The sequence below is a fragment of the Haliotis asinina genome, chromosome 14, assembly GCF_037392515.1.
Source record: "Haliotis asinina isolate JCU_RB_2024 chromosome 14, JCU_Hal_asi_v2, whole genome shotgun sequence".
In the NCBI taxonomy this organism is placed as follows: domain Eukaryota; kingdom Metazoa; phylum Mollusca; class Gastropoda; order Lepetellida; family Haliotidae; genus Haliotis; species Haliotis asinina.
Window position 1 is genome coordinate 19299829 of NC_090293.1, and position 54365 is coordinate 19354193.

General features: G+C 39.0%; 2 protein-coding genes across 2 annotated transcripts; one reads left to right on the forward strand and one right to left on the reverse strand.

Moving 5' to 3' along the window:
* Positions 1–8957: 8957 nt before the first annotated feature.
* On the reverse strand, positions 8958–13970 carry LOC137261910 (archaemetzincin-2-like). The gene is made up of 3 exons (XM_067799728.1): positions 13862–13970; positions 12214–13324; positions 8958–10569 (listed from the first exon to the last, which is right to left on the reverse strand). Exons 2-3 carry the CDS (start codon positions 13210–13212, stop codon positions 10273–10275), a joined length of 1296 nt encoding a protein of 431 aa, XP_067655829.1. The 5' UTR covers positions 13213–13324; positions 13862–13970; the 3' UTR covers positions 8958–10272.
* Positions 13971–14936: 966 nt separating this feature from the next.
* LOC137261909 (kinesin heavy chain-like) lies at positions 14937–54037 on the forward strand. The gene is made up of 18 exons (XM_067799727.1): positions 14937–15120; positions 15755–16035; positions 16422–16536; positions 18468–18618; positions 28199–28413; positions 36235–36417; positions 37409–37521; positions 38734–38851; positions 39370–39466; positions 39701–39818; positions 42939–43203; positions 43570–43640; positions 44866–45100; positions 46470–46602; positions 46947–47150; positions 50008–50934; positions 51538–51613; positions 52668–54037. The coding sequence occupies exons 2-18, from the start codon at positions 15804–15806 to the stop codon at positions 52916–52918; spliced, it is 3504 nt and encodes a 1167-aa protein (XP_067655828.1). The 5' UTR covers positions 14937–15120; positions 15755–15803; the 3' UTR covers positions 52919–54037.
* Positions 54038–54365: the final 328 nt, after the last annotated feature.

Sequence of the window (54365 nt, forward strand, 5' to 3'; positions counted from 1 at the left end):
GCATAGGTTTAAGTTTAATACAATAAGGGGTTGATGCGCTTCATCCAAACTATTGATCTTCTAACTGATAACTGTTTTCACTAAACATGTCTTCAACAAACGTAAGTAGCAGACCAATTTGTTCGTGTAAGTCGAACAGGTTACAAAGGTAGCATTGAGCGCTTGCCCAGGTCTTTTTAGCAAACAACGATGTATATGCCCAGTCCTATGTATAACTTTCGCTTCGCCCCTGGGTGTGTGTAAGTGTGTGTTTCAAACAACGCACACTTTCCTTTGATGAGTGGGTTCTTGCAGAACAAGCTGTAACACAGTTATCAATATTTCATAATGTGCCCGTTCTCCTATGTGTAGGAGAAAGTCCGAAATCTGTCGATTAGTTTCGCTCGTGAGTCTCGTTCGAGGCCGTTAGGCCGAGGACGGGCTTCACGAGCGAAACTAATTATAATCGACAGATTGAGGACTTTCTCCTACTTAAAACAAAGTCAGCTAATCTTCACTGTATATTAGTGTTTCCGTAGCGTGCTCTGACTTTCAAAGTCTCCTTCGAATGCAACATTAAAGCGCAATGCACACGCAAGTTGTGCGCTGAATGAGGTCAACTAATCAACGGGTTTTTCATATAAAAATGAAGAAGTGTTCTGTACATTGCTTACTTAGAACTCAGTTGTTCTTGTTGGCTGGTTGCAAAGAAAGGTGGATCCCGGTGAAAGTTTGTTTATAACAAACAACAGATTTGCTCTTCGCGCAGGGGAGAAGCACCGAGTACTCAGAGTCGAGGAGGGTCCACCAAATGATACGTAATTTCGACGGCAGCAGGGATTTAGAGCGGAGCTTAGCATAGAATTTCGGACGAAAAGAAATCACTGTCAAAGACAACAAACTCCGCACAGAACGATGTCTAGTGCGACTGTACATGTATATATCCCTTTGGTAAGTGTAACAGTTCATTTAATGTGGCAAGAATCATTATGCAATTACCTGTAATATGATGCACAGGAGTCGGGGCACATTAATGGTAATGTTACATTTCATATAGGTGTAATAAAACAGTACTATATTTTCACTGCCTTTAAGGATATACGTATCTACGGTACACGGTACATTTGATTTGTTTTACGTTACATATAGAAAGTGATTATTATAATATCCACCTGATATTACTTAGAATACGGTTTGTTTTGTCGCAAATGGACTGTACTAGGTATTCTGGGTAGCTTTCTAGTCAAGTGATGGAAATGGGAGGGGGTGGTGGTGGGTGTATTTCAAAGTCTGCAAGCATGTAGAACTAATCAAGACTTTTCGTACATTATCTGACTAATATAGACAAGAGACTATTATTTGAGGTCTCAAATTGTTGAGAATATTCATGGAACTTTGTTTTAATACATAATAATGGAGTTGTGTGGGAAATGTTAGGGTTAGGTACAGCACTGCAGACATCAACAAAAGTGTAGCGACGAATGCTGTAATTGCCTCAAGCGCCACTAAGCTTCCTGTTACACAACGTGACCAAAGACCCCCACAGCGGGTCACTAATTCGATCAACTGAGCCCGAGTTTACTATCCAGCCTCCCTGGTATATAACATATTATATAGTAGGGAGACTGGATAGTAAACTCGGGGGGCATAGTTTACCGATTTTCTGACACGCAGCTGCGGCCTGTGAACGTGACCAAGTGTGATCCTTCCGGAACGCGATCTTTTCATACTTTTGTCTTCTTAGGCTTGGCTTTCGTAGTTCTTTCATGCGAGCCGATACACGAATTATTTCATTGCATGATCAGTAAAACCGAACTAATGGCATAAAATGAAAAAAAAAATCGACTTTATCGCCTAGTTTATCGCCAAGTTGTTGGTAAGTCAAGTAGGTTAGGGGACATTTTTCGAATCATTCTCATGTAAAGTGAAGTGGAACATAAAATGATATGAACCTTTACTTGTAACAATGGGGTAATCCAAATCTGAGACATGTACCTCTTGTGTGAAATCCACAATGGCGATGGCGTAGCGTAGTGGTGACAGTGCTCACATCGAAGACCTACCTAGGTTTTATTCCCCACATGGATACAACGTGTGAAGTCCACACCTGGTTTTCCCCACCATGATATCGCTGAAATATTGCTAAAAGCGGTGTAAAACTACCGGTACACTCACTCATTCACTCACCAACATTCCCACAAACAGTGACCACGGTCAGTTAGGCTGTTTCAAACATTAACAATGGTGAACTTTTCGGATATTACAGTTTGTTTGTAGTGATGACTGAGCACACGTCTTCACACAACAACCAGGTGTCATTCTACACCTCCAACCTATAACGATCCGGATTAGAAGTGATTTTCAGCAGCCCATGCTTGTAAGAGGTGACGGACGGGGTGGGTAGTTGTGCTCACTGCAGTGTTTGACATATGTCATTGTATCCCAATTGCGCAGATCGATGCTCATGATTTTGATCACTGGTTTGTTTGGTGCAGACTTGATTACTTACAGATTGTAACTATATCACTAATGCTGGGCGTGGCATTAAACATCAAATTTTACGTTCCCAGTTTATCCATCTGATGACAATCATTTCAACATTGGCTTATTTCTTTCATAATTAGTGTAATTTCCACTTCCATTATTTTTTTTTATCGGTTCATCTCATCTCTAATTTGTTTTGTTTGTTTTTTTTTTGTTTTTGTTGTTGTTGTTTTTGGTTTTTTGCAGAAAAAAATTTGATAAATGCTTCGCTGGCTATATCTAACGATAACCTCCCCATAATTATGCCGGTAAAGAAATACAATAGAAAACACATCAAGGTATGAATTGAGTGTATTCAAACTCAGGATCAATACCAATTCCAATGCTAATTAATCAGACAATGTGACACAGTCCATTTCCTGTGATCTACTGATAACATTCTGAGCAATGTAATGTAATAATGAACTACTAACTACAGGTGCAGCGATGCCTTATGTGATATGATGTACAATAACAGGATATATGGCCAACATATGGCGGTGGTCTGTAAATAATTGAGACAATCCAGTGATCAACAACATGAGCATCGATCTGCGCAATTGGGAACCGATGGCATGTGTCAGCCAAGTCAGCCTTACCACCCGATCCCGTTAGTCGTCTCCTACGACAAGCATAGTCGTTTTTTAGCAAAGATGGCACATGGTACTGAAGAAACAAACTTGGTGGCACTGTGCAGATGTTGCTATTTATAGCCAACAAGGAAATACTGGAAAATCTGCATTAACTGGATCTTCAATAGTTTCTGTTGCCTAGCCCTACACCCCGACTTAACATCAAACCAGGGCTCAAAATGCTTTGAATATGTATAACCGGGATATTTATAACTGTAAACTTAGAATATATTTGACAAATATTTAAGGAAAAGTTAGGAAGGGTCAAAGTATTTGGAAAGTAATTGGTTCACTTACCTTACCGAACAGTTTCTGAGAATTCTTATGCTTGATCAAATCTTGTGACTCTAATGATTTTCAGGAGACTTTGCACAATTAGGTGGATGGACATTTATGATATAGACGGTCAGTTTGTCAACAAACGGGAACCGCATGACATCTGAAATGGTTCATTTAGGTGCCTTCTGACACTTACCATTTTGAATTATTACTTAGATATACCTAAATTGGGTTGATGGTTGGCTTAAGGTCCATTCACAAAGTCATTTCATAAAGTGAAGAACTTGGTGGTATCAAAAAGGACTAATGGAAATAACTTGTTATTCGGATGGACTATGATTCGTTTTTTGTATGTTGTTCGGGATTCTGAACCCACCAGTTGACGAGAGACGTTCTCTCAGTATGATGAGAAACTGGCTTAGATGATAGTATAGAATCAGAAGTTATATAAAAAACCAACAAGTGCTTCCATGAAGTTTGTGAATATGTGTTGTGTGTAGGCGAGGAAAACTAGTCAAATACCTGAGGACCTTTGTGTAAAAAATCCTTCTAAACTAAATGGACTTGAACACCATATTGGACTTATCCTTGAGTATTTCATCTAGCTACGAGAGGATGTCAATATGTTTTGAGCCTTGAGCATTTTTCATACCCAGGTGTCACAGCCTATGGTACAACATTGAACCTTGGGGTGTAGCTGATGTGATATATAAGTTTTGGTATCCTACTCTCAGAAGTTATTGAACAGCTCACATTAACAGAAAGAGACCTCCCTCACGGCAGTGAAAATGAATAAAATTGAGTATAGAGCAGTAATTAAGTTTTTAGTTCTTGAAGGAAACTCGGAGAAGAACATTGACGAAAGGCTTTCAGCAGTTTATGGGAAGTCTTCCCCTCCTTCATCTGCTACCATCAAACGATGGGTCAACGAATTTAAGCATGGTAGAGAGAGTCTTGAAGATGACCCCCGTCCAGGTCGCCCAACAACAAGCACTAGGCAGGAAAATATTGACAGAGTGCATAGACTTGTGTTGGAAAATCATCGAATCACACTCCACGAGTTAGAGGAGACCACAGGCATTTCACACGGATCCATCGAGACAATTCTTCATGAACATCTCGTCATGTCTAAGGTGTGCGCAAGATGGGTGCCAAGAATGCTTACAGATGAAATGAAGCAAACAAGGGTCACCATAAGCAACTCCATGCTAACCAGATACAACAAGAATCCAGAAGATTTTCACTTTAGGATAGTAACCTGTGATGAAACCTGGATGCACCACTATGATCCTGAGAGCAAACAAGATTCCATGGCATGGAAACATGTCACTTCTCCCAGGACCAAAAAGTTCAAAGCCTTCAGATCAGTGCAGAAGGTAATGGCGACAGTCTTCTGGGATAGCAAAGGCGTCATCCACAGAGATTACTTATCAAAAGGAAGAACAATGAATGGGAAATATTACGCCAACTTGTTGAGGCAAGTGCGACAGTCAATCAAGGAGAAGCGCCGGGGCAAGATCAGACGTGGTATTCTTCTACATCAAGACAATGCTCCAGTACACACCTCTCGCGTTGCAGCCGCTGCTGTCCAGGAATGCGGGTACGAAATCTTGCCCCATCCCCCCTACTCTCCAGACCCTGGTACCAAGTGATTACCATCTGTTCCCAAATCTCAAGAAACACTTGCGTGGTCGTAGATTTCAGGATGATAATGAGCTTATTGCTGCTACTGAGGCTTGGTTTGAGGACCAAAATGGCGCCTTCTCCAGAGATGTTATCAGCGACTGGCAGAAAAGATGGAACAAGTGTCTTGACTCACAAGGGGACTATGTTGAAAAATAAATGTGGTTCATACCAATATTTTGTGTTTTTCTATGCAAGGCTCACAACTTATTGACATCCCATCGTACATCATCCCCAGACCAAGAACTGAGGAAATACAGATTGCGTAGGGAGAAGGTTGTAACACACGACACCCTCAGCTAACAAATTATTAAAAACGTTCAATTTAAATTTATTCATAATATTATATACACACACAAAAAAAGAATTAAACACACCAAGTTAACACTGGATGCATTTCTAAAAATACTAGATGATATTTTCAAAACTGAAAGGTTTATTGCTAATCAGAATACTAAAATTTACAATTTGACCGAAAATGGTTACCACTGCTGCCATATTTCCAGTATGTGTAATTTCTACCCATGTGAACTTATGTCGTATTGTGTACTTGTTCTGTTGCATCATTTATTTGTGTATCTTGTCTACTGAGTTGAATGAACAAAATAAATATTTAAAAAAACAGGATATAGGGTTGAGTATGTTTTAATGTTTAATAGCCACAGTATAGACTATCAATCACAGCACTGGCATCCTGTTAAACTAGTCCAATATGGATAACAGAGGTCAATCATGTGAAAAGGAAATCAGCTTGTCACACCCAATTACAGTACAGTAAGCCCGAGAGCCACTTCACTGGTCAACATCTGGAACCCCGTGCTGAGTCTACTTAGGGCTATTCACGCCTGATATCCCTGGCTGGTTTCGGAGATTACAGGAAACTGTCTCGTCATACGAGCAAGTCCTGATTGTTTAATTGTTGCGTTGTAAAGGTCTTTGTTGAAAGAAAGCAGGAGTGAATACATGTCATATATGTAACATTTTACGTAATTTTATTACACTTATTCTTGTAGACTTTTGGTGGCGTGTGTATTTTCTTAACACATGTTTGTATTCTTAGCATGTAAGACATAGTTAAACAAATTGTCCCTCTCATATCTTTGTGTGAGGTTAAATTGTTCAAAGCATCTATGTCAATGGCAGTAAAGACGAATTTACGTACATGCCTAATAATCTTCCACGAAAGAAGCGTTTTCGCTGATACGTTGCTAGTATTTACTGAATATTTTAAGGTAAGTACGAATTAGCTAATGTGTGACTTACATGGAACAGATTCACAGTTTGTCACTTTGGTTCATCTAGATTTAACGCAGAAAATATACGTTATCACACGAACATACATGTATGCATATTGTATAATGCTATTCCTTGCACATACATAAGACAGAGGATCGTGGGATGGGCGTCATCAAAGTTCCTGAATAGGACATTTTGTATATGAACTGTTCAATATAGTGGCTGATTTGTTATCTATGACCAATCGTATCATGAGATACCTGTCACAGAGGAAATGACAGGTGATGGGGCGTGGGCGAAATTTCTGAAGAGCACGTTCGGTCACTAGACAGTTTGGATACAGATTGACTATTGGTTTGATCGTTGACCAATCGATATGCTGGATTTCGGTTTTATCAACTCTAGCTATCATGAAAAAGTTTGTGTATCGTGAACATACATAGTCGTGAGGATGCCTGAAATGTACATGTAGGACTAACAAGCACTTTGACGAGTTTACTTTTTTTTAAAGCGCTCAAATGGCTACAATCCGATTATTTTTACCCCGGATAACCCAATCCAACCATTGAGTAGAGATAGTTTTTATTTGCATATGCATTTTGCGCACACTACTTGTACATCAAACATAATGGCTTGCTGAACATTTCAATATAATCAATATAACATTGTTACGAATAAATATCACAATTCAAGTACATGTATTATAGAATTAAACTAAGTTACACGATACTGATTTATTGCGATGTATATACTTGCAGTTGAATCACCCCAAATATTTATGTTTTGAAAGCAAACGAATTTCAGAAGATTGACAATGGACTCCACAAAATGAATGAATGAATGATTTAATTCAGAAGGTTTTGTAACCTTGTCACCGTTAATTCAATCAAGTATAGTAGTATTCATATCTTAGTATTCACTCCCAATGACGAGTAACAAACACTTACCTCCTGTAACAACATCTCATAATCTCCTTTCTCTCAGACATGTGTTCATTTGCCAGCATAAGCCCCCGACATTGCAAGCAATTGTTATCAAAACACATTAATAGTTCTTCTGATTAACACTAAAAATAACCTCTCTCGTAAGAAAAGCAGATCTTTGATCATTACTGCTAGATTGATTGAAATAATAGGTACAATACGAATTTAAAATTTAAAACCCTCAATACGCGGCTCTCGCTGAATGGGAGGTGCTTTTTATCACCCCCAATACGCGGCTCTCGCTGAATAAGAGGTGCTTTTTATAACCCCCAATACGCGGCTCTCGCTGATTAAGAGGTGCTTTTTGTAACCCCAATACGCGGCTCTCGCTGTGAGAAGCTAATTAATTTGTCCCACATACGCGTCTCTCGGCCTTAATGTCCAGTATGGATAACAGAGGTCAATCATGTGAAAAGGAACTTAGCTTGTCACACCCAATTACAGTACAGTACCATAAGAGCCCTATTTGTTAGGGATGTTTTCAGTTATGAGACTGTTTGCTGTTGTTACACCACATTCACCACGTTCAAAATTAGTAGTTTGACCATAAGATTAGTAGTCAACCAAATAAACAAAATAATGATGGATTCTGAGAAAAAAATGAATGATATCACGCTCACGTGGTTAAATTATTTCAGCAGGAACTAAATGTGTCAAATCGCAAAGGTATTGAAATCAGTTTCACTAAAAGTATGTTTGTTACTTGCAATCATTCCAGTTCAAATATGTCATTAAATATGATGAATGGAAGGTACATGAAGTCCGAAAATATATTTCATCGTTGAAAATATGTTTTTGTCTATATATCCGAATTTTAATGCCTTTTATTCAAATTTCGTAGGATTTCTAGAGGAATCGTATTGTTATAGTTTGAAGTTAAAATTCGTAGCGACTACAATAAAACCATAGAGGTTGGCATCTCAGTAGCAAACCTTGAGGATATCGAAGATGACTGCATCATTGCAACCAATACACAATGATGTGATGAGTGAGTGAGTGAGTTAGGGAGTGAGTATTTGTTTTACACCTCTTTTAGCACCATTCCAGCAATATCACAGCAGGGGAATCCAAGAAATAGGCTTCACGCATATGTAGCTATGTAAGGAATCGAACCCAGGTCTTCGGCGTGACGAGCAAACACTCTAACCACTAGACTACCAAACAGCCCCATGCTGTGATGAGCAGGTGGCTCATTGTGTGATCATCTACAGTTGGGACAGGATAACACACACACATCGAACACTTCACAATTTGATGGGTCCTTCACTTTCAGAGTCACTGAATTTTTACTGGGTGTTTGATGAGTATGAGCTGTGGTATGAGGGGGTCTCATCGTCACTACAACAGACCAGATGACTGGCTACTGTTTCTCCTCCTCCACAACACTTCTTCAGGGGTTCAGGTTTTCTTACCAGCTGCTTGCCACAGGGCCAATGACTTAAGAAAGTAGTGAGTGAGTGAGTTTAGTTTTACGCTGCACTCAGTAACATTCAAGCCATATGGCATCCATCTGTAAATAATCGAGACTGGACCAGACAATCCAGTGATTTTCAGAAAGTAACTTGTCAGGACTAGATGTCCACTTTCCCTGATTTTATGATATAATCATGATGATTAATTACGAAAGAATAAATCAACATGGTATTTGATGTTAATGTTAACTGGACTATTTATCGAAAAGTGATAAAAAGCAAAGAAAGATAACCCTACCTTACTATCATTGCAAAATTTAATGGCTACATTTTGAGCAGACACGAAATGAGATTCAAGTTTATTTGCAGTTGGAAATTATCTAGTAGCCCATGGTCAAGTGAGATACCAGTATTTGATTGCCTGAAATGAAAACTGACTTATCCCAGGCGTCAGGCGATAGGATTTTTGGACCCCCGCTTCTGTCACCAAATGCTGCAATTCCTGGATCCTAGCACAAAATAGTATCTCATTATAACAACTGAGTATGGTTTTATGGTTTATAGTCAAACAATATCACAACAATATCACAGCAAGGGATACCAGAAATGGTCTTCAAACTTTGAAGACTGAACTGAACCTGAATATGACACACAATTAATACTCTAACCAGTCGTGTAGCACATCATCCCTCCTTGTGTAAAACATCCTCCGCTGCAGAGATAACATCATCATTTTCCAGGATGCCGTCCCCAGTCCAGCACTTCCTTCTTCCAGTTTTGAAGAGGTGTAAGCGTGGAAAGAATTAATAGTCTGTTAATGGTGCACTATTCAAAATTCATGATTAGGCCCAGAATTGTTCAACCTCCCCTTGTAATGCATGAAAGGATGTTGTGTGCATGATCTACACTTTTCAAACAGATTAATCTACCTTTGAAACAGAAATTAGAAAGATAATGAACCATGATAATATCATACTGAGGGAATTGTCTCTTGAAATTATATTTTGCATAATATTGGAAACACATAATCTTTGGTTCTGCAACAAAAGGTACTGTCAGCTGGGCATACAGAATGCTTAAACATGCTAGCAACCAGGTGGAAAATGATATGGTCAAAATAAACATGCTTCATCTCGTTGAAAAATGAAAGCAGAGACCCAGTAAATAGTCCATTTCTAACTGAAGCAAAACATAACAAGCATCTGAGTAAACAAACCTCGAGAGTAAAAACAATAATCACATTTTGATACCTGTCAAGAAAAACTGCATTATAATATATTATACGTATCAATGGTATTTTCTGACAACCTCAAAACTGATCTGACCGTACAGAAAGATATCTGTCTAATTAAGTTAACTTATCAGTCAGTAGATAATTTAAGACTATCATGTTGCTATATATTAATCATACACATATATACACAATCACACAATGACTTCTTATACATCACATTGAGAATAATATTGCTATTTATCAGTGCATTTTCTGCTTAGAGCCTCCCTGACACAGTATGGAAAGGAAGTATGAGACAGTTCCCAGTCAGGTTAGTCTACTGGTGTTGGTTGTTGGAGAAAGACAATACAATTCTGCAGCCACTGGATGGCCCTATCACAGTGGACACTGGGCAGCTGAGACTGTAGCTCGAACAGGAAGCCTAGCATCTGCTGGTAACGGTCAAGCACATCAAAGCGACACACCTCATGCAGCTTCCGCAGACAGACTGGACATAGGAAAAGGGGCTGATCCATTGCTTCCATCAGTGAGGTACTCTCGTTCATAGAGCAATGGAAGTAGGTGCAGTGACGCAGACCAAAAAGGTGGCATAACTCATGGCTGATTGCCTGAAAAAAACACAAGAAAGGCGTTTGGACCAGACAAACCTGTGATTTACAATCAATGTCGCATGCCTTAGGGATATTCATGGCTGATGGCCTTGAAAACAAGTGTAGAATTGAGCACATATTCCCGCTTTCCACTTTGAGACATGGAAAAGACTGATACTGATATATCTATGGTGGAAAGGAACCAGCAGCTCAGAAGACTTTCTCCTTGACACCACTACACCATATGACCCATAAAGGTCCTGGGGTAGAATAGGCCTTCAGCAACCCATGCTTGCTATAAAAGGCAACTATGCTTGTCGTAAGAGGCGACTAACGGGATCAAGTTATTGGTTCCCAAATGCACAGATCGATGCTCATGTTGTTGGTGATTGGATTGTGTGGTCCAGACTTGATTATTTACAGACCTACACCATATAGACGGAATATTGCTGAGTGCAGCGTAAAACTAAACTCACTCACTCACTCACTCACTCACTCACTCACTCCACTATACCATATATACATGTTAGATAATAGTCATTTACTAATTACATTCATAATTTTTGAAAATATTATTTTTGGGGTCTATTCTCTGCAAACCTGACATACCACTGACCTTGACTGTCTCATGCTGCACACAATGAAGTAAACATTGATTCTAACATCTAATGATTAACTTGTGTATAACGTTTGATGAACCTTGCTTGTATAGTTTCTGTGATATGCTCTGGACAAGATAACCATCAAACACAATTTTACTACGTCCTGTTTCCATTGAAATGGCAAAAAAACAAAAATTTCTATATACTTAAGAACAGCAAAAGTCACATTTGTTGGTCATGATTAACGTGTGTATAACGTTTGATTAACCTTGCTTGTATAGTTTAAGTGATATGCTCTGGACAAGATAACCATCAAACACAATTTTACTAGGTCCTATTTCCATTGAAATGGCCAAAAATAAAAATTTCTATACAATTTAGAATAGCAAAAGTCACATTTGTTGATCATGATTAACTTGTGTGTAAGGTATAGTTTCTGTGATATGCTCCGGACAAGATAATCATCAAAGACATTTTCACTTCGTCATATTTCCACTGAAATTGCCAAAAATTATATTCTGATAAACTTCAAAATCACAAAAGGCACATCTATCATGTCTATGGGTAATGATGAACATGTGTGTGAAGATTCGTGACCGTAGCATGTACAGTTTTGGTGATATTCTCCAGACAAGATAACCATCAAACACATTTGGCACTAAAGCCATGAAACACCTTTTGTACTCAAACAATGAAAAACATTTTGCACTAAAGCCATCACACAACTTTTCTGCACAAAGGATGAAAGGACGGAAGGAAGGGCACAATGAGCGCTTATTTTCAATCAAATGTCATATGCCCTAGGGCTCATGATCCACTGTCTTCCAAAAAAACAAAAAAAAACACTAGGTGTGTGTGTGTGCCTGTAAGCCTGATTTGCATAAGCATGCTCATATTGGGGTGGGGGGGTGGGGTTGTGGGGATGGGATGGGGAAGGAGATTCAAAAGGTCAGGCATAATGAACTCTGGTGGACATTTTTGTGTGATTCTAGTTAATCTGTAATGAATCTTAACTGTCCACAGCATGCAAACAAATAAAACAACAAAAACAGCAACGTACTCGTATAAGTTTCCAGATGAGGAATCCATCCACTTCGGTGATGTCCTTGTGTGTGTCCTTGTTAAAACCCTTGGTTTCAAATCGCCCAAAACAGAAGATGCCAGCTCGGTGGTAAAAGGACACTTCCCCAAGGGTAAAGTTGAGGTCATCCTCAGGATAGAGGTCTGTCCACACTAGTCCAAGGACACAGTGGCCATCTGACGGAAGCCTGCTCTGCAGCAGGGGGTAAAAGTCCTTGGCTCTGTACTGCTTCTGTTCTGTAACTTTGTGATACCGCGTCTTTACAAGATTTGTCCATCCCAGTCTCTCCATGGACATGTTTGGCAATACAGTCACATCAAGCCCACTGAAAAATATTTGTGTGAAACCTTGCAGAAGACTGAAAACATCTAATGATAATGACTTCATTGAAATCCTGAACTGCATCATGAAAGCAGGAAATTCATCAATTGGTTGGATGTAAATGATCTTCCTTGTTGGAACGCAAAGTGCATACATGTTCTGAAGTTTGTACATATATTTCCATCTGGGATATGTCTGACCAAGGTATATTGGTCTGGCTTGTGTGAGCGGTAGGAATAACCCTGCATCATCATCCTGCTTCATGTTTCTGGCACTAGCACCTTCATGGTGATGTTGGCTACATTCTGTCCTGTGTTCAGGCAAATCTTTTGAGCCCCGTACAGAGTCATCAAATGGATAACTTTCAAAATCTACAGGAGAAAAGTTATCAGAATCTGTTGCTGTAGAACCACTTGCTTCAGTACCACCCACAGGAACTGGAATAGAAGCTCCAGATGACTCTGCATTAAACTCCTCCAATCTCTTAAAGCTGTTCTTCTGGGAATCTAAGATGGTGGAAGTGAGGCATTTCTTCCCAAGACTCACAACTCTCTGGGTCATGGGGTCAAGTTTATCTAAGTTCCCTAACAGCAGCCGCAGGTCACGGGCAATCTGGGGAGACGTGCCGTCAGAAGGAGTGCTTGACGTACCACCCATTTGGAAAATATTGACCAAAATGGTGTAACTGCACAGGAGATTACAGTATTATACAGAAGGTCATGATGTCGCTGGGATGAGATTCTTCATGGTCAAAGTCCCCATTGCAAATCTGAAATTATAAAACATTACAAAAAGTATAAACATGTATTGTGAAATAACAAAGAGTGCTGAACATTGAACTCACTGGTACCAAATGGCAAGAGATCCACTCTTAACCCCAACAAAGACCAAAATTACAAACTGTCATGCATACCTCACCGAATATACATTCAATGGTCTAGAACAGATTTAAAAAAACATGAACCTATTTCAGTATTAGAATATTACAAGGGGGGAGGACTCCCTTGGAGCAAATGTACTATTGTGTACTATATTTGTAAACAGAGAGAGTACAGGCGGATCTTTCCCTCGCTGTACCTGCCCTGAGCGCAAACGATGGGCTTGGGTTGGGCGTGCACTGTTCAGATGAAACTACACTGGATGATTCAGCTGAACAGTGAACACCCAACTACACTAGATGACAGATCTACAACGTTTGACTTATCTTCATTCAATATATACGGTTTGGGCTGATTCACGAGAGGAATCTACAGGTGTATGCACGATAAGAATAATTTTCAGGAATATTCGTGTACATAATTCTAACCGGCAAAAGACCTTGACCCATTCAACAACCAAGAAGTAAAGATATCCTTTACGAACGTTTGCAGTCACACGATACAAAAATATAAGCAAAGGGAGGTAATAAATCAGGTGCTTCCGGGTTTGGAAAACAAATGCTACATGTATGCTGACTATGTAACACTTCTTATCAAGATGAACGTGACTTGCAAACGAAAGCTTTATAAACATTTTAGAAATGCAGCTAGAAAAGAGAGCCACACATAAGGGGAAGAGCGATGGGTCTTTCTCTTCCATCCTGAGTTAAGAGTTGTATTGTCACAAAGTTGCACACCGAAATATGAACAAGCAAATGTGAAGAAGTAGCAGGCTACGAATAATATTCGTGATATAAACACAAGAATTTCTTATAATACAGTCTTACAGTGAAGTCTGAAGTTCAACGCTAATTGCTCATCCAATGATACCATCCTCGATTTTACAATTAAATTGTTGTTGAAAATCTTTTACTGAATAAGTTAGACAGAATGAAGCTGTGTGTGTAGCATGTAAACCGACAAAGAGGGATCATATTTAGGCTCATTCAAGTTATAGTTAGTGGTCTCAGCATGTTTGGTTCAAGATCCTCACACGTGTACAACACTTGTTCTTTCTGCATGCAAGTTCAAAGTCTTTCTAACGGCATCCTGGTTCCCGGACCTCTAGGTTGATTTAACGACTAATGATTACCCGGATTACACACGAATGTCCCAGTTTACCAAATGACATAATTAATCCTCTATTGTTTCCTCAAAACAAGACCAGACCGATCGCATAGCGGTGATTAATCTATGTCGAACGCAAACTGAACTGATTCTGCTTTCTAGCATGGCAACTTCAGTTAATGAGGGGGTCTTAAATTGGAGGTACGTGTCATAACAGAGTGTAGAACACACAACAAATCGTTTCTGCAAAAGTATTGTGCATCGAATATATGCGTGGCATTATTTCTCTGTGATAATGCAGCTGAATACTTTCAGGAAACTTTGTCTATTGCCAGCAGAGTGCGTCACTATTATTCTTTAATTTGATATGTCGTTACGAAAATAATACAAACTTTTGTTTACCTTGGAGCCTGTGATGGCACATGTTTCAACTGATGGTGACGACAAATCTCTTCATGTTTATATTGTGATTCATATTTAAAGATGCATAGCACCATTTGTTCTACATTCTCCACTCGTGTGTAAGCGAACTGTCTACTGTGTTAAAAATGCCAAGGCGCTCAACAAATTGCGATTGCAGGTAGATAAGTCAACAAGTTTTCACCTGTTCGGAAAGTTTGTAAAATTATTTTGTAGGATCACAAATTTTACAAACCTCGAAAAGATACGAACAATTAAGGGAAGTACTTATGTGCTTAGGGCTTGAAATTCTAGAAATATTAGTCCATTTAAACTTTAAATATTCACGAATAATGTTTTCTGAGGTGACTTGTCCAGCTAGTTCGTATGAATAAACTCGTATTCCAGCCAAGGCCTACATCGAGTTGTCGAGCACACCTCGGTATAGGGAAGGACTTCCGCCCATATCCCCACTAAATTTTAATATTAGAGGAAAACGTTCTTAGAGTGTCTTTTTTATAAGGTGCATATGTGTTTCAGTATGTTAAGATAAAATTAAAGAAACATGTTGAAAACTCATTATTATCAGATGAGGAATATGTATTCAGGTGATATGATTTGACTAGAATGAAATCTAAGGGGAGATATGGGCAGAAGTCTAACCGTCCAACAGTCACGCAACATAATTTTTCAGTGTTGCATCTCCTTGCTGTTCATAACGGCAAATGAATTATGCCTTTAACTAGACACGTTGTTATGAATAAGAAACTGATAATGTTTGCTAAGCTGTTATATTTACTACTGTTGACTTTCAGATATATCAATGCCACATCTTCTGATTGCTCTTAATGCTATATCCTGAGTATGACTCATATCAAGACCTATGCCCGTCTCAAGCCGAGCCCCTCTCTCTATGATGAGTATGATATCTCACCCACCACATTGCAAATACGGACCCCAGAGATATTCCGTGACTATGGCTCTCCAGGGAAGTTCCGAGCAACTGTTCGCCATGAGTACTACTTTGACAGAGTGTTTGACGTCAGTGACACACAAGAAACTGTATTTGATGGAGTTGCCAGAGAAATTATCAATGGTAATTTTGTATGATCCATTTTGTATATTACTGATTGATTGGAATGTGTGGAAGAATTCATAGAGAGGATGATTATGACCTGCAGTTTTGTGGACCTAGTTATAGCTTATGGGATGGACAGATTAGGAAGGCCCTCTGTATGCTGGGTTTGTACAGTGTAAAAGCTTGAAGAATGATTTTGGATGATAAGCATTGATAAACATGTCTCCAACCGAAAGTGATTTTTATATATCAAATACATCACCGTTCAGTGAAAATGCAAAATATTCTTCAGTAAACCTTAATCCACTCATGTTGAGCTCGTTTTTCTGTTTAAGACAAAAGGTTTAGATTCTTTATTGAAATATTCTGTCATTGTGGCTGCCTATGTTCTGATGTACTTGTAGGCTTCCTTAACGGTTACAATGGCACCATGTTTGCATATGGTCAGACGGGCACTGGGAAAACCTACACTGTTGAAGGGAGTGCCAGGAGGTACAGTGACAGGGGTCTGGCCCCAAGGTAAGATGTTACATGAACACTGCTGACAGTGAAATGGCCCTTAATGAACACTTCATACTTAATCATGTCATTAAACACAGATAAGTTAATAGCTTCAAGAGAACCTTAAAGCCCCACTGAGATGGTTTTCTGAAAAAAGTTGAAAATCTGTATCAGGGTATGAAGAGAGACAGCATGCAACCACACATTATCACTGTTCTGTACTACTCTGTATGGTCTGTTATACTCTTTACAAAACTAGGTAAACTTCATTTTTAACTTACATTTGAAAAAAGTGGGAGATACAACAGAGTTAATGAGTGTTGATATGATGAAATTGAATGTTCTGAGAGTGTATCACCACTTGCACTTCCTTGACCATAGGTGGTGGTACAATAATTACTCTTGAACGATGACTGGCGTATGACATGAAAACTGAGATTTTCATATTCAAACAAAAGACTGTCTAGGAGCAAATACTTGCAGCTGTGTGATGTATGACAGTATCAGCTGTTGGTTTGAAACTAGATTTACATACATTGAATTCTGGTGGCTCTTAGAAATAGACCAAGCAAAACTATACTCAACAAAATAAGTTAGGGATATTGGTATTTCTATAATTGATATTTCATTAGTGGTCAGTGAATAAATAGATCATCATTCATAATTTCAAAATTTACATGTATCCCCAACTAGTTTTGTCCAGTATGTTTATCTTCTAACTGTGAACCAAAAATGATCGTTCTCTGCAATTTCATTGGTCGAGAAACCTCATCAAATATAGTTTGATTTTCTGACTTACAACAGCTGAATAACATACCATTGATATTTAAGAATATAATTCAACAAGGTTTCTCGACCAATGAATTTGCAGGAAATACTCACTGTTGGTTTATAATGATTTATCAACGTTCTGAAAAACGCCCAAATCAAGAACCACACCCCTTGCATGTGTATGGGGCTACAGCATTGTGCATGTGCATCCCATAAGTTATGTTTAGAGGTGGTGATAAAGAGAAATTATTGTGTGTTCATAAGATGTCAGTCGTTAAGTTGCTTGTGAACGGTTATACGGAACGGTTAAATTGAAGGTCCAGCTTCACCACCTCTTTTAAGAGTATACCTTGACATCAAGCTGAAGTGAAAAGGTATTTATAACTACATTCAAGATTATTGCTTTTATATAGCTTTAGTCTGCAGTGAAAACGTACCGATTTTCACTTTACTTGAATAACGAGAAATTATGACTGCAAATCCTCATAATTTTACCTTGCCAACTGTGCATTTAAACCGCACATGCATTTGTTTCACTGTTCCATCTACTGTGCTTACCCCCTTGTGGTACAGGGGCGGTGGGGTAGCCTAGTGGTAAAGCGTTTACTTGTCACACTGAAGACCCAGGTTCGATTCCCCTCATGGGTACAATGTGTGAAGCCCATTTTCTGGTGTCCCCCGCCATGATATTGCTTGAATATTGCTAAAAGCAGAGTAAAACTCTCTCACGTACTCACTCACCCACCGACCCACCCACCCACTCACTCTTGTGGTACAAAACAATAGCAGCGTTTTGAATCTATGATCATTTGTTAAACAACTTTTATCCTAAAATGAACAGAATTCTGAGATATAAATGTTCAGGTGGCAAAGTAAAATTATGGGGATCCACAATCTTGATTTCACTTTATTTGTTTACTTTTTTGTTTAAAGTGAAATTCAATGTTTTCAATGCAGACCGACTAAACAAGAATACATGTATGTGTCTGTGTTGACCAATTCTGAGTTGTACCAGTTTTGTAATGTTAGTGCACTGAGATGTCATGCCATAGTCTAAGGTAATCAGGACTTAATACTGAGCACCCTTGAAGGTAGCCGTAAAATTTCATCATAAATCTTGTAATATTTTCATTTTTCTGGTGCCTGGCTTACAATACCCTCATTTTTTGTTTCATCAGAGCTCTGTCCATGATCTATAAAAGCCTGGAACAAAGATCCGATGAGGATATCACAGTCCATATTTCTTATATGGAAATATACCAAGAAGTGGCATACGACCTACTGAATCCTGGTGCTCGAACCTTCTCCCCAGTCACACCACTACCCAGGGTAGGTCCTTTTTCCTCCATTCATTCTTTTGTCACACCTAACATAGATCTTTGTGGCCTACACATACTCTTCCTATAACACTACTATCCAAGATAGCTCACACATTGTCCTTACTATTGTTGTGAAGTAAAACAAACTGTTCTTTTCTGCTGAGTTATCTCCCTTGCCTCATCTTTAGGAGTGAATACCAAATTACTAATTTTGCATATTGATTGAATTAACGGTGACAAGGTTACCAAAGCTTATAGTTGTTATTATTTCAATAGCTGTGTTTTACTTGTCGATAAAAATTAAAATGTGTTTTCGATCTCTGAGGAAAAATGAACCAAAGCGCTTAATAGTCTTTTGTGCATTTCATGTATCATTACAATTATGCATGTTCACAATACACAAACTTTTTCATGATAGCTAAAGTTGATAAGTCCAAAATCCAGCTTATTGACTGGTCAGTGATGTAGCAAATAATCAATCTGTATTCAAGCTGTTTTGTGACCAAACAAGCTCTTCAGAAATTTAGCCCACACCCCGTCACCTGTCATTTCCTCCGTGACAGGTATCTCATGAAACGATTTGGTCATAGATAACAAATCAGCCACTAAACTGAACAGTTGAAATACAAAATGTTATATATTTGGAACTTTGATGATGCCCCATCCCATGACACTTTGTCTTATACATGTGCAAGGAATAAGTATTATACAATATGTATATATTCATATCATAACAAATGTTTTCTGCATTAAATCTAGATGAACCAAAGTGACAAACTTTGAATCTGCTCCATGTAAGTCACAGATTAGCGTATTAGTCCTTTCCTTAAAATATTCAGTATATACTGGCAATGTATCAGCGAAAACGCTTCTTTCATAGAAGATTATTAAGCATGTACATAAATTCTTCTTTACTGCCACTGACATTGATATTTTGTACAATTTAACCTCACACAATGATATGCTATTGAAGACTGCTGAATCACAGGCCCTCGTGTCATTGTGAGGATTAAAGATTTTTAAAAAATATGCTTTGCAGTACAATATATCTACACAAGCCCGGACACTTCAGTGTACACCACCCGCCTGCTTTGCCGATCGCTACGCTACCAGTGCATGCAATTGATTAAAGAAGGAATAAACTCAATTTTTCGTAATCTTTTAACCGTTACATATGAAAGACTTGTGGTTAGTCTTAAGGGGAACACCAAACTTATTCTTAAAAAACTTGTGGTTAATTCATACCGAGCGATGAAAAGTTGCAAAAAAGCCATCTGCTTCACCCAACGAAACCACACACAGGTTACATAACACAGCCCAGCAGTGACGTCATAGAAGGAACGATTTTCAGTTAGTTGTATAGAAAATGTGTAGGTAGCTAGTTGTTTTGCTGATTTCTCGACGTCACCAAAGACATTGTTGTGCTGCTGTCAATTGCTCCTTGGGGTCAGATGATGGTGTCACTAAGCACAGATTTCCATTGGACCCCATAGTTTATGCTAAGTGGGTTGTTTGTGTGTGCAAAGCAAGCGTTGTGGAAGCTTGTGGTATATACTAAATTGGATGGTTTGCCCCCTACGTCGCTTCCAGGATAGAAAATGGTATTGAGATTTGTTTTCATCGAGTTATAAAATCAAGACTTGCTACACATTGCTGTCCAAAAGGATTTTGTATGAACATAACAATTTCTTCCTCGGAAGTGAGGTTGTGGTCGAGGTCACAATATTATTGTAAGTAATATTATACTGACCCCCACGTCGCTTTCAAGAGTGAAATTGTTATATTACAAGCAGTGTCATGCAAAATGTTATTGTCCATAAATCAAATACCTATTTTACTACCAGTAGAAAATAATTTCGATTTTGTAAGTCCGTGAAAACAAACTTAAATAGAATTTAACCTCAGAGAAGGCACCACCATTTTTAAAAATCGTGAATTCACGGGCTAATTATGTTTGAATTAATGAGATTATGGTTGATGAGATTCAATCAAGTTAGAAAATCAAAACTACTTTCTACTATTAGTTAAATGTGTATTTGAATCTTCACCAAAAGGATTTTGCATGACACAACTTGTAACATAACGACTTCTTAGCGAGGTGGGGAATGAAGTGAAAATACTGCACGATAAATTTCTTCACCTGCTAAATTCATTTGGTTTGTAAACGTTCACTCACCATTGTGTAGACACTTGTCAAAGTCTGTCTTTGTTTTTGGTCTTACAATCCTAATTACTATATAATCATACTTGTATGCATTTTGAAACTTAATAAAAAGAAGCGATCAGCGAATGCATGGTTTCACAATGTAAATCATAATTCGCATGCCCTAGTAAATGTTGTCTGTATTATTACACTTCACAACCAAAACAATGATTATGTTGAATGCTGCGAAACAAAATGCAAATATTATAATGAAAACAAATTAAAGTTATAGGAGCAATGTCAGGCTACTACCTTGTTCGAGGAATGTATCCGTCAATATCCACAAAACGAGTGATATCTAATTCACCTGCAGATTTCCCAAGTGATATGTCTTTTAACAGTCTAATATACAAAAATGTGATGTATCGTTTCAGGTTTTTCACATTGCTGTATAGTTTCATTGGTTACCCAAGATAGCACACCTGGCAACTAATTGCATAATGTGGGTCAGTCTTTTAAAAAGTAATTTAGTTAGCCAATAATGAGCAATCAATCAATGTATTGGTGGTTAATCCTTTAAAAGAAGGGTGTTCTTTTTACATAGACACAGGCACAACAGACTGTATTCAGTATAGATTAGATAGTGTACATACGTAAACACTACCTTTTGACAAATCCCCCATTTAAATCTGCATAAAAGTAATTAATCAATCAGCGTGTTATTGGTTAATCCTTTGATCGATCCAGACACAAGAAATGCTAAATGGGGGCCTTTGTTGGGTAATCTAAGTGGCGTTACCACTAATTATACCTGTTATAAATTCATTAACTCAGTGTCAAGTGAATGATGACAAATAACATGTAGGTTTATACCACCTGACACAGATCACAACCTAGCGACACCAAGTGATTTTGACAGAATCCTCTATGTAAATACAGGTTATAACTCGGAAGCAAGGCAAGGCAGGAGACAAAACTAAAGGACAGTAGATTGTGAGAACATATAGCTTTCATTTTCACAACAGCTGTCGCGATTTCAGGTTTGTAGAAACTTGTAAAGGAAATAATTTACCCCCTGAAATGTAGATGAATTCTGCATAGACCCTCATAACTATAACTACGTTTACATCGCAGATATTTCGTTTGCAACTGAGAATTGTGCACTGTTGTCAAAAAGGTCGATTTAAGGTAATTAAAAATCAAAATGAACATTTTTAATGATGGGGTTTCATTTATACAAGGTCAATGAGTGATTTATTCATTTGCATCCCTAGAGTATATGTGATCTTTAAAACATCATCAAACATAATCATGGGTGATTAGCCTATCGATGACCACTCATGACACCTACCAGTTCTTTTTTGTTATTTCTACAAGTTTATTGAAAGCCGATGTTGACCGTCAACTAAACAAATTTGACACAAATGGTGGACGATAGCAAGGGTGATAAGGCCGCATTAAGGGGGTTTGGTCAAAGCATGTCCTCTCATTGGTCGACCCTTGCTATTGACCGGCATTTGTGTCAAGATCGTTAATCCACACAATGACACAACAGCCTGTGTGCTGAATATGCTGCAGTTCAGTGTTCCGTTGTTCAAAACAACCTCAGCTAAGATCAGCCTTAAACACCAAGGTTAGACTTACGATCACCTTAAGAAAATGATACGCCCGTTGCACAAAACAACCTTAGGGCAACCTCAGATGCCAATCTTAGCCGTAACCTTACCTAAGGCTGAACTCTGCAGCACAGGGATAATGGAAGCGTCTCTAGTTAACACATGAATTCAGCATGTCCAGCTGACACATTCATTCTCAGCACACTCTCTGCTTCTTCAAACTTCTCTCAGTCTGGCTGTATAATATGAAAGCAGCCGCCATATTCCCTTCCCAACCTTAGAGGCGCTAAGGTTTTGTGGGTCCAGCCTTAGTTATCAACATTAGCTTAAGGTTAACCTTAGTTAAGGTTGTTTCGTGCAACAGGAGGTTAACCTTAGTCAAGGTCTAAGGTTGTAATCTTAGAGTGAGTGAGTGTAGTTTTACTCCGCTTTTAGCTATATTCCAGCAATATCACAGCAGGGGACACCAGAAAATGGGCTTCACACATTGTACACATGTGGGAAATCAAAATCAGATCTTCGGCGTGACGAGCGAACACTTTAACCACCAGGCTACCCCACCACCCTTTAATCTTAGAGATAAGGTTGACCTTAAGAGGTAAGGTTGTCTTGAACAACGGAGCACAGTGGTTATGCATGCATCAAGTACACACAGATGTAGAGAATGGATGTAGAAAACCCCAAATGAAAGACGCTCAAAACTACTCCATATCAAGAGTCGTGGCTACTGTCCACATCACCTCTGATGCACTCCGGGTTCTGATGTAATTATCTGATCATATACTACACCATTTCCATACTTTACAGAACCCTCATACTATCTTCAAGGACCCATGAAATTCTGTCTCACAGTCCCTGAACCACATTGTTTTGCCTAATGCCAAGCCTTCTCTTAAAGTGAAGGTTCTGAATCTCTGGTCTCCCTGGGGTGCCTTTTCAATTAAAATGGGTTTGTTTGTTACTGTCAAAATTATATATATTCAGAGACTAAGCCTTAGTCTAATGGGGGTTCACTGGCCCCCTTGTTTAGTAACTGTCACTTCAAGGTAGAAGTCTACATGTTGTTATTGATGTTGATGAAGTAAGATGGAACAGGGTCTATTGTAACAGAGACAGGATAAACCAAGCATTGTCTTTCACATCCATTGGAATCAAAACCAACTTCTAATTGCTCTCTGGGCAGGTACTCTGTCCTTTAGACTTGTTGTTTATCTATAAAGATTAATACCGTGTATTACCGTGTATAGCCAAATTTTGAGGAAAAAAGAGAGCAGTCTGTAGAAGGGGTTCGGCTTATTTATGAGACACAATTTCACATCAATGCCTTGTCAGGACGATCTTACAGGTTAGGGGTACACCTGCCAAGGAGTTTATGGTGTTTACAGCCACTTTGTTATAAATGATCAATAAAATACATATCAAAGTATTGAATATCTACCATATTAGAATTTGAGTTAAACTATGTCACTAAATGCAATATGGAAGAGCATGAACTCAGCTGAAACATAAAGATTTTTATAAATCTTTCAATGGCTTCACATTAATTTTCGGCTCGCTGGGCACATGCGCAGGGCATGTAAAATATTTCTAGTTTGGTCGCATGCTTTACAGATAGTGTAAACATGCAATAAAGACAACAAAAATTAAAAGAATACATAGTTTCATGTCGAGTGCAAGTGACCTTGAATCGTTTACACTGGGATTAGTTAAATAAATGGCTTAATTTATGCGAACAAGGTTTAGTGTTAACACATCTCACTAGCACCTTCCTTCCTGCACACCCCCTTGTCACAACCAAGATTTTTTATGCAGTTGCAGCCAAAATTTGACATCAGTTTTTGAAAAGCATGGGCAAATGGATGTATGTGCTTCCATATGAATACTTGTCACACATAAATAATCTTCATAAAAGCATTTATTTTGAGCGTATTTCCAGTACTGATACACACAAAACCAAACTGGAAATTTGCCAGTCTCTAATGTGATGTTTCCTCTATTACAAGCATTAGCAAAACTTTAACTGAAAGTTATTAAAAATTCTCTTCTTTTGCAAATAGTGTTCCACTACTTGTGGCATTTAAGTACACGTGACTGTAGATAATGCATTTAGTTTTAAGGGCATTTTTTTCTTCAAATTATAAACAAAGGGTAAAAGGGTACAGATTTGGCAACATATACCAGATATACTACTCAAATTGTGATCATGAGTATCTGTGGTCTGATATAGATGATGGTCATTCTGACGGCACAAATATGTTGTCATACAGTGTTCAATATTGCTATGAAACTAAGGCATGTACAGTTTCATTCCATTTTGATTTAACATAAATACACATTTAAATAGGTAGTGAACATCCTGAAATATGACAGTCAATATCTCTCTAAAATGTTGAGTAGTATAACATTTCATGTGATTCTTAAAGAAATCTGACAAACTCCCCACGTTGCAAGCCCCATGCCGGTACTCCAGTGTTGCTGAGAGGTTTGTGGGTAGAGATCCCCAGGCCCACCTTCCTCTACTGTTGATATTGCTGTTATAACCCTGTGTGCTATCAGTTATTACTGACAGTTGATGCTCCCTTGTTGCTTGGCTTTGGTGTTGTTTATGAGTTTGTTTTCACTGGGATTAATGTGTCCTGGAGCAGTTAGAACTTGATGATGATTATTCCATATGGTCAAAATCTTGTGTTTATTTCTTTATTTCCATAAGTATTTTCTGTTATCAAAGATGTTATTATAATATTATATTAAGAGGGGCAATGAGTTAAGTTGGACTAGGCCAAAATCCAAATATCTTCCTTGTATATGTGGAACCTAAATGAATTAACAGTTCATTGGGGTTTTTTAACCTGTACATCAGACTTTCGAATAAGCTGCTTAAAGATGGTATGTATCAAGATTCTTTATTGTTTTTTGATTGTGACATCTTGGTACGTGCAAATTATTTGCTCCATAATATACTAGCATTCATCTTTAAACTTCAGATGAATATACACATGAGTGAGTGAGTTTAGTTTTGCAGTCCTTTAAGCAATCCTCCAGCAATAATTGTGTCTTCGGTATGACTAGTGAACACTTTACAGACAGAAATTTATTCAATATTTCAGACTGTGCCACCTGTAGTACAGTTGTGTTATATTTTTACATTGCACAGTCATGTGGAAGTATAGATACACATACATGTATTACCGTCTAATTTCAAAATCTTCTTTAGGAATATTGAAACCAATATTATTATATGTTGTTATCCTTGTACACAGTTGAGATCATAGGGAGGTATCTGCTTCTAAAAGACCGGTAATGTTTATAAATTAGAGGAACATGAAACTCACTCTCGACATATCCTTCATTACAAAAAAGGCATATGCTATTATTTTCATCATGTACGTTTGTATGCGGGGGGATATAGTCGACGCCTCATCTGTCTGTCCGTCCATCTGCCCGTTCGCCTACATGTCCATCCATAATCATTTGGTTTCCAGAGCAAAACTCAAAAAACGTTCAATATTTTTATACAAAACTTAGTAGATATATGAGTCAGAACCTAGAGTGGTGCCTTTTGCTGTTTACAGGTTTTTGTGATTTATCATTTTCTTGGTTTAGATGGAAACATTTCGGACTCAGTCTCAAAAGTAAGAGGTGTGTTTCGTTTCCAGAGACTTCTTAGTATCTGTCAGCAAAAACTTCTTAGTATGTGTCAGCTAAACTTGGTAGATATTTGTGGCAGACCCCAAAGTGGTGCCTCTTGCCATTTACAGGTTTTTGTTGTTTATTATTTTCTTGGTTTTGATGGAAACGTTTCGGACTTACTCTCAAAATGGAAGGAATGATTTTGTTACCAGAGCATAACGTTCAATATTTTTAGACCAAAATTGATAGATACAGTAATCTGAACCTATGGTTGGAACGTTTTGGTCTTAGTCAAATGGTGGGGTGGGTTCGTTTCTGAAGCATAACTCAAAAACTGTTCAATATGTTTTTGCAAAACTTGGTAGATATATCAATCAGAACCTAAAGTGGTGCCTTTTGCTGTTTACAGGTTTTTGTGATTTATAATTTTCACGGTTTCCATGGAAATGTTTTGGACAGTCTCAAAAGTGAGAGGTGTGTTTCGTTTCTGGAGCACAATTCAAAGACTTCTGAATATCTTTCAGCAAAACTTGGTAGATATATGTGGCAGACCCCAAAGTGGTGCCTCTTGCTATTTACAGGTTTTTATGATTTATCATTTTCCTGATTTCCATGGAAACAATTCGGACTTTGTCTCAAAATGGAGGGATGGGCTTTGTTTCCAGAGCATAACTCAAAAACCTCTCAATGTCTTTCTGCAGAACTTTGCAAATGTGAGACAGCCCCTAAAATAGTGCATTTTGCTATTTACAGATTTTGGTGATTTATCATTTTCCCGTTATCCATGGAAGTGATTTGGACCTAGTCTCAATAGGGAGGGATGGGCTTTCGTTTCCGGAGACACAACTCGAAAACTTCTTAATATCTTTCAGCAAAACTTGGTAGATATGTGATGCAGTCCTTAATGTGGTGCCTTTTGCTATTTGCAGATTTTTGTGATTTATCATATTTCCAGTTTCCATGAAAATGATTCTGACTTATTCTCAAAATGGAGGGATGGGTTTCATTTCTGGAGCACAACTCAAAAACTATTTAGTATCTATCAGCGAAACTTGGCAGATATGTGACCCAGACCACAACGTGGTGCCTTTTGATATTCACAGAGTTTTGGCATTTTTATTTTTCCCGGTTTCCATCTAAACAATTTGGACTTAGTCTCAAAATGGACGGATGGGCTTTGTTTCCAGAGCACAACTCGAAAACCATTTCATATCTTTCAACAGATCTTGGCAGATATATGAGACAGATCTTGAAGTGGTGCCTTTTGCTGTTTACAGAAATATGGCATTTATATTTTTCATGATCTCCATGGAAATAATTCAAACATAGTCTAAAAAATATAGTCCTTACAAGTATGAGGTGAGGTGAGGTGAGGCACAATGTCATGTCTGTAAAATCACCTACAAATAAACTTACAGAATATTTGTCTCGCAAAGAAATCTCTGTATTATCATTTAGTGTGATTTTATTGACAAATTGTATTCTTTGAAAAATGTATGTGCTTTAGGACCAGCTTTTCTTTACAATATCTAAGAAAGAAATCTTTTAACAACACATTTAAGCTTGTCTCTTTGTGAACAGAGTTTGAAGAATGTGAACATTAGTTTGAAGTTTGAGCTTTACGCTTCAGCCCCAGTGATAAGTGTTCAAATTGACAAGAAAAACACCGTGATTTTGATACTTAGTTTGACCGCATCATACCAATGATACTGAGTAGTAAACTGAGCATGCACGCACGCACGCACGCACGCACGCACGCACGCACGCACGTGATTACAATTCAGGAAATCCGTCACTATTCCAGAAAATGTCGTCCAGCACTCTCACACTGACTGAATGGAAATCCTCCCTTTCCAAAATTGTAATATCTGACCCTAATCTTGTTCGAGTTATATGGCCACTTTTATTCTAAGTGATATGTGTGAAATATTTATCCTGAATAATGCATATTGTACAACCCTGTGTAAAACACAACTCATATTCCCCCCCCACCCTAACAATTATTTTAGTGGCATTTTCAGAAGTTGCATTATGTCTTTCAGTATGTCTGTCCAAAAACAGTTAAAGAAACATGTTAAAACTCGTCCTATCAGATGAGGAATATATATTCAGGTTACATGATTTGATGGGAATGAAATTTAAGGGGGGAATACGGGCAGGAGTCTTCCCCCAACTCCGTCACTCATTCTTGACTGTTCCAGGTTGGAGTGGCAGAAGGGACAGGAGGCTCATGTCTCCTGAGAAACCTGTCCATCCATCTTGCAGCCAGTGAAGAGATCGCACAAAGTCTTCTTCTTCAAGGTCAGACAAACAGAAGGGTCGCGGAGACACCAGTCAACCAAAGGTCTTCAAGGTCACATGCAGTTTTCTCCATCTATCTCACCGCTAAACGGCCAGACTCTGATGTTATTGTCAGGTACGTTATCACACATATCCCAGTTTTACAATACATTTCAATACTTTCGCTGCAATTAGTTAAAACATTTTTTTGGTAGTGGATAAGGATTTCAGACTTTCTTCATAAACTGTCCATGACATGGGGCATCATCCTGAAGGAAGGGAATTCACTGACCATATAAGTACAGATCTACCCTTGCTGAACTTGGCAAGGTGGTGCAATTGTAGTACCACAAGGGTCTCTTATGAGTTATGTCCCTTTTATGTCCCTCCAACTGACCAATCAGATTTCAACTTCCATATCTCATGCATTTGCTTCAAATAAAATAGCAGAACCCAGTCAAAATGATCTGATAAATTATCAAAATCTGTGTTGTAATATCCTACTCTTACCACAAAAAGTGCAGAAAGTCATAGTGACGTGCTTCGTGACATCACAGTGTTGTGTTTGGGAGTTTTATCAGACGTGTTCTTGCCACATAGATCATTTACTTACAGCATTGGTGTATGTAATGTTTGTGATTAATTCTGAAAATTCTGATTCAAATTGTTCATGTTCATAGGTTCACTAAGACTAATTTCAAAATTGGCATTCAGAAAGTGTCCTTTGTAATACAATATCATCACGCTAATTTGCTTAAAGCCATGGGCTGTTCTAAATAAGTCGCTTTGCTCATTTCTGCTGTAAGTCACTTTTGTACGTTTCCAATATCATACCACTGAGACTGTGTTTAGGCTGAAATTAGTTTAACAAATACTTCATACTTTCACTGCACAAATTGTAGAGATAAATGTTAAAAAAAAGTTGTTTTTGTCTCTATATCCGACAGTACTTTAGTACTTTTGTTGGATTGATGTAATGCACCAGTATTTATCAGGGAGCCGTGACGTCTACCCGGGGTAGAATAGGCCTTAGGCAAACCATGCTTACTATAAAAGGTGAGTACGTTTGTCGTAAGAGGCGACTGATGGGATCGGGTGGTCAGACTCGCTGACTTGGTTGGCACATGTCATCAGTTTCCAACTGCGCAGATCGATGCTCATGTTGTTGATCACTGGATTGTCTGGTCCAGACTCGGTTATTTACAGACTGCCGCCACATAGCTGGAATATTGCAGAGTGCGGCGTAAAACTAAACTCAGTCACTCAGTCACTTCTGTACAGTTGAGTCCCATCCAGGATTTGAACCTATATCCTCTAAGTCGGGCAGTCTCCTGCAAGGTTTAAAAACCTTATCATGAGGAATACTTTTACCACAAGTATGTGACATGTTCATAGTATTGATTGGCCATTACTCTTCATAATGACACCACATGTTCAATGTACCGAGATTGGATATTTCAGTTTGCCGAGCCCGTTCCTGGTGTTTCCAGCTATGATATTGCTGAAATATTGCTGATAGCAATGTAAAGCTAAATTCACTCTCTCAAGTTAGACAAGACCATAGAGTCCATCACACTTGTAGCCTACATGATTGACACATGACATCGTATCCCAATTGTATAGATCAGTGCTCATGCTGTTGATCTCAGGATTGTCTGGTCAGTTATTTACACACTGCTGCCATATAGCTGGAATGTTGCTGAGGGTGTCACAAATTTAAACTCACTCTCTCACCATGGTTGACTCAATGATAAGTTGACCCTCTGCAGGTGTTACCATGCTGCATGTTGTGTAATCTTTGTTATTCATCCTTGAGGAGAGTACTAACATATATACGTGTCAGTAAGTCAGTGGAGTTTGTCTCAGCCAGTCAGTGTACGAAATAGCCCGACAGTCTGTGGCTAGTATATATCCAGTAGGGCCAGTAAATCCTGACAGTCACTGTACCTACTGGCTAGTGTCATCATTTCGTAAATATAACACTCTCCCTCTGACTTGTTAAGTTTCAAAACACTTTTAAATGCATGATAAAAGTGTTCATCATATTAGCAGATTAAAGATGTGTCATGCCAATTATATCTTATTCTCATCCTCATTCCTTAGTGCATGTATAGTGCTTGGTTATGACCTGTGACAAAAATGCTTTATGCACATTCTTGAGCATTAAACATCGTTCCGAGTGTCAATTTCAAGGCGACGAAAGCCGAGATGTCACTTGAATTACGGCACACAATCGCTGAAAAAAGATGGAAGTAGTAAGTTATTGTGTTCATTTGACAACTTTTATGAGTACTGTTGTTGACTGTATTCTTCAGTTTATTCACTTTGATTAATTATCACCCCAAAATATCGTTACTTTGCTCTTTGACAACTTGATGATATGGACCTGTTGATGAAGCACGTGTACGAGAATCATACATCCTGTTTGTTGTTTGAATCATTAAAACTATTGATCGCCAACATGAGAAAGCAGCTTTAAATAAGTGTAACAATTTATTAATGCAACACAATAAACATTGCATTTTTAGCATTAATTTATTGCTCGCAAAAATTTCCTGGTATATGGTATATTTTTGTAATCTGTTGCTTCATTTCTACATTCAAATTTCAGGCTAGTGAATTATTTTGTGGGCTGATAACTTTGAGATATAGCTAGCCCGACTGGCTGGCAAAACTTTAAAACTATTTCCCACACTGCAGCCAGTGTGTGTATTTTGCTATCCGCGCAGTGTTTTACACAGCAATCATAGTACCGAGGTCACTGTAATTTATCACTGCCTGACTTCATAAGATTACTGGTAGCAAAACTGTTGTCAGGGGCGGTTAATCCAGCATTTCATTTGAAAATGTTACTAGCATTACAACATGTTCAACCTGTCTTGTGTGCCGTGAGTTTAAAAAGTGTATTTAGACCAGCGCTTTAGAGATTAATTCAGTTATATCATCTAAACTATGTCTGGGAGAGGTGATAAGGGTCATTATTCACAGGTACTGAGGTGATAACCACATACCATGTTGGATAACCAATCTGAATATTTGATTCAGTCCCACTAACACAATGTTGAAAGAACTAATTCTTGGCCTCTCTCAGACCTTTATATGGTAGATTATTACATACACTTCAGCCTTGTTTGTTATTATTCATTATTATTATTATTGAATATTTATATAGTGCATATATCCATGCAAGTAGTACATGCTCAAGGGACTGGTATTTTTTTTCTCAATTATTGGATGTCAATCTCAACTTCCCGGGGGGCATACAACTCTTAAGCCACTGGGCTCTTTTGTCCTAACAAGGTACCCATTCACTGAAGGCCTGGGACACATAGTCACATTACTTTTACTGCACGTTGCTGCACCTGCAGCTAGATGTTTGCACATATTAAAATGACCTCCATCTGATCATATACCAATGGATTGGCGGGTTCTTTTTAAGTGCACAGGGTTGTGTACTGTACACTAGGGGTTGTGACAACAATGAAAGAGTCTGCACACAAAGTTGACTACAAGATTCTTGCAAGTGGTCACAGGTGGGTTTGATCCCAACACCTCAACCTTGCTGGATCACTAGCCTGGCACCATAGCCAGCTCACCCACTATATCCCATTCTGGACTTCCATGATATGGAAACCCATCTCTCCGGAAGACTGTGATTAATCCATTAATCCAGAAATATGTTACTCCAGACAATTTCCGTTGAACCAGTGTTGTCCATATTAAGAGGGTTCAGCTGTATATATCGTGAGAATGTGGAGAACACACATTGATGTAAATGATTCCGTTAAAGTCACTAATCCCAAAGGCAATAGCAATTCTGTAGAACACACTACAACAAGTTGACCTACACACTTACAACAATGATAGGGCTTACAGTGAAATCCTTCCTTTGAAGCGTCTTTGATTGTGGGGACAGTCCATTCATACAGGGATTTTCTTGACAATGTTGAAATGAACACTCTGCAGCCAATGTCAATGGTGAAAACAGCAAACATTAATGCTAGGATTAAGACTGCAAGAGGATAGCACTATACAGTTGTGTTAAATATACAGCACTTCACACGACGTGATTTACGGGCATGCTTCATATTGACTACTACTCACACACAGGGGGTGATCAGGAGACCTTTAGTCAGGTCTCCGTGTTAATCTCATTTATATGATTCTGTTATCTACTGCTATATCAGACACGGATGACACCACACTTGATCACAAGTACTGTCCTATCTCAAACTTTGGGGTCTTAGAATGTTCAAGGTAAGAATGTGATTTGAAGAGTAGAAAAATTGCCTGTTTTGTTTGATTATTAAATAATATTGTATTGGTTTTCAGTTTTATATTTACTTAAAAGAAACCTTTATTCATTTTGTTTATAAATGCAATTGCACAACTGTTAAATGCAATTAGTCATGGTGGCATATAATTTGTGAGCATCATAGACAATCAGTAGTTTGATCAAGGTGGAGTTTTTGAGGTTAGGAAGGCCAGATGTTCTGGGCCTTGTCTCAAATGTTGCATATCAGAGATTGTAATGTTGTATTCATTTGTTATTCTGTAGATAACATATGTATCCATTATTTATTTCATCAACATTTATTCTACGTATCCATTTAAAAAATCAAGTTGTTAATCCATCGAACAAACATGTTTCCAGAACTTACTGAATAGGGCCTAGATTTTCGAAGCTGCCTTAGCACTAAGATTGTCGTAGGTTAATGTTAATGTATGGCACTTACAACTATCTTAGCGTTAAGAGAGACTCGAAAATCTGGGCCCAGGTTATTAGAGCTTCATTAAGTAGTAAACTGACGATCATGCTGTAGGAAGTATACTCATTAAAAATAAACACTATACATTATGGTCTTTAAAATTGATTTTATGGTAAATGTATAGATAATTTGGGAACCATGCATTACAACAACTCTCTGTCCAAGTCAGAACTGTATGGAAAGCGGCAACTGCAACTGAATACTATACTTGTACAGCAGATATAATTCTTCATTGTAATACCTTGTATTGCTTTTAGCATCACTGTTATGTTAGAATTTGCTTGTCTGATGTTTTCATTTGCTCTTTTGTTGGTATTGATGTTGTTTTATTATTTTTTTTAGGAGGGTGTATGGGTAGGGGGGGCAGCGGACTGAATTTATGACACTGGCCAACTCAACTCTTGCGGTTATTTTTGGACACTGACTATTTATGAGTTAAATTCATTTAACAATTGTCAACAACTTTTTTTCTGTTAGTTTGTGTGTTGCCAAGGCTTGAAATCATATCTCAGTGACTTATCAAAGTCATTCAAAACCTTATATTTCTCACAATGTGCATGGTTTCTTGTAGCATAGCACATTTTGTCACTTTTTCATGCTAATCTTCTAATCCTGCATGAAATCCTTCAATGTTGTATAGGATCATGTTATAACATGACATGCTTGTTATTGTATGTATAACTGGTACACAGTCCATCGTAATGAAAGATATGTATTATGTTCGTCTTGTCCTGGAATGCCTAATAAGGTTATCTGATATCAGAGTAGAACTATGGAGGGGGTAATCACCCAGAATTAATTCCCCTATTTTTCCCCTTGCCAAGGAATAATATGGTTGGTTAGCTGCAAGATTCATTGAGTCAAGAACCTGTTTTTGTGATTTTCATTGTCCATTCATCCATTGGGGACATATCTGTCAGAGACATTGAGATGGGTTGTCCTATATTTCATCATGCTGGAATAAAGCCTCCTCTGCATGCTGTAGTCTATTGTCCTTGCCTGGTTTTATAGTTAAAACATGGAAAAGCTCATTTTTCGTCAGGAGCATTTTTTTTCATATTTCAGCAAACATGAGATCAACATACATGAGACCATTCTCTTCCAACAGAGGTTACTCCTATATATCTTCCTGAGTAACCTCTATTCTAATACGGCCATATTTTCCGGTTCTCGTTAAGTACCCTAGTGGCCAAAAATCTCAACATGAATTATCTCCCTTCTTTCTATCTAATCCGATCATCGAGTCCATGGACTACTAGATAATTTCTACTTATGGTTCCAAACTGCAAATAATCTTGGACTTAATTTCCTATCTGCTCATAATGAGCTATTAAATTTTGCAATAATAATAAAGTAGAGGTAGTAGAGAGTGAAATTATCACTCTTCGATAAATAGTCCAGTAAACATTAACATCATGCATTGTGTCATAAAATCAGGGCAAGTGGAAAATTAGTGAGGACAAGTTACTTTCTCAAAGTCACTTGCCCTGTGGCAAAAATATTTTTGAACCCCAGCCTACCATACTATCATAGAGTAATATGGTATATGGTGCTTACTGTATTTTCATAAGCATCTTAATCCTTAAATACATTCTCAGTAACAGATACAACATAAAAATTACTATTTTGTCCCTAGGCATTAAGTGTCACAGGGATGTATACAGGAATGGACTCATTGATTTGAGAGCCAAGAGACCATTCATTTCTTTATCATGTTTCTTTGGCCAGATTTCAGTCCAGCAGCGAAATGAAATCTTTTAGAAATTTTGGAAATTTATGTGGGTTTTTTTCATGGTCAAAAAATGAGGCTGGGTATGTTTCTGACACAAAGACAATCCAGTAAATCAGGATCAGTTTGCACAGATATCAGCTTAGCAACAGCTGGCTGTGCAGGTGCTTGTCTGCTACTGAGTATTGGAGTAGATCATGCAGGATTACTACCATACCTAGTAGTCACCCTGGGATCAACATGCTTGGGTTTCTGGGTATTGCATACATGCAGAGACAGTGCTGGTCATCGCTAACCACCCTCTCAAGAGCACTTTGAGTTATATATCAGAGTTCTGTATCAATTGCTGTTGCAGACTTCTTTCATCAATTACAAAAGGGACATGGGTGCCCAAGTTGTCAACTTGCTAACATGTGTGATGTAGAGTTGTTTCCCTTAGGTATGCCAGGATCCTTGGTTTCAGAGCACAAGGTTTCATGAAAGTGTTGATCTGACATGTGCATCATTTCATAGTTGCCTTACTATTTAGATTACATACCAAGACATAACAGGTGAACTCACCCACCAGTGGGTTGGTGGGTTGGACTACTTGTTAAAGCATTCACTCGTCACGCCAAAGACATGGGCTGATTATCCACATTATTATTGATAACATGTAAAAAACACATTTCTTGGGGTCCCTTCCATGAAAGTGCTGGGATAATGCTAAAAGCTAATTTCTGGTGTTAACCATTATGACATTGATGGGACATTGCTGAAAGTGGTGTAAAGTTATGTTTATTCACTACCTTAGCAAGTCTACATCATCTTGTAATGATCATATTAATTAATTTTGTAAACATTTAGTAAACAAGTGAAAGCTTGGAGAGGTCTGCTGTCATTGCAATTAGCTGCTGGAGCAGTTAGTGAAACCGAAGCTGAAGTTAATTTGTGTTATGGCATCAATTTATTTGTCTGTTGTTTTAACATCTCACTTAGCAATATCCCAGCTAAATGGTGGCAGAATGTAAATAATTGAGTCTGGACCAGACAGTCCAGTGATCAACAGCAGGAGTGTTGATCTACACAATTTAGATACAGTGACACATTGCAACTATGTTGGTGAGTCAGACCATTCACTCTTGTTAGTCACCTCTTATGTCAAACTTGGGTTGTGGAGGGTGGTGTTATGAGTGAGTTTAGTTTTACACAGCATTGAACAATATTCCAGCTATTCAAGTCTGCAAACAATTGAGCCTGGACCAGATAATCCAGTGATCAACAGCATAAGCATCGATCTACACAATTGGGAATCGATGACATGTGTCAGCCAAGTCAGCGAGCCTGACCATCCGATCCTGTTAGTCGCCTCTTATAGTTACCTTTTGTGGCAAGCATGGGTTGCTGAATACTAAAACTACCTGTATCTTCACGGGTTATGAAGTTTCTATTACAGCATGTCAGTGTGTTGTTTGTGCAGGTCTAAACTCCACCTAGTGGATCTGGCAGGGTCAGAGCGAGTAGCCAAGACAGGAGTGGATGGTCAGCAACTGACGGAAGCCAAATCCATCAACTTATCACTCCATCACCTAGAGACAGTCATTATCTCCCTCCAGGCAGACAGTGGAATAGACAGGCAGCGCACAGCACAGTCACTCAGGCAGTAAGTACCATAACTATCCTCTGTGGTGTGCCGTAAATAGTGCATCATAATTAACAGCCTTTTTGTTATCTTGCTTGATAATGGTAAAAGAAGCTATACCGAAATTTTGCATCATAGATATAAAGAAGTTGTTATCCACAAACTCCTATACTTTTCTATCAGTCTTAATTAAGAGCATTAATTATCAGCCTTGGTGTACCTGAATTAAGAGCATTAATGATCAGCCTTGGTGTACCTGAATTAAGAGCATTAATGATCAGCCTTGGTGTACCTTAATTAAGAGCATTGATTATCAGCCATAGTTTATCTGAATTAAGAGCATTAATTATCAGCCATGGTGTACCTGAATTAAGAGCATTAATTATCAGCCATGGTGTACCTGAATTAAGAGCATTAATTACATATGAACCTTGGTGTACCTTAATTAAGAGCATTAATTATCAGCCATGTTGTACCTTAATTAAGAGCATTAATTATCAGCCATGTTGTACCTTAATTAAGAGCATTAATTATCATCCATGGTATGCCTTAATTAACAACCATACATGTAATTATGAGTCATGTTGTATCTTGATTATCAAACAATATCTATGATCAAACACCATGGTATACCCTTTCATGTCTATTATTAAATAGAATATGCTCTGGTCATTCAACATTGAATACTACGGTTGCCATTGCCATCATTTATAGATAACACATGAAGCCTTGAAAGTCATTTACCTGTAGTCCTGTAAGATCTTATTCCATGCTACAGACACAATTTTTAAAATACTGGATACTGAAATCTAATGTGATAATTTGGTATGTGTACATTATCATGACTAACTTGCCACGTCCACGTCAGAATCAAACACAACTCTTCAAAAAGGTTGTAGGCATAAGAATATATACGTTATAAGACTTTGATATAGCCATGTGTATTTATTTCTGTGATTGTGTTAATACTGGTTATCATTTCTGTAGATTTTTGTTGTCCCATCTTCTACAGATTCAGCTCCTCGCCTCAGCTGAATCGACCTTACACTGCTGATGATGCTCGCTCCCCAAAACATGTCCCGTACAGGAACTCTTTGCTTACCATGGTTCTTCGAGACAGTCTGGGTAGGTCGCTTATTGTGGTCCTCAAGGACAATGAGAATAGTAGTGGTGTGACGATTCATCGATACACAGGCAGCAGATACAGTGAATCAGTGCAAAGTTTGACATACTTCAAATGGTCCGTGATACATTGATGTTTAACATTGAATGTTGCCGAATCGCAATTTCTGTCAAGATATGCTGTTTTTAAAGAACAAGCTTCATTCCATTGTTACTGTATTGAGAGCATTCAGCAACATGCAGATATGAAAGATATTTTTTATCTTTTTTCTGTTTATAACAGTATTATATTGTATTTTTTTTTTTACTTGTTTTTGAAAAAGTGTCTAATGTGCCTTTTTGCAAATGAAAGTTTCTTTCATTTAAACATTGTTTTTGTTTTGATCTTAAAGTGTTTTACAGTTGGTGTTAAAATGAAAGGTTTAGCATTGTCATATGTATCGGGATTCATAACATATATCGCAGAGTAAGTGCACAATACTTTTGAGATATATCATCGCAACTAAACTCATGATGTATCATATCCCAGGTTGTATGTCAGTACCATCATTAGTGGGGAGGTCTGCTGACTGTGGTCCTCTTGGTAGTCTGTTATCCATGGTCACATGTCACAATCTGTGTAGGTGAATTTTTCCCTCTGCCTAAGGTTATGCTCAAGGACACCCTGGGTAGGTTGCTTGCATTTTGCATATACTACACACGTTTTACAAAAGGTAACAACTGGTGTCCAACCCCTTGAAACAAGGTTCAGACACTGAACCTGTTTCTTCTTAAACATTTTTCCTGTTCCTCAATGGCAGCCTAGATACAATGGATTGGCTTCGTATCTGAAAACAGACTACACAGAATATTTTAACTATTTCCGGAGGTTAATGATTTAACAGAAAGGTCATTAGTTTTCACTGTTTCTAATACAGACCCATGAAGGTCCCGGGGTAGAACAGGCCTTCAGCAACCATGCTTGCCATAAAAGGTAACTATGCTTGTCGTAAGATCCGACTAATGGATTGGGTGGTCAGACTCGCTGACTTGGTTGACACGTCATTGGTTACCAATTGCGCAGATCAATGCTCATGCTGTTGATCACTGGATTATCTGGTCCAGACTTGATTTTTTACAGACTGCCACAGTGGCGTAAAACTAAACTGAGTCACTCACTCATTATTTCTGCTACAAGGTGTTTCATATTTTGACACTGTGTTTCATGTCTCTCAGGAGGTAACTGTCAGACTGCCATGATTGCCACCATCTCCCTGGAAGTACAGAATCTCGGAGAATCTTTATCAACCTGCCGCTTTGCCCAGAGGGTGGCCTGCATTGCCAATCATGCCACGTGAGTAGACACACATAAAGTAAGCAGTTCTTATCAGCTGTGAAACACAAGAAACACATGTTATTATTCTACCCAGCTTGGGTACACTCTGCTCTGCACATCTCATACTGATAAATAATCTTAACACAGGTAAATACTTTAACAATTTTTTTCATATTCAGTTTCAATCAGTATGAATAATTGCATTCATGGAGGGATACTGAACATGCAAGTGAATCATCATGAATAGTCCTCAGGTGTCAGTCATTTTCTTAGACAGATTCAGTTACTGGCATACTGATGTAATATTTCTGGAATTTTGCTGAGTTTATCAGAAATAAATATCTTTAATATGTAATATTCTCAATAAAATACTAGTGTGTTATTTAAGAAAATTGTACTTTCAAACAAGTGATAAAATTAGGTCATAGATTTCAATGAAAATGTCAAGTGATTCCTTGGGGATGCTGCTCTTACCTTTTCTTCTCACGTGGTACTGTATGTTAATGTTGTATTGAATATTTACATTTTGCTTACAGGCGAAATGAGGAAATTGATGATCGCACTCTGATCAAAAGACTGAAGAAAAGAGTTGCTGAACTAGAGGCAGAGATTGCCTTCATGAAACTGAACAAGGTTAGAAAATGCAACACAGCACCATCAACAGTTCTGAATGTACCTAGTTCCGTGTAAGGGATTCTGGGATAGAATTTTGTCACCAGGACATAGGCCTCATTTAAAAATGTAAATAGTCTTAGTTTGCATAATGCTTTTCGGTGTTTAGATGTTTTTTTCATTGTTGGAGTATTGTGGTCAGTATCTTATTAATTAGAAACTTATTGGTTACTGTTATTTTGAATTTTATTCCAGGATACTGAGTGTACAGACGAAATGATGAGCAGCAAGTTAACTGATGAGGACAAACTACACTGTGCACGGGTTGTTCATGAATATCTTGGGGGTCGTCTCAGCGACCCAGTTACAGCAGGTAGATCACACATAATATAGTTCAGGAATATCTCGGGGATCGTCTTAGTGAGCCAGTTACATCAGGTAGATCGTACATAATATAGTGCATGAATATCTCGGGGATCGTCTTAGTGAGCCAGTTACAGCAGGTAGATCACACATAATATAGTTCAGGAATATCTCGGGGATCGTCTTAGTGAGCCAGTTACATCAGGTAGATCACACATAATATAGTGCATGAATATCTCAGGGGTCATCTCAGTGACTCAGTTACAGCAGGTAGATCACACATAATATAGTGCATGAATATCTCAAGGGTTGTCTTAACAACCCAGTTACAGCAGGTAGATCACACATAATACAGTGCATGAATATCTCAGAGGGTGTCTCCCTGACCTAGTCACATAAGAGAGGCCATGTTACATGTAGTACATGAATAACTTGGAGCCATCTCACTGACCATGCAGTCCCAGAAGGTAGGTCATGTTCCAGTGTAGTACATGAATAACTTGGAGCCATCTCACTGACCATGCAGTCCCAGAAGGTAGGTCATGTTCCAGTGTAGTACATGAATAACTTGGAGGCATCTCACTGACCATGCAGTCCCAGAAGGTAGGTCATATTCCAGTGTAGTACATGAATAACTTGGAGCCATCTCACTGACCATGCAGTCCCAGAAGGTAGGTCATGTTCCAGTGTAGTACATGAATAACTTTGAGCCATCTCACTGACCATGCAGTCCCAGAAGGTAGGTCATGTTCCAGTGTAGTACATGAGTAACTTGGAGGCATCTCACTGACCATGCAGTCCCAGAAGGTAGGTCATGTTCCAGTGTAGTACATGAATAACTTGGAGCCATCTCACTGACCATGCAGTCCCAGAAGGTAGGTCATATTCCAGTGTAGTACATGAATAACTTGGAGCCATCTCACTGACCATGCAGTCCCAGAAGGTAGGTCATGTTCCAGTGTAGTACATGAATAACTTGGAGCCATCTCACTGACCATGCAGTCCCAGAAGGTAGGTCATGTTCCAGTGTAGTACATGAATAACTTGGAGCCATCTCACTGACCATGCAGTCCCAGAAGGTAGGTCATATTCCAGTGTAGTACATGAATAACTTGGAGCCATCTCACTGACCATGCAGTCCCAGAAGGTAGGTCATGTTCCAGTGTAGTACATGAATAACTTGGAGGCATCTCACTGACCATGCAGTCCCAGAAGGTAGGTCATATTCCAGTGTAGTACATGAATAACTTGGAGCCATCTCACTGACCATGCAGTCCCAGAAGGTAGGTCATGTTCCAGTGTAGTACATGAATAACTTGGAGCCATCTCACTGACCATGCAGTCCCAGAAGGTAGGTCATATTCCAGTGTAGTACATGAATAACTTGGAGCCATCTCACTGACCATGCAGTCCCAGAAGGTAGGTCATGTTCCAGTGTAGTACATGAATAACTTGGAGCCATCTCACTGACCATGCAGTCCCAGAAGGTAGGTCATATTCCAGTGTAGTACATGAATAACTTGGAGCCATCTCACTGACCATGCAGTCCCAGAAGGTAGGTCATGTTCCAGTGTAGTACATGAATAACTTGGAGGCATCTCACTGACCATGCAGTCCCAGAAGGTAGGTCATATTCCAGTGTAGTACATGAATAACTTGGAGCCATCTCACTGACCATGCAGTCCCAGAAGGTAGGTCATGTTCCAGTGTAGTACATGAATAACTTGGAGCCATCTCACTGACCATGCAGTCCCAGAAGGTAGGTCATGTTCCAGTGTAGTACATGAATAACTTGGAGGCATCTCACTGACCATGCAGTCCCAGAAGGTAGGTCATGTTCCAGTGTAGTACATGAATAACTTGGAGCCATCTCACTGACCATGCAGTCCCAGAAGGTAGGTCATGTTCCAGTGTAGTACATGAATAACTTGGAGCCATCTCACTGACCATGCAGTCCCAGAAGGTAGGTCATGTTCCAGTGTAGTACATGAATAACTTGGAGCCATCTCACTGACCATGCAGTCCCAGAAGGTAGGTCATGTTCCAGTGTAGTACATGAATAACTTGGAGCCATCTCACTGACCATGCAGTCCCAGAAGGTAGGTCATGTTCCAGTGTAGTACATGAATAACTTGGAGCCATCTCACTGACCATGCAGTCCCAGAAGGTAGGTCATGTTTCAGTGTAGTACATGAGTAACTTGGAACCATCTCACTGACCATGCAGTCCCAGAAGGTAGGTCATATTCCAGTGTAGTACATGAATAACTTGGAGCCATCTCACTGACCATGCAGTCCCAGAAGGTAGGTCATATTCCAGTGTAGTACATGAGTAACTTGGAGCATTCTCACTGACCATGCAGTCCCAGAAGGTAGGTCATGTTCCAGTGTAGTACATGAATAACTTGGAACCATCTCACTGACCATGCAGTCCCAGAAGGTAGGTCATATTCCAGTGTAGTACATGAATAACTTGGAACCATCTCACTGACCATGCAGTCCCAGAAGGTAGGTCATGTTCCAGTGTAGTACATGAATAACTTCAGTTGTAGCAGCCAGGTGATGGGTAATGCAGGAGCATTGTGATAGAATTCAGAGAAGATGTTTTATCCAAAACTGCAGACTTTTGTAAAGTGGAAATTATCTGCCATTTCTAGGTTTGTGCTTTCACTTTTATATTTCGGGTTGTTTAAAGTATGTGGTAACACTCAGCAATGCATTGATGAAATGATCAATTGTTACTGAACAGTGTTGTAATTGCTACTCCACACTGAAATAGGAGTTTAACACTTTCCATATTGTTAATAGTGAATGAGTGAGTGAGTTTAGTTTTACTCCACACTCTGCAATATTCCAGCTATATGGCAGCGGTCTGTAAATAATCGAGTCTGGACCAGACAATCCTGTGGTCAACAGCATGAGCATTGATCTGCACAATTGGTAACCAGCTGACATGTGACAACCAAGTCAGCCGATCCTGTTACTCGCCTCTTATGACAAACCTTTTATGGCAAGCATGGGTTGCTGAGGGCTTGTTCCACCCTGGACCTTCAGGGGTCCATATTGTTAATAAGTTATGGTCACAGTTAGATTTGTTTCATCAGATGTCATCAGAATCATTTTAATTCCAGGCATTACCGATCCTTACAAGTTCCGGGAATGTCTTCGGCTGCTAAAAAAGATGGTTCTCAGTGGCTACTTCAAGTCCGGGTCCGGGTCCGGGTCTGGTTCTGGTCCTGGATCAAAAAACAGTCCAGGGAAGGGTCAGAGAAACTACAACAGGAGGGCAGATGATAACTCCGTCCAGATTCTACGCATTGATCACGACAACACCGACATTGGCAACATCACATGTGACAATATGGATGATGGTAACAACAATGCAGATATTACCAGGTACCAATAACTATCCTTTGTTTCAGTCTAGGGATGAACTTTTGTATGAGAATGTTAATAGTATACAATATTAAATATTATGTTACATTGTATTTTATGAATGACCTTATCAAACTCATTAGTTATAGTTTTCAAATATTGTGTTACTTTCCATTTTTATGATAACCAGAACAAGCTCAGAACACCCACAATAGAAAGTCTGTGTGTTGCGGAAATTAACCAGTCATGATAGATTAGTCAGTAATCATTTTTTAGAGTTGTATGTGCTTAACAGATCTAAGGACAAATATCTGTTAAGACTTCAGCTGAAGGGTGAACTATAGAGCCCCTGTGATGTTGCACATTCTGTTATTCTCTTCTCTTCAGTCCTCCAATGAAGCCAGGCCAGGCTTGGGGTGAGAGTCCACTGCCAAGTACTCCAGATGTTAATGATAGAGGTATGTCCATTACACAGCAATGTGTTACTTAGGTCTTACATGTTCTTATATGATTATGAAACTGATGAGGAGCTTAATGGTTAAAACATTCGCCTGTCATGCTTAAGATGTGGGCACATCGTATGAAGCCTATTTCTTGTGTTCCCTACCATGATATTGCCCGGAATATTGGTAAGAAAGACTTAAAGCTAAGTTCACTCACACGCTACACTCATAAAACTAGAATTATAAAACATAAAGTGAAAATTCAGAGAAAAATATATAATGATGTTGACAGTTATTTTTATTCAGCCATTGGTAAAGATCTCTCTCACAATGAATTTTATCCTATCTCAAACTGTGCAATTTTTTCCATCCAAAGTGACAACACTGTCACCTGTTCCCAGCTCCAAAAAACCTCACCTAGCTTGAACACATCCTCTCTTACAAATTGTAAACAGGGTTGAAGTTTCAGACAATGCATCAGAAAGATAATGTTTTCTATGCAGTCCAGTGTAAAGACCACTTAACAATATTAATATTCCCGGGGATATTTTAGGGCAGAATATTTTCAAGCAGTAATTTATCATTCATATTTTTATGGAAATTATCAATCCAGAATTTAAAACAAATCCAGTAAAATCTGTGTATTTACACTAAGATTTTCAACCACCAACTATCAAAATCAGACAACCACAGGTCTTGCCCAATCTATTATCACTGGGCGTTGGTGGTACTGACGATGAAGATTCCCTATTTGCTGAGTAGTGGTCCAGTTATCACATTCCCTCTTAGTAGGTACAGAAACACTACACCTGCACTTGTCTGTTTATCAAGATGACATGCGATGTACATGTATATATGAAATCTTTTTTAGAATAGCGAGAACCCAACTCTCACATGCACAACAATAGCAAGACTCCATCAGTATTTCAGTGAACCAGTACCAGGGATTAGGAAAGGCAGGGACCATGGGCCATTTGCACAGCAGAAAGAAAAATGGCCCGTTCAGATTTTGAATTTTACTATTAATACAAAGGGTAGAGGCCCTTTCTTAATTCAGAAAATGGCTAATAGTCCTGAAAATTGCCCAGTGTCAAAGTTCTCTATCCCAATCCCTGTAGTGCAATGCCTTTTGTTTTTATCAGTGGTCAGCAAGCTCACATTTTTGGTATCGGTAACGTCTTAAATGCTGCAACTATGGAACTATAGCTATAGAATGTCACCTTATGCACCTGACTTTCAGGGAAGAAAGGTACAGACTGGACCTCCCCTCACCGGCCAATCACAGCAGACTCCACAACCAGCAACTGTGCCAAGTATACATCACCATATGAGCGGAAGCGTGAGCGTGAGATCCAGCGTCTAAGTCGCAAAATCAACAAGTTGCAGTCGAGCTACGAGAGCAAGGAGAATGAGCTGATGGACCTCCAGCAAAATGTGGAGTTGCAGGAGCTAGACGTCATGGAGTCGGGGCTTCAGTGAGTTAGCTTTATGATCTCAGTTGATATATTTATCCTGTCCAACATTTCATTTGTGGTTGCACAATCTGAGATTTCAGTTGATCTGTTTTATGTGTCACACGTTTAAAGGTTGTGGTAATTAGTCCTGGGCCTAGACTGTCAAAGATCTCTTAGCGCTAAGATAGTTGTAAGTGCCATGCATTAACATTAATTTACAACTACCTTAGTGCTAGAGAGATTAAAAAATCTAGGACCTGGACTCTAGTGATATACAGATATTAAGACCGTAACTGATCTGTTTAACCTGTCAAACACTAGGCTTTTTCATAGTTCTGTCTCGGAGTCTTGCTCAAGTGAGACATAGATTTATTACCTCCCTTCTTTTGCTCAACACTGACAGACTTGGTAACAACTTCAGTCCATTACAGATAGGCATTTTAATGGTCTTCCAGTAGGTTGGTAGGTATCTGTACTCATCCTGGATTGTTGTAAGGTGTATGCACTTATCCTGAAGTGTTGTGACATGTCAGTACGTATCCTTGAGGGCCTGAAGTGTTGTGACATGTCAGTACGTATCCTTGAGGGCCTGAAGTGTTGTGACATGTCAGTACGTATCCTTGAGGGCCTGAAGTGTAGTGAGATGTCAGTACGTATCCTTGAGGGCCTGAAGTGTTGTGAGATGTCAGTACGTATCCTTGAGGGCCTGAAGTGTTGTGAGATGTCAGTATGTATCCTTGAGGGCCTGAAGTGTTGTGAGATGTCAGTACGTATCCTTGAGGGCCTGAAGTGTTGTGACATGTCAGTACGTATCCTTGAGGGCCTGAAGTGTTGTGAGATGTCCATAATTATCCTGGAGGGCCTGAACTGTTGTGATGTGTCTGTACTTACCCTAGAGGGTCTGATGTGTTGTGAGGTGTCTGTACTTATCCTGGGGTGTCTGAAGTGTTGTGAGGTGTCTGTACTTATCCTGTGTACTTATCCTGGAGGGTTTGAAGCGTTGTGATGTGTCTGTAGTTATCCTGGAGGGTTTGAAGCGTTGTGATGTGTCTGTAGTTATCCTAGAGGGTCTGAAGTGTTGTGAGGTGTCTGTACTTATCCTGTGTACTTATCCTGGAGGGTTTGAAGTGTTGTGATGTGTCTGTAGTTATCCTGGAGGGTTTGAAGCGTTGTGATGTGTCTGTAGTTATCCTAGAGGGTCTGAAGTGTTGTGAGGTGTCTGTACTTTTCCTGTGTACTTATCCTGGAGGGTCTGAAGTGTTGTGACATGTCTGTAGTTATCCTAGAGAATTATGAGTTGTCTGTATTTATCCTCTTGTGCTATGCGGGTTCCGTACTTTTCCTGGTGTATTGTGAGGTGTCCTTACTTATCCTGAGTGTTATTTTTCAGGGCCAAGGTTGAGGTCACCAAGGACCAGGTCAGCCACCAGCAGGCTTATGTCAGTCAACTGCGGGACACTGAAGCCGACCCAGGACTTCTGGAGCAGGAAAAGCTTGTCGAGAGACAGCTCAGGAAGAGACAGGTGAGAAAAAGTGAGAGAGAAAGGTTGTAGGGGAGTTACAGGTGGGAGGGTAGGGTGAAGCAGGCTTGGTGTACATAGTAACAAAGGTGGTATAACTGGAGAGACACGTGGGGTGCAATACAATAGTCAAGTGGTTTCAAACAGTACATTATTGAACTGGAGTCCACTCAGCCAGTTTTGAGAGCTTCACAACATGAACATGAAGTGTGACTAAGTATAATTTCAGTGTAAACTGCATAATACCAGGACTCACAACCTACACTTTCAGAATTCAGGTATACGTTCTCCTCTTGACTAAAAGTAAAAGCTTTACTTTTTCTCTTAAAATTCTCAATATTTTTCAGGCAAAATTTGAGAAGAAGATTGAAGCTATACGGCAGAGGAGGATCAACATTCTAAGAAAAGATGGGGAATCCCCAGAATTGCCCAAAACTCCTACTAAAGTGTGCATTGAGGAAAAATTCGGCCAGTACAAGAAGCGTGATGGCTCCCTAAACACACGCCAAGTGTTCGACATGCTGAAACAAGAGGAAAAGAAGAGAGAGAAGGTAACAAACAATTGTTACTATTTCTCTCCAGCTTCAGAAAGCACAAGTGAAAGTTGACCACTTTTGATGCTTAATATCTTGAAATTTGCAACATGTTTTCCCTTTCCATACACGAGACCAGTGTTACAAATACAATTTTTGAAGACACATCTTTTCATAGCGAAGGTATTGATGTGTACAGTCAAGCCGTGTTAATCTGGACACTTCAGTTTTTCATCAAAAACGTTCGGATAGTGAAACGTACGGACTACTGAAACGAACTTTTATGAACACAACTACAGTAGGGTTACTTCCCTTTGACATGGCAATACCAAAAACATATGAACATATACAAGTTTCAAAAGACTTTATTACAGTTTGTAGACATAATAACTTGAATATTCATATAATAACCAATCAAAGCATACAATCATGTCTGGATAGATTATACATACACGTAACAAAACTGGCACACTTGTGACTGGCAGCATTGTCACGAAGTAAGATCATGTGTTAACCACGTGATTGCATCTGTCTGTCAAATGATCATAGCCAATCACAAAACATATCCGATATCCGAAATTGTGCTCTTGTTGATAGAATGTCCGAATTCTTGACCAAAATGATTACACATAAGATCAAAATTGGCTTTAGGGTTTTCTTTTTTTTTGCGTTCGGCAGTAATTTCACATCTTTTACACCTAGGGGCAGGACTTGCCATTATGACTGACAAGCGTCAGGTTATCTCATTTTGACACGATCACTGTTTTATACAGGAAGTAAGCATGACAGGTATTACTCCAACTAACCAAAAGTGAGACCTACTAATTGATCAAAATCACAAACTAACGACATCTTCAACTCGCAAGTGTCATTTAACAATTACTACTGAATGGGGCTCATGGTGTGAAGGGATTATCCAAACCTTTTTGATGTACCGCCGGATTAATGAAGCAAAACTATGTGTAATTAACCAATCTGTTTAACTCTGATTAATGTTCGGATACAGAGAGTGAAGCACCGGATTACTGAATCAACAGGTAATGAGTTTACATAGTAAACAAAATTGGTTACAGCAAGCTATTGTTTGGATATCGCGGGAATTGGATTATCGGGGTCCGGACTAGCGCGGCCTGACTGTAATTTGTTACCAGTTTGTAAACTCTTGTATACTCTTAGAGGGAGAAGAACAAAATATATAACTGTCAAAAGTTCAGTCTAAGTGAACTCGAAAAGGTTTCAAAGGTTTCAAATTGTTATTATTGGTTTGTATTCCAAGGGGGTAATCGCAGTAGTTGGAACAGTGAAACAAATGCACGAGCGATGACCGTTAACCACTTTCAATTGTTTTTGGTGTTCAGTAAATGAGCAAAACCCCCTTGTGATACAAATAAACAAAGCGATTTGAAATTTTGAATTTTCATTTGGCGAGGTAAAATTATGAGGAATCGCAGTCAAAATTTCTCTTTATTTGGTTTACTTTTTGGTTTAAAGTGAAATTCATCAGTACGTTTTCAGTGCAAACAGACTAAGGGTTGATCATTTTCAACCAAAAATACTACTGGCAGGGATTTAGATTTACCCAGAGGCCAATACTCTTCCTCAAGTTTGTCAGTGATTTGATATCACAGCAATACAGGCTATAGGGTTAATTACAAATACTGAAATCAGAACACTGTATTTGTTTCTTTGTATGATGTCACTCTTGTCTTTTGTATCACACTTGAGGCTCCTCAACTGCATGATCATTGCTCATAGTTTCGACCAAAGGCTTGCCAGGTCCTGATTGGATTGTACCAGACAGGTGTACCGTTAATCTGTATGATCGTCCTGACAGAGCACTGACGACCTGAAAAAAACTTTCCCGAAGTTGTGTAATAAGCCTACCCGCTTCTACCAACTGCTCTTTTTTGTCCTAAAAAATCGACTTATACAGGGTAATATATGGTACAAAGGTTGGTGTGATAGATCCATGAGGCAGTGTCAAGTTACAGTCCATTTGAGTCAAAATCTCCCCAATGAATTGCACTCTAACTCAGAAACAAATAATCGTAAATGACTCAAACTAAGACCAAAGTAAATAGGAAAAACACACCAAGAAACTTGCCCATGCCTCTCGCTTACCTGGCTGTTAGCTGAGCTGTTGCTACACCCCTGTCACAAATCCTGCAGTATCTAAAGAAAATAATGATGGTTTGTGAAACAACTTTATATTTTGTTGACAAAAATTATGATAAAATTCTGACCCATGAAGGTCCAGGGTTTCAGCAACCCAAGCTTGCCACAGAAGGCGACTATGCTAGTTGTTAGAGGGGATCAGGTGGTCATGCTCGCTGACTTGGTTGACACATGTCATTGATTCCCAATTGCACAGAGCGATGTTCATGCTGTTGATCACTGGATTGTCTGGTCCAGACTTAATTATTTGCAGACCACTGCCATATAGATAGAATATCACTCTTTATGATAAAATTCTGCAGAGTTTGTGTGCTTTTCCTATTTACTTTCATGTTAGTTTGAGTCATTTCCGATAATTTGTTTTTGAGTTAATTCATTGGGGAGATTTTGACTTAAATGGACTGTAGAAAAGGTCCATAGTGATCCATGCTGGATATATTGGATCAGGTGGCCCAACTCCATGGCTTGATGGTATGTTGCCATACCCAAACAATGTTCATCTTTTTTCTTTACAATATTAATCACCAGTTTGCATGTTCTCCCTGACTATCATCATATAGCTGAAATATTGCTGAGTGTAGCATTAAGTAACAAACTGTGATAGGGCTAGATATTAATGACTGTGGCATAAGACACAATTCCTTCACTAGGTCACTTCCATGAATGACTTTGATTTGACCATGTTGATTTTAACTGACAGGCTCAAACAGAAATTGAACGAGAGAAAATTCTGACAGTGAGTCGCCAGCTTGAGGTACGTGAAGCTGCCACCAGACAGAAACTCCGGGAACTGAAACAGATGATCCACCAGTCACATGACAAGGAGGAAGCAAGCGCAGACCTGAAACATGAGGATCAGAACAGCAGAACATTCCATAAAAACAAAACTCATGTCGACAGTCCAACTGAGGATGGTCGTGAAAGAATCAATAACTTCGAAAAGAAAGGATCGAGAAGCAATGGTGCTAACACTGAGAAGAATAATGTTAAGGACAATCAGATTGGTTCCAAATTAAACTCAAGACCAGTCTCAGGGAAGAGCTTCCTGTCTGTACAATCAATGGCTCTTCCTGATTGTAACTTTTACGCCCACAGAAAGCCGTCATCAGGTGCAGCTTCACGATGGGACTCGGCATATTCCACACGGCCATCCACAGCTGAAACACGACCAGTTACTGCTGATACATCTATGGAAAAATCCCCACCTGATGGGCTTTCATTAATCAGTCTTTCACAAGCCAGTAACCCAGACTTAAATCCAGTGTTTGAGTCGAATGATCTTCCAGGGAATAGCATACCCAATGAACAGTCTAGCCAGAAGGCAGACCAACCCTTTGTGACATACATGCCTAGTGAATATGTGTATGGTATGGCTAATGGGGATAAGTTTGATGCCAGGAGAATGGAGTTGTCATCCAAGACCTTTGAGACTGCATTATCTTCCATGTTAGATAAGGAAGAGACAGTTAACTACTCAGAGGAGTATTACAACCAGTTTGCTCGGTCAGGAAAACGAAAGCATGGCAGCCCAACTCGTAAGCAGACACACAGTAAACATAGAGATGTTGACACAAGCAACACTGATGATGCAACAAAGATGCTCATGGCATGGGGTCCTGAGGCTAAGGTAGGTGATGAAGAATTTCAGAACTATTTTTCTGTTTCGTGTACCAGTATGCCTGTGAATTTTGTTTGACTTCCAATTTTGTGCTTGATATTTTTTTAACTTAGAGACTGTTAATAATTTTTGGCTAGGGGTGGTGGCATGGCATGGGGTGGAGATGGATGGGGTGTTGTTATCAACATTTTGTTCTGGGAAGATGGGCACGATCATCATTTTTGTACACATGTCCACATTATTCATCATTTCTAGTGAGCAGTGCTGATAAAATCTTTTCACCTAATTATAAAACAGCGTTCAACCGAACCAGAGATACTAATGTTAAAAGTAACTATTGTTTCTAGCCTCCAGCTGTTTTTGTCAACCAGTCTCTAAACCAACAAAAAGATTGGCTTTTCACGAACAGATTAACTTGCCATCCAGTTTTTTTCATGGACACAAGATTGTCAGTGTATAGTTAGGATAGTTACATGAGTGACATCGATGAAGAAGTCACGCCTGAAATTAAGTGATGGGAGAAGGATCAGTCAAATTAGTAAGCAGACACAAGATGCTGACTGATTGAGGATGTTCCATTATCTGTTGAGTCACACCTGTTTGTTGCTCCAGGAATCGTCTGTTGGAGCCAAACTTGCCATGTTCCTGGAGGACATTTGCAGCACCCCAGATGCAAGAAAACATAGAGGTAACCATGGTAGCTCTATCTTTCATACTGCAATGGAATCTATATTTGTTGGTGCATATAGATTGATATGTGACCATAATAAATGAATAAAAATGGTTTGATAAGAATGTCATATTTTTTATGACAACTTCATTGGTTACTTGTTCTAAAATGTGAGATAATAAGTGACAAAAATATATATATATTAATATAACAGTTATAGTGGAAACTGTAAAGCGATCACTTACAGTGTCTAAACCGGTGACCCATGAAGGTCTTCAGCAACCCATGCTTGCCACGAAAGGTGACTGTGCTTGTCATAAGAGGCGACTAACGGGATCGAGTGGTCAGGCTCACTGACTTGGTTGACACGTCATTGGTTCCCAGTTGCGCAGATCGATGCTCATGTTGTTGATTACTGGATTGTCTGGTCCAGACTCGATTATTTACAGACCGCCGCCATATAGCTGGAATATTGCTGAGTGCAGCGTAAAACTAAACTCACTCACTCACTCTAAACTGCACTCATTAAGACTGAGGAAATAATGCGGCTTAGACAACATGCTGGATTGTAGAGATGAGGATAAATCTACAAGTCATGGATGAGACTGAGATTATGTGCCAGTGATGACAACTTGCTGGATTGAACAGATGCCAGTTTTGACAGCTTACACTGTAATTCCATTTGCTCAAGGGAGGATAAATACGTAAGACATATTTCCTACTTAGTGAGTTATTATTGCTTAACATGTTGACTGCCTGTCACAAGTATACTCATAGTATCAATTCTGGTCAAATTAGCCACTGCGAGTTGCAAGTTTCACATGCCGACAAAATAGGCACAAGAAACATACAGCTCCTGGTGTTCTTTGTTACCGCCAGGAAACAATTGCTTTCTGTGCCTGCTCGCCAACATGTGAAACATGTTTTCAAATACTGCTGACATAACTATGAGATAACTTGTAGTGACAAATTCAACCAGAATTGATATGATGGGTATGCTTGAGGTGGCAACATGTTAACTATGTACCAGGTTTATTAGTGTCAAAAAACTTTATGATGTTCCTCCATACAGGAAAGTCGTCTTCCAAGAAGAACTCCAGCGATCGCTTTACAAATCGTCTGGAGCAGTTCCAGTCTTCTCCTGTACAGAATGTTACCAGTAGTCGCCAAAAGATCAAGGCTCTGCCGGATACAGAAAGAGAGTCTGCGTACATGAGCAAGGCAGAGACAGAGAGGCACCGTATTGCCAAAATCAGGAAAGCCAGACAGGCAGCAGAAGTTATACAAAAAGCATGGAGGAAGCACCATAAAAAACCATCCTAGCAAATATAGGTCTTATTGCACAAGATAATATTTTTATCAAACAAATTAACGTGAGCAAATACAGGAGTGGAATGCATGTTTAGAAAAGAAAGAGTGTTATGTTATTTGATTTGATGGTTAGTTTCTTTTTCTGTTGTGCTAACTGGTCTCAGAGAAAAACTATTATGCTGCATGGTTCCAGGGTATTTTTAAAAATTTGTTTATTATAATGGACTGAAAGTTAATTGTGACATCAGCTGTTGACAGTTGACAAAGGCTATGAGGTTGTGTGGTTTTATTCAAATACCACAAAATGACACACACTACACAACAGGTCTGGTCTTTAGGAAATGATTTTATTACATTATTTCATTATATATTCTTATTTTATTATTATACGTGTATATATATAATCCTGCATATTTGATCAACGACAAGAGTAGCTTTACCTTTTTGATACTTGTTATTGTACTGTAGTACTTAACTCCATTTATACTTATAGGTGGCGCTGTTTGCTGCTGTCTTAACCATAGCATGACCTTGCTCACTTGCACTCAGGTGTTGTATTTAAACTGTCAAGTACTTAAACACAGTGACAGAAGCAGAAATGAAACCCAGTTATATTGTGCTTGAGAACGTGAGTGACTCAGTTTGGATTTACGCCACTTCCAGCAATGTCATGGTTGGAGACACCAGAAATAGGCATCACACGTTTTACCCATGTGGAGAATTGAACCCAGGTCTTTGGCACGATGAGCGATCGCTTTAACCACTATGCTACCCCACTGATCCCATAGTACTTGAACCCGTGAAGGTCCCGGGGTAGAATAGGCCTTCAGCAACCCATGCTTGCCATAAAAGACTATGCTTGTCGTAAGAGGCAACCAACGGGATCGGGTGGTCAGGCTCGCTGACTTGGTTGACACATGTCATCGGTTCCCAATTGCGCAGATCAATGCTCATGTTGTTGATCACTGGATTGTCTGGTCCAGACTCGATTATTTACAGACCGCCGCCATATAGCTGGAATATTGCTAAGTGTGGCGTAAAACTAAACTCACTCACTCACTCACTCACTCCATAGTACTTGAGACAAATTGCAGTGGGAAAGCCGATTAAAGTCGATGAAAAATTCAGTTAGCAGTGTGTCTACATTATTCTTTTTCAGAAACACACAAGGTTGTGAAGTGTTGTGATTACTGTGCTCTGCAGTGGTTTAACCATGTCAGCAGTAGTCAAAAATGATGGCATTATCATCATATTAAGAATCACATAAATATCCCCAACCTTGGATGTCAATGGTAGTGTTAGTGGGCATCTAATTGCTCTAGAAATATATATAACATAGGTGACACCCTCAAACATAAAATCAGTTTTATGAGGCAAGGGAACACAGGTCTGGTATCTGATAATTGGACGCATGGTCTCACACAGGTTAGTTGGGCATTTATGCATTACTTGCCATTTA

Coding starts and splice junctions, on each gene's coding strand:
- LOC137261910 (XM_067799728.1), bottom strand. CDS start 13,212: ATGGGTGGTACGTCAAGCACTCCTTCTGACGGCACGTCTCCCCAGATT. Junction 10,570..12,213: donor TCATCTGGAAACTTATACGA/GTACGTTGCTGT, acceptor TGTTTTTTTCAG/GCAATCAGCCATGAGTTATG.
- LOC137261909 (XM_067799727.1), top strand. CDS start 15,804: ATGACTCATATCAAGACCTATGCCCGTCTCAAGCCGAGCCCCTCTCTC. Junction 43,204..43,569: donor AACAATGCAGATATTACCAG/GTACCAATAACT, acceptor TCTTCTCTTCAG/TCCTCCAATGAAGCCAGGCC. Junction 47,151..50,007: donor AGGAAAAGAAGAGAGAGAAG/GTAACAAACAAT, acceptor TTTAACTGACAG/GCTCAAACAGAAATTGAACG.